The sequence below is a fragment of the Sarcophilus harrisii genome, chromosome 6 (genome assembly GCF_902635505.1).
Source record: "Sarcophilus harrisii chromosome 6, mSarHar1.11, whole genome shotgun sequence".
NCBI classification, from domain to species: domain Eukaryota; kingdom Metazoa; phylum Chordata; class Mammalia; order Dasyuromorphia; family Dasyuridae; genus Sarcophilus; species Sarcophilus harrisii.
Genome location: NC_045431.1, coordinates 93045794 through 93117882, shown reverse-complemented (window position 1 = coordinate 93117882; position 72089 = coordinate 93045794). Strand labels below are relative to the sequence as shown.

The following is a 72089-nucleotide window of genomic DNA, read 5'->3' as shown; positions in this document are numbered from 1 at the left end:
AATGCTGCAGAGGGAAGCTGCAGGCGTCCTTCTTGAGGTCCAAGGAGACGGCGGCGGGGATCTTGGCGTTCTCGCACCTGCCGATGATGTGCTTGATGCCCCGGAGGGCCTCCACGGCGGGCCTCTGGCAGCGCTCCTGGATCTCGCCGATGAGCTTGTGCAGGGTGACGCCGTGGTCCGAGAGCTTGGCCACGTTCTCGCTCAGCTTCTGCAGGATCTCCTTCTCCTCGTCCTCCAGCCTCCGCAGCACCGCCTGGTGCTCCTCGTCCAGGAACTGGTGCAGCTTCTCAAACTCCGAGTGCAGCTTCTGCCGTCGGTTCTCCACCTTCTCGCGAAGCTCGCCGGGCTTCCTCTGCTCGCCGGCCATGAAGTGGCGCAAGTCCTCCACCTGGCGCTTCAGGGGCCCCAGGTAGGCGCGGAGCTTCTTTTTGTGGCACACGGCGGCCCGCTCGACGGGGCACACGCGGTGGTCGCGGTGCTCGCACGAAATGCAGCACACCAGGCACACCACCTCGCGCTCCTTCTCGCAGAAGAGGCTCAGCGCCTGCTGGTGCTTCTCGCACACCGCCTCCTCGGGCCGCCTGCGCTTGCTGCGCTTGGGGCTCAGCTTGCGCGCGATCTCCGCCACGTTGCCCAGCTGCCGGTTGGTGCGGAAAGAGCGCAGGGCAAAGTGGCGGCGGCAGACCGGGCAGGGGAAGCGCTCCTCCAGCTCCTCCCAGCAGCGCAGGATGCAGGAGCGGCAGAAGTTGTGGCCGCAGTCGATGGTCACCGGGTCGTTCAGGTAGTCCAGGCAGATGGCGCAGCTCGCCTCCACTTGGAGGCTCTCCAGGGCGCTCGCCTTGGCCATGACCTTGAGCGGAGGCGAGCGGCGTGGCTCAACTCAAACTCGGATCCGTTCCCACGTCCGCCGCCTTCCTCTCCCTCCCGGGACACTGACCTGCGCTCCGTTCAAGTGCAGGCGGCGGAGCGAGCCCGCGCCGTCCCGACCCTTCCCGCCGCGGCTCTACGGACTCGGGAGCTGCGAGCAGCGCAAACCCCGACGGGCGCACCAGCCAGTGGCTCTGGGAGCGCAGAGCCCCTCCTATCGTTAACGAACGCCGCTCCACCGGCCGTGGCCTTGGCCCCCGGGACAGCCAATCACGGCGCAGATGACCCCGCCAAAGTCCAACACCTGGGCTGCAACCGCTCCTCCGACGTTCGAGGGCGCGGCGGCCAGGTAGCTCACGCCCTGGGGCCGGGAGATCGCCGCCCGCCGCCTAATAGCTTTTAGGTGGAGCGCAGGAGGGGGCGGGGCTCCTCCCGAGCGAGCGTTGGGATTGGCCGTTCTGCTCTGGGAGCCCCGCCTCCCTTCCCCTCTCCCCCACTTAATGCTTTCGGGTGAGCAGGGAGCTATTTTGACAAACAGTAAAGATGCAAGTGAGGAGCAAGTTTCTCCCTCTTGGGCTTGCTGGAGCTCCCGAGCTCTCCGCTGCAGAAAGACACAAAGAGTAGCAATAAGAGCGACTCTTTAAAGTTTACCAAGCGCTTTACCTTTCGCAGCCTCCAGGTCTCCTTGACATTTTAATGTGTCTTCAGCCGGCCCCGTAACCCCATACCTGAATTCCCGCCGGCCTCGTCACCACCTGGCTTCCTTCTGCTTAAAAATCCCACCATTTACATGAAACTTCTCCCAGGCACGTGGATAATGGTAGTTACTTACTCTGTTGTCAATTATGCTTAATTTAGCCTTGTTTGCGCATGTAAATTTTGTTCAGTCGCGTTAGAATCTTTGACTCCATTTGGGTTTTTTTTTTTTTAGCAAAGATAGAAGAGTAGTTTTCTATTTCCTTCTCCAGTCCGTTTTATAGATGAGAAAAACAGGCAAAAAAACGGTTAAGTGGGTTGCTCAGGTCACAGGTACCCCTGAGATCATATTTGAATTTGGGTCTTGCTGATTCAAGATCTGGCGCTCTATGCGCTGCCAGCTAGCTGTCCCACACCAAGTTTATTTGTACATAATTGAGCAGAGACTGCTTTTTGTCTTTATCACCAAGATTTTGCACATAGTAGGTGCTTCATGCTTACTGACAACCTAATGAGGTAGCTAAATTTATGAGAGCATTTGTATTTGCTCAAATCCAACTCAAAAGATGTAGGGCCGGGAAAAACTTTTAAAAATCATCTAACTCAACCCCAATTTTTTTTACCAGTAAATAAACTGAATTCCGGAAAGCCTGCCTCAGTGTCAAAATTAATAAATGGTGGATCTACAAGCTCATATTTTATCAAACTTACATCCTCATATTGCAGATCCACCTTTCTGTAAACTTGGCATGATCATAAATTCTAAAAACTAAAAGGGATCTATTTAGTCCAACCCTCTCATTTAACATACGGAGAAACTTGAGGGTCGGAGAGGTTAATCAGACAGGATTTATGGAGCCCTTTCTGGAAGCTTCTATCGGACCCTCCAAACCACCTAGAGGTTTGTTCTATAGATCCAAAAGGCTTTGTTTCTTTGTATAATTTGTGTCCCCACAACTGAAGTTTGAAGGACCCTGCTGGGATGAGTGGGAGGAATTTGAAACAACTAAAAACCCCACTCAGATCTTCCCCACCTAGAGGTTTGTTCTATAGATCCAAAAGACTTTGTTTCTTTTTATAATTTGTGCCCCCACAACGGAAGTTTGAAGGACCCTGCTGGGGTGAGTGGGAGGAATTTGAAACAACAACAACAATAACAACAACAACAAAAAAAAACCCACTCACATCTTCCCCATCCCCCTCCCATCCCCCAGGACTGAGAGGCCGGGATCCCTCCAGGTGCCTCCAGGCTGCACCATCCACCATAGACCGCTGCCCTAAAGGCATCTTGTTATTGGTGTGTGATGGGTGGGTGAGGCTCTGCTGAGGATCAAAGCACTAGCCTGAGGCGATGTGGGAAAGCAGCTCAAAGTGGATAAGAAAGCCCGGCCTGGAGATAAAAGAACGAATCCTCCCTAGTTCAAATCTAGCCTTAGATACCTCCTAAATGTGCTACTCCGAGCAACTCATCAATCAATAGGAGTTCCTATTTACCTCAGTTTCCTCATCTGTACAACAAGCCTCAAATACCTATTAGCTGTGCGACCCAAATAATTCTATTCCTCAGTTTCCTCATCTGTGCAACTCTGAGCAAGTAATGCTATTTCCCAGGTTCCTCATTTGTACAATAAGTTGGAAACGGTAAACCATAATATTTTTGCTGAGAACGCTCCAAAAATGGATCACGTCAGATGCAGCTGAACAATAACAAAGATGATGTTTCCTTGTAACTTTTGTACCTGTTGATGGGAGAGGAGTTGTCTGGTAAAGGGAAACTGCAGGTATTTTGGCCTCCAGAGGAACCAGCTGTGGGCTCTAAAATGTCTAGTACTAATACAAATTTTTGAAAAGACAGGCCTTTCCAGTTCCAATGATCTTGTGATGAAGACAATAAAAGGAGTAAAAATGCTATGTTGTGCAACATAGCATTTTTACTCCTTTTATTGTCGTTTGCATTTTATTTTCTCTCTCATTTTTTTCCTTTTTGATCTGATTTTTCTTCTGCAATAAAATAATTGCATAAATATGTATACTTATATTGGATTTAACATATATTTTAACATGTTTAACATATATTGAATTGTCATCTAGGGGAGGAGGTAGAGGGAAGGAGATGAAAAATTGGAACACAAGGTTTTGCAAGGGTCAATGCTGAAAAATTATCCGTGCATTTATTTTGAAAATAAAAAGCTTTAATAAAAGAGAAAGGAAGGAAGGAAAGAGAGAACTGTCCAAAAAAAATCCCAAATTCCAAATCTGGAGACTTCTAAAAGGGTCAGCTCTCAGGGGTCTAAGTTGAGTGGAATGTAGTTTGTAGAGTGGGATCCAAGGGATTCCAAGATCCAGAGGTAAGGAGAGAGAGCATTCCAGATATGAGGGTAAAACATCCCAACAGCAAGCAGTAAATGAATGCTTGCTCTAGAAATGTAGAACGAAGCCAGATTAGGAAGGACTAAAATATAATCAGAGATTATATTTTAGCCAGGCAAGAAGGAACCCAGAGATTTCTTGAAAGAGATGTGACATGGTCGTGGCTGTATTAAAGGGATTCTGTAACTATAAAAGATGAATTAAAGACAGAAGTGACCGAGACAGGGAAATTAATTAGGAAGCTATTACAATAATCCTGATGAGGTGATGAGAGCCTGGACCAGAGCTGTTATGGTAGGAGTAGAAAGACTTGAGAGAGATAGGAGAGTTGAATTGAAATCTGCAAGATTTGGCAAATAATATGAAAGGGAGTAAATGAATAAAAGTGAAGAGTTATAATAGATTTTGAGGTTTAAAAAAATGGCAGTGGTGTGGTTGGAAAGGGAAGTTGTAGAAGTGGACTGAGATAAAAGATAAGTTTTAGGGGGCAGTTTGAGTTTGAGATGCCTAGGGACATCCAGATGGAATATAAAAGGAAAGGCAAGAGTTGGCTATATGAATTTCTTCCTGCACAAGAAAAATCACACCAAAAAGGAAAAAAATGAGAAAGAAAACAAAATGCAAGCAAATAACAAAAAGAGTGAAAATATGTTGTGGGGTTGGTTTTGCACAGGAACAGTAGTTAAATCCATAGAAGTTAGCACTTTCTACTGGGTTTGTACCCCAAAGAGATACTAAAGAAGAGAAAGGGACCTGTATGTGCCAAAATGTTTGTGGCAGCCCTGTTTGTAGTGGCTAGAAACTGGAAAATGAATGGATGCCCATCAATTGGAGAATGGTTGGGTAAATTGGAGTATATGAATGTTATGGAATATTATTGTTCTGTAAGAAATGACCAGCAGGAGGATTTCAGCAAGGCCTGGAGAGACTTACATGAACCGATGCTAAGTGAAATGAGCAGAACCAGGAGATCATTATATACTTCAACAATACTGTATGAAGATGTATTCTGATGGAAGTGGATTTCTTTGACAAAGAGAAGATCTAACTCAGTTTCAATTGATCAATGATGGACAGAAGCAGCTACACCCAAAGAAAGAACACTGGGAAATGAATGTAAACTGTTTGTATTTTTGTTTTTCTTCCCGCGTTATTTCTACCTTCTGAATCCAATTCTCCCTGTGCAACAAGAGAACTGTTCGGTTCTGCACACATATATTGTATCTAAGATATACTGTGACATATTTAACATATATAGGACTTCTTGCCATCTGGGGGAGGGGGTGGAGGGAGGGAGGGGAAAAGTCGGAACAAAAGTGAGTACAAGGGATAATGTTGTAAAAAAAATTGCCCTGACATGGGTTCTGTCAATAAAAAGTTATTATAATAAAAAAAAAGTTAGCATTTATCATAACTGAGACTAATAGGTTCCAGTGATATTATTCTCTTCGGGAAAGGCTATCAAAATCTGATTGAATTTTAGAATCCAATTCTGTAGGAGGATTCCTACAACTCCTAAAAGTTGTAGGAATGACTTTTAAAGCTTTTGATAACATGGGCCTTTCTGTGTAACTCTGCAATACAATGACATGTTCCTCTCATAAGATACTCTCTCTCTGGACTCCATGCATTTTCACTGACTGTCCCAAACCTAGAGTTCTTCTACATAAATTAAGGCACAAACATTAAATAATTACTAAATGCTGGCATTGGAAATAATTACTAAACATCTTGGCATTCAGAAAGCTTACAGTATAATAGGGGAAGATGAGCTAAAAAAGAATTGGGGTGGGTGAGTGGTGGGGAATAACGCACTGGAGCCCCAGAGAAAATCTGGTGAGTAAACAGCAACCTGGGGAGGAATTTAGATGTGGAGGTTCTGGACATCTTCCTCCTCAACCAATCAGAGGAAGAGGCTGAATAGCTGGGGTGCTTCCAGGATAAGATCTGGGAGTAGAGTGAACTTCTGGCATGGTTATAAAGCATTTATTGTGTGCCAGGCTCTGTGCTAGGTGTTTTACAACTATTGTTTCATTTGATCCCAGGAAGATCAGTGCTAATTATCTTCCCGGAGTTAAGGAAGAGACTAAGTTGAGTGAAATGACTCATAAAAAGTGTGTAAGGGTTTGAAGCTACATTTGAACTCAGGCCTTCCTTGATACCAGGCCTAGAGGCCTGGTCTGCCTCTGAGATTTACCTCCATGCCATAGTTTGTACAAAATTGTTAGCAAGTTGTCTGTCTCTCTGGTTAGATTGTAAACTCCTGGAGGACAGGAATTATTTTGGCCTTTCTTTGTATCCCCAGGGCTTAGCATAGTGGCTGGAATATAGTAAGCATTTAATAAATATTTGTATCCTCTTCAGGTCTCTCAATCCTAGCTTGAGCTCAAAGAGAGCTGACTTTTAATGGCATATCTGAGGAAGGGACATGTTAATGATTTTTGGTGAAAACAAATGAGAATTCACAAACCCATCTACAGAAAATGCTGGAGTACTCCTTTGAGCTGGTTTTATGTTTAACACATATTTTAGATGTGCATTTTAAACATATCTCCACATTCATGTTGTGAAAGAAAAATCAGAACAAAATGACTTTTCTTTTTCTTTTTTTGCTGAGGCAATCAGGCTTAAGTGACTTGCCCATGTTCAATATCTGACAAATTTGAACTCAATCCTCCTGACTTGTGGACTGATGCTTTATCCATTGCACTACCTAGCTGCCCTAATCAGAACAAAATGAAAAAACCATGTGTGGGAGGGGTGCTAGACCCTGCCCTCTCCCAAGTTAACTAATTAGAAATATCTTCAGGTACAATGAGAAAGCATTTATTTTGTCTCTGCAAGGAGAGATCCAAACACACATCTGGGAGCCATCCCAACTCCCACCATGTGCACCGTGGAAGCTAACCAGCTTCTGGCTTCTTGGGTTTAAATAGCAAAAGACCCAAGCCTTCTCAATTGGATAAACTAAAAGGAAGGAACCATCTTTGACCATTGTTGTCTGCTTCCCATGGGTCAGGTCACTTCCTGTGTGTTTGACCTTTACAGATGAGGACCCAGAGATGAGATGACTTCCTGAAACCTGAGGTCCAAGGCCTCATCTTCCCACTCTGGGAATAGGGATAATGTGGCTTAATCTTAAACTGAGAAAACTTCACCTATTCAACCATGAGAAAGAAAAAACAAAAAGTGAAAATAGTATGGCTTGATCTGTATTCAGTCTCCTTAGTTCTTTAGATGGCACTTTTGTTGTGTTTTTTTTTCTTTCACAATATAATCTAATATGGAAATATGTTTAAAATGATTGTACATGTATAACTTGTCATATTGCTTGCTGTCTTGGGAAGGGAAGAGTTTGAAGAAAAAAATTTGGAACTCAAAATCTTACCAAAAATAAATGGAAAAATATCTTTACATGTAATTGGAAAAAATTAAATACTATTAAGTGGGAAAATCCATGTATTTTAGTTTTATTTATTAAATTTCATTTCCTAATATTAGATTAGATTAGATTAAAATTAGATTTATTTCCTAATAATCATATTAGGAAAACCCGTTGTAATGGGAAAAGTACACAGTTTTTGGAGTTAAAGACATGAATCTGAGTTAGGGCCTCAAAAATTAGGTGGCTTTGTGCCCCAAAGTAAATCACTTAAATTATGAGAGCCTCAGTCTTTTCATTTGCAAAATCAGACTGATGAGAGACTTGTACCACCTACCTACCTACCTCCTAGTTTCCTAATCTAGACTTTGTAAAATAAACCCTAAAGTGCTCTATTATTAATTAATATGAAGTACTTGTTTTTGAAATTCTTAGGAAGATATAGATGTTAATAAAGTCTGGAGGTAGAAGAATGATTTCCCTTTATTTGTGATTCCCAAGACCTTAAATGAGCAAGGGGCATTATCTGAGTAGATTCTATGTCCATTGGACATTACCCTACCAACACCACCAAGAAGCATTTATTGAGATCTGTATGTTTAGCATATGCTGGACCCTGGGGGACACAGAAAAAAAAAATAGATCCTGCCCTCAAAGAATTTGCATTACACTAGGGGCACAGTGATAGCCATTGAGCGGTGTAATTTTAACATATGTAAATATATATGATATACACATAAAGTAATTGGAGAAGAGGCCTTAGTGACTAGGTAGATCAGGAAAGGAAAGAACTTACATAGGAGGTGATCTTTGAATTGAGATTTCAAGCAGAGATTCTAATTTTCTATTTTTACATCACCTGTCTTTTCCTAGAATGTCCCTTCTTTTCTTCCCTATCACCTACCATCTCTTTTAACAAAACCCAGAAAAGCAAGAGAAAGAAAGCAATTCAGCAAATTAATATATCAGTTGTATTTGACAGTATTCTTCATCCATAGTCTTCCAATTCTCTAGAGCAAAATTTGTTTAACTATGGGTCATGACCTCATATGGTGTCGTTTAACTGAATGTGGAGATCGTGAAATTATGATTTATCAATAAATGTTTTATATACTGATTTTATATATCTATATACTCTGGTTTGTGTAAAAATTTCATGGGTGCACAAGTAGGAAAAGTTTAAGAAGCTCTGCTCTAGAGAAGGGAGGAAGGTACATTTCCATATCTTTGGGATAAGCTTCTATAAATAGATTAGGATTCTGATCTTTTACAGGACTGTCCACTTGTACCCAATTCTCTTCTTAAGAAAATATCTATTTGATATATTTTTCTTTTATTTCACCTATATTTTCTATCACTTTGTTCCCCTCTGAAGAAAGCTGTTCCTAAAGCAATGAATTTTTTAAAATGAGAAAAAAATTTCTGACATTATGTGAAATGTTTCATACTCCATGGAGCCCCCACTTTTGCAAAAAAGTCCTCATCTCTTCTTTGAGGTCAAGTTTATTATTTGTAATTTTGCAAGATTCACTTTTAAAAATTTTATGTTCTTTCCATTTACATTGTTATAGTCATACATATTGTTTCGTGGCCCTACTTACTTTGCCTGTTTCTGCAGGTCTCATCATATATGTCAATTCTTAAAGAACAGTAATATGCTATTACCTTCATGTACCACAATTTGCTTATCCATTCTCCTATTGATGAGTATTTACTTTGTTTCCTATTCTTCTTTACCTCAAAACGTGTTGCAAAAAATATTTTTACTCTCAAGACTCTGGAACACCTTAGAAGAGAGGGAAAACCAAAGAAAAGGATGGAGAAATAGGTGAAGAAAGTCTTGTTGAAGTAGTTATGAACACACCTGGTCTTAATTTGTGAAACAAAAACAACACAAGAAAATAGGTTTTAGTCAAATATAGATTTAAAAATGAATGTTTACCATTTTAAAATTTTGTTTTGTGGAATTCTTGTCAATCTGCATTTGTATGCAGATTGTATGGTAATAAATTGACCAGTACAATCTCAATCCCAATTCCACAATTTATTGTTTATTTTTATGTTACTCAATTCTTACCAGAAGGAAGAGGATCTTCGGTGATAGAGAATTTTAATTTAGTCATGAAATACTCTTTTAGCAAAGAAGGGTCACTACCCCCAAAAAAGGTATATGGGGGATTATTTTCCTTTTGCCTTTTAAGAAATGCAGTGGCACTGAAAAAAAAAAAAAGAAATTAAAATTCATAACATGTAACCACAGAGCACAAAATTGAGACAATTATTTGCTAATTTTATCTTTGGTGAACATGTGGTCAGGGCAGGTAGATACTGGTGCTGTCTCCATTGGTCATTGAGGAAGAAATGCAGAATAGCCCTTTTTATTTTCAATTAAAATTTTAGGGCTCTGAATAGTTATGCATAGAGATGTGATACTACTGAAAGGAAGCTGAAAGAAGTTACCAAATGTACCTCATGGTAATAATGCTTAGCATGCAGAGCACTTTGAACATCAAAGCTCTGTATCTGTGCATCTTTGTTCCAAGTGTCTACCTCTCCTATATACTGGGACAATTCATACTATTTACTAGTCTTATTATATTTTTATCTACAATAATAGTTTATTTCTCCAATCCTCCCCTTGATAAGATGGTTTTCATGTAAGTTTTTGTTTGTTTTGATTTATTTTGTTTTGAATAAGGCAGAGAAGATAGTCAGGGAAAAACCTAATCCTCAATTCTCCAGTTCAAGGTAAGGATGGGCTTGGGAAAATAGCTACTCGTTAATTAATCCTCACAACACCTCTGTGAAGTAGGTAACTATTAATCTTATTTTAGAGCTGGGGAAATGAAGGCAAGGGCTAAATAACTTGCCTAAGGTCACTTAGGCAATCAACATCAGAGCCAGGATTAAAATAAAAATACTTTATATAGCACTATTTCCCCAAGACCTCAAGGCACTTGGCATTCACAAGATTTTTATTTTTCTCCCCTTACTTAGTCCCATACTTAGACTAAATGTTTTAATTATTTTCAAAAGGTCCATTTTTAATTATAGGACATTTCTCTTGGCTCTAGTTAAAATAGGATTAATACCCAGATGTGGCATTGAATCCTTACACACACACACACACACACACACACACACACACACACAAATAGTTATGTGCTAATTTTAACCCTAAATTTTTTACTTTTTTTAACTAAAACTTTTCCTTTGAATAGATACTTTTTCAACATTGACCCTTGCAAATCCTTGTGTTCCAAATTTCCTTCCCTCATCCCTCCCACGCCTTCCCTAGATGGCAAGTAATCCAATATATGTTAACTTGTTATTTTTTTTAAAGGCTCTAAAACTTTCAAATCAACGTGGAATTGATTTGTTTGTTTGTTTTTTCTGTTAGATACAAAATTCTACTTGGTATATTGATTTTCTGTGAAACATTCCTAAATTTTATCCTTAATTTTTCCTCAAGAGCCACCAGTTTTAGATGAGGCATTGTTATAAGATAAGACAGCTTGGCTAATTTATATTAAGAGGCTGATAATAATAAAGGAATAGCACCCAGACACAAGACAATTGAAATAATCAAATATTATTATTGATAAATGGGTTCTACAGGTGATTGGATTTTTTGTTTCTAAACTAATCCTTTTAAATTGAATGTAGTTATCAAATTTGCACATGATTAAAGCTGTGATGGATGACTAAAAAGGTAGATAATAGAATTAAAATGTGTAAAGCCTCTAGGCTGGAATGAGAGATCAAAACTCAAGATCAAGAGACAGTAATAGATAGGGTTGAAAAAATTCTATTGGGATGGAAGTGGTGGGGAGAAGGGAAAGTGAGAAAACAAATAAGAGAGCAGCAGAGAGAAAGAGTAAGAGATGAATAGACAGAAACAGAGAGGCGATGAAGAGAAAAGCAGAGAAAGAGACAGAGATTGAATAGGAGTACATATAAAAACCTGGACTTAAAAGTCTTTCTCATCTTCCTTTTACCAGAAATGTTGTGATATTGCCTTTCTGGTTATGGCTCTCCTTTTTCCCCGTATACCTTCCATATCGATAGTCCTGAAAACCTGACCATGCCATTTTCTGCTCAAAAATAATAATAATAATGTGACTTCCTATTTTCTTTGGGCTAAAAATTTTCTCACACTCTGGTTATTCAGATTTATTGTACTTTACACCTACTCATGCCCACCTGCAATTTCCAAGGCATTCTATCTCTTGCCTCTGCTTTATTAGGGTTGCCCTCCAGGCCTGAAATCTTTCTCACCTCTTCTCTTAAAAACCCTCAAACTCAGCCATCTTCCAGACTTCTCTATTTCTATTAAAAGCTGCCATTCTCCCGGGTTAGTGATCCTGACTTTCTTCTTAGCTCCCCACTTCCCATATCCAAGCAGAGTCAAATAGAGCTAGTTGTACTTTTACAAATCTCTTGCATTTAATTCTTTTTTTTTTTTTTTTTTAATGTATAAAGAGTTTTTATTTATTTATTTATTTTTATTTAATAGCCTTTTATTTACAGGATATATACATGGGTAACTTTACAGCATTAACAATTGCCAAACCTCTTGTTCTAATTTTTCACCTCTTACCCCCCCCACCCCCTCCCCTAAATGGCAGGATGACCAGTAGATGTTAAATATATTAAAATATAACTTAGATACACAATAAGTATACATGACCAAAACATTATTTTGCTGTACAAAAAGAATCAGACTCTGAATTATTGTACAATTAGCTTGTGAAGGAAATCAAAAATGCAGGTGTGCATAAATATAGGGATTGGGAATTCAATGTAATGGTTTTTAGTCATCTCCCAGAGTTCTTTTTCTGGGTATAGCTAGTTCAGTTCATTACTGCTCCATTAGAAATGATTTGGTTGATCTCGTTGCTGAGGATGGCCTGATCCATCAGAACTGGTCATCATAGTATTGTTGTTGAAGTATATAATGATCTCCTGGTCCTGCTCATTTCACTCAGCATCAGTTCGTGTAAGTCTCTCCAGGCCTTTCTGAAAGCATCCTGTTGGTCATTTCTTACAGAACAGTAATATTCCATAATTTTCATATACCACAATTTATTCAGCCATTCTCCAACTGATGGACATCCATTCAGTTTCCAGTTTCTAGCCACTACAAAAAGGGCTGCCACAAACATTCGTGCACATACAGGTCCCTTTCCCTTCTTTAAGATCTCTTTGGGATATAATCCCAGTAGTAACACTGCTGGATCAAAGGGTATTGCATTTAATTCTTTACTTACTCAGTGACCACCCTTTTAAGCCCAAATAAATGTTGCTCCAAACGATTGTGGGATCCTGCTAATTCCTCTCTTTTAAATTTAATTCTGCAACCCAATCTATCTCCACACAATAGCTATGATGGTTTTGCTTATCTGACCTCATCAGTCTGGTTGGTAAATGCCTTTGGTTCTCTTGGTTCTTTGGATTTATACAGCCCTTTACAATCTGGATTTCTCCTATTTTTCCATCCTCTTTCTCCGAGCTGGGATTGCCTTTTTCTCACCGCTGCATAGAATCATTCTCCATCTTTAAAAAAACAGCTGCACTAAGTCTTTCTTGACCACCTCCCCCACCTATTAGTGACTTCTTGAAAGAACTTGTATTTACTATTGATTTATGCTAGATGTGCTACTTATTTATTCTGTACATGCTCATATGCCATTAGAATATGAATTTCTTCCCAGTAGTTTCATGCTTTTCAATTTTTATCCCTAAGAATTTAGCTCTAGGCTAGTTGATTGATTGATTAAATTATTCACAGGTTATCTGAGATACTACATCCCTCTTTTTAAAAAATTCAGTTTATTTATTTATGCGGAGGCAATTGGGGTTAAGTGACTTGCCCAGGATCACACTACTAGGAAATGTTAAGTGTCTGAGGCTACATTTGAATTCTGGTCCTCCTGACTTCAGGGCTGGTCCTCTATCCATCTAGCTGCCCCTAATTTATTTATTTTTAATAAGTCTTTTAAAAAATCTGAATTCTCTTTTCTACTCCTTTGGACCGCCAACCTCAAAGTGTCTTCTTAGATCCCTTCTTTGGAGCCAAATTTTTTTTGTCACTTTCCCTTCTAGTTGTTTGGTATTTTTAGTCTTTCCATAGACTTTCTTACATGCATCTTGTTTTCGTCACTTTGCAGCAGTTTATATACAGCATGTCTTTCCATGCTTCATTATAGAGTACAATAGTATTCATGTACCAGAAGTTAAGAACTATTTCTCATTCTGAATACCTGCTATCCTCAAAAGTGATATTATAAAATATTTTTGTGTGTACAGGGTCTTTATTTTTGGCAGTGATTTTTTTTGGATCAAGCAGTGAAATCTCTGGGTCATATTTTAGGCAAAGTTTAGCCATTTAGGATGTGTGTAAAAAGGATTGATGGACTTTCCCTTGGATTAGAATGCAAGTTCCTTCAGGGCCAGCCAGGGACTGCAGATTGAGCTCAAGGTCTAACACCTACTTAATGCTAGTGGAAGGTGAAGTGAACCTTAGTTCAGAAGCTTTGTTAGTTTCCAGATCTACCTTTTGCAGATAAAGTGGATTTGCAGGATCTTTGACAATTGGATGAGGGACAAAAGACTTACATTACCAAAACAAAACAAGAACCCTAGATGTGACCAAGAATGGGAGGGGAGGAGAGACACCTAAGGCTTGGGAGTGGGAATCTACAAAAGTATTTGGTCTTTTGTTTTCCTGTTTAAAAAGGGGTGGGGGGCGGCCAATTCAGATTATAATTAAATGGATTAAAGTCTTCCCTACCCAGAAGACCTAAAAAGGCAAATCCTTATCCCTTTTAAATTGAAATATTGATTATGGACTGCTAGGTGGGTCAATGAATGGATAGGGCGTTGGATTAGAAATCAGGATGATTTATCTTCTTGTCCAAATCCAACTTCAGACACTTAACTAGCTGTGTGACCTTGGGCAAGTCATGTAACCCTGTTTGCCTCAGTTTTTTTGTGAAATGAGCTAAAAAAGGATATGGAAAACCAACCCAGTATCTTTGCCAAGAAAAGTCCAAATGGAAAGAGAGATATGACTGAACCAAAAAAAAAAAAAAAAAAAAAAAAAAAAATTCCAAATCAAAGCTTATCGCCTGGTAAGGTTATCAGAAAGAACTATCAAGCACACTTAATATGTTTATTTTACAGTCATTTGAAACCAAAATCTCCTAGAGGAATTTATGTTCTCCACCGAGGAATTTGTGTGCCAGTCAATGTGGCTCCCCTCACAATCCCTGGGTCTCTTTTGAATTAAGCCTTTTCCTGCTCCAACTCCCTATGGCCTCCAAAGACTATCATTATCTACATTTTACAATTAAAGAAACTGAGGCTGATAGAGATCAAGTGGATTGTGAAGCTAGTAAGTGTTTCAAGAAGATTTTGAATAACGTCTGCCCATTGTAATGATTTGGGTGGTGAGAGTAGAGGATGACTTCTAGATTCTGAGAATGGCTGACTAGGAAGATGGTGGTACCCTTGACTAGAAGCTCAGCTTTAGATTGTTGAATTCAAGATGACTAAGGAGCATCCAGTTGGAGATGTCTAGTAAGCAGCTGGCCATGTGAGACCAAAGATTGGGAGAGGTTAATGCTGAGATTTGAGAAAACATAATTCTGCATAAAAATAATAATCGGTATTTTCATTGCTGATCTATGATGCGGGGTTTGTCGCCAAATGATCCCCCAACCAGAAGGAGGAAGAATTTAACCTCTGGAACTTGATGTAATTTGGATTTGTGACTGGATTACCTCCTGGGGGTGGGATCAGGGAACTAAATTGAGCTTGATTATCAGAGCCTTGTTCTGGCTGCCCCAGGGAATCATTTTTATCAGTTCTTCAGTTTCTCTCTGCACACCACACCCACCATTCAGGGCCTCCTCAAAATCAGAAGTCACTTTATTTGGCAAGCAGATGTTTCTCTAAAATTTACAGAATACAGATTTGTTCATCTCCTTCACACAGGAGCACTTTATCAAATGATTTGCTTACAATCTAATGGAGGTATGACAACATCCACAAAAAAAAAGTGTTAGAGGAAGCTTGCTGTAGCAGACAGGATTTATTTGGGATTAAAGGTCCCAACATTCATAAAAGCATTTTCACTCTTTTTGTTGTTATTTGCTTGCATTTTATTTTCTTTCTTGGTTTTTTTTTATTTGATTTTTTTCTTATGCAGCAAGATAATTGTACAAATATGTATGCATATATTGGGTTTAACATATATTGGACTATTTGCCATCTAAGGGAGGGAGTGGGGGAAAGGGGGAAATTGGAACACAAAGTTTTGCAAGAGTGAATGTTGAAGAATTATCCATGCATATGTTTTGAAAATAAAAAACTTTAATAAAAAACAAAAAACAAACAGAAAAATAAAGGTCCCAATATAGGAGAGTCTTCCAGGCACAGGAGACACCCTAAGAAAATGCCCTAAGTTGAAAGATGGAGCATTTTGTTCTGAGACTGGGACAGCCAGGAGGCCTGTGCCACATGGAAGTATTAGGGAGTAAAGTAGAAGACTGAAACAGTAACTCCTGGAAATGATAATGTCACTGAAGTTTATTGAGTAGTGTAATGCCAGAGATACTGAGGCAAAATAGAGATTAGAGAGTATTTAATAATTTATTTAAAAGGGAGAAATTTACTTACTAGCTTCACAATCCACTTGATCTCTATCAGCCTCAGTTTCTTTAATTGTAAAATGTAGATAATGATAGTCTTTGGAGGCCATAGGGAGTTGGAGCAGGAAAAGGCTTAATTCAAAAGAGACCCAGGGATTGTGAGGGGAGCCACATTGACTGCCACACAAATTCCTTGGTGGAGAACATAAATTCCTCTAGGAGATTTTGGTTTCAAATGACTGTAAAATAAACATATTAAGTGTGCTTGATAGTTCTTTCTGATAACCTTACCAGGCGATAAGCTTTGATTTGGAATTTTTTTTTTTTTTTTGGTTCAGTCATATCTCTCTTTCCATTTGGACTTTTCTTGGCAAAGATACTGGGTTGGTTTTCCATATCCTTTTTTAGCTCATTTCACAAAAAAACTGAGGCAAACAGGGTTTCATGACTTGCCCAAGGTCACACAGCTAGTTAAGTGTCTGAAGTTGGATTTGGACAAGAAGATAAATCATCCTGATTTCTAATCCAACGCCCTATCCATTCATTGACCCACCTAGCAGTCCATAATCAATATTTCAATTTAAAAGGGATAAGGATTTGCCTTTTTAGGTCTTTTGGGTAGGGACTGCAGGACTAAATGGATCCATGGTTTGGTCCCAGGGCTGAATGAGACTATCGACTCCAAAAATCCAGCAACAAGGTGAGTTCTCAATGATCTATATACACATGGCTCAGACTCAGGGGGTAGACTGAGGCAGGGTGCTGAGAGTGGGAATGGGACTCTGACAGGGTGGGGTGAGCCTCTGGAGATGGAGGGGAGGCATCTTGATATTATAAAATATAAGATCTTTTATCTTTATCAAATATTCTGATTAAGAGGGAGGGGAGGTTTCATAAGATTGAGCAGAACAATTATAAACTGAGGCAGAACAATTCAGGAAACTGAGGCAGGACAATTTAGGTAAACCAAGTCAGGACAATAAAAGGAACTGTGGCATAACAGTAGGAAGCTAAATTGAGAGAGATTGGAAAGGTAAAATGATCTAGCCTGAACAATAGCTTGTATATGGGGGATTAGGGGTGAGAGATGGGAAGTTAGGAATGACTCCTTATCTTCCTTACAAAGCTGAGGACTTGGAGTGATAAAGAAGCTAAGGGACAGAAGGTTTAGACGGAAAAAGGATGTTCCATTTTGTATATACTGAGTTTAATGTCTATTAGACATCCAGTTTGAGATTTCTGAAAGGCTGATGTGAGATTAAAGATTGAGAGTTGAGAGATTGGGGCAGGAGAGGTAGATTTAAGAATCATTTAGTGTAGAGATGGTAAATGCTGGGGAATGAAAGTCAGTAAGTGAAGTAGGGTAGAGGGAGAAAAGAGGACACAGGTAATAACTCTTGAGTGACAACTATGGTTAAAAGGTATAATCTGGAGAAGGATCCAGCTTCAGGAAAAAGTAGTGTCTAGGAAACCTAGCAAGAGGAGATTATTAAGGAGAAAGTAATCAACAGTGTCAAAAGACTACCAGCATCCAAGAGAATGGGATTGAGAAAAGGCCATGATTAGATCTGGTGACAATTAATAACTTTGGAGAGAGCAATTTCTGTGGAATGGTGAAGATGGGAGCTAGATTATAAGGGGAGAAGAGAGTGAGTGAGTGTAATGTAGATGGCCTTTTTGAGGAATTTTGCTACTAAAAACTGAAGAGAAACTAGATCTGTTGTTCTCCATTGGGCCTGCCTTAGGCCAGTCACCTGATAATTTAGATTTCATATTGGAACAAAATGAGCCACTCCTTGGTCACTGAACAATTAACAAAAGGACATTTATTTAGCTTGGGCTGGAAGAAATTCACTAAGGATTGGCACTGAGAATACCTGATAACTGAATAACTTTCCCTGGCCCGGGTTGCCCATCTTGATCCCCTAGACAAGCTTCAGAGAATTCCTCCAAGCTACTCCTGGCAGCTTTGTACCAAGCCAACCCAAAAGTGGTGTCTACAGCCTGGGTCAACAATCGTCAGGATGGCTTCAAAATTTTTAAAGAAAAAGCTAGCTTCACTTTCAGGGGCAAAGTTTAAGATAGTGCTCTCTCCTCAAGGGGAGAAGGGAAGTAAGGATATCCTGGGGAGAAGGAGAACCCTAACTTTGAGGAATGGGAAAATGGAAGGAAGGGGAACAAAGACATATTAATACCCCCTGTGAGTTTTGCTTAAGGTCATGTAAAGTAGTCTTGACATAGGACTCTTCTCAGTCCCAAGCTAGACAATTTAATGACAATTTAATAAGTGTTTTTGGAATTTAACTCAATATATACAATAATCTATTTCTTTGCTCCTGGGTTTTCAATCCTTGATTGTCTCAAGCCATCAACTCTTCCCAGAGTACAAATCGAGGACTGCTTAGTGTCTTCTCTACCATCCTGGTTTTCCACCGGGAAACCTACTCCTGGACTCCCTCTCCCCTGTCCCCATGTATTCCTGTTGTGTGGAAAACTTGATTTCCATTTGACTTAATGGGGACAAGGCTGGACTTTCTCAAAAAGAACTTTTAATAGGAAATTCAGTGAAAAGAAAATAAATACAAAGTCATTGAACTTCCCACCTACTCTTATTCTCTCCCACCTCAATACTATGTTGTTGTTCAGTTTTTTTCTTTTTTTTTTGACTTTTTGTGATTCCATTAGTGTTTTCTTAGCAAAGAAACTGGAGTGGTTTGCAATTTTCTTCTCCATCTCATTTTACAGATGTGGAAACTGAGGCAAACAGAGTAAAGTTTCTTGTCCACAGTCACACAACTAGTAAGTGTCTGAGGGAGACTTGAAGATATGATAGCTATATATATCTGCAAATATTTGAAGAATCAAGAGATGGTGGAAAAATTGCATGTGGAAAAAATAATTTGGAATTTAGGGGGGATCTAAAGAAAATACTTATTTTGTGAATGCCTGAGGATGGAAGGACATGAAAGGAAGAAGGCTAAAAAATCAAGGGAAATTTATTAATTATGGAAGTTTCTTTTTTTTTTTTATTTTTTTATTTTTTATTTTATTTTTTTTTTATTTAATAGCCTTTTATTTACAGGATATATACATGGGTAACTTTACAACATTAACAATTGCCAAACCTCTTGTTCCAATTTTTCACCTCTTACCCCCCCCACCCCCTCCCCCAAATGGCAGGATGACCAGTAGATGTTAAATATATTAAAATATAACTTAGATACACAATAAGTATACATGACCAAAACGTTATTTTGCTGTACAAAAAGAATCAGACTCTGAATTATTGTACAATTAGCTTGTGAAGGAAATCAAAAATGCAGGTGTGCATAAATATAGGGATAATTATGGAAGTTTCAAGGGGCAGCAAGGAAGGGGGACCCAGAAATCCCTTCCAATTTTGTATTTAAAGAGGGGTTATTTCCATATTAAAGTTTGAGTGCTAGATTGTTTTGCTATTCCTTTTTTCCTTTGTCTACATATTTAGAGAGAAAGGTCCTTACTCGGGGATTATGTGCTTCAGCCTGCCTTTCCCATGCTTCCCATGATTTACTGCACTTTATGCACTCTATGGCCCAGCCAAACAAACAGCCTTGCTTTTCTCCATGAATGATATTCCAGTGTCTACCTCCAAGCCTATGTACAAAGCTGATCCCCAAACACCCTTCTCTCCTCTGCTTCTTAGAATCTCTAGCTTTTCTGAAAGTCAGTTAAATTAAGATTTTCCTAATCCCTTCCTACTGATATTTCTCCCCTTTATATTGCTCACTCTTGTCCTACTCTTCCTGATCCCATTTGGGGTTTTCTTGACAGATACTGGAATGTTTGACCATTTTCTTCAGCTCATTTTACAGATGAAGAAACCAAAACAGACTAGGATTATATAGCTGGTAAGTGTTTGAGGCTGAATGAATCTGAATTCAGAACCCAAATTTTATCCATTGCATTTGCTAGCTACCAGTATCTTGCCATCCCTCACAAGTCATCTTGCATTTATTTTTTTTTAAAGGAAATAAACTGTGAATAGGAGGAAAAGTGAAAGAAGATAGCTCCAGAGAATGAGAAAACTCCTGAAGGATTTTTTAATCTTGGAAGGACTTAGACACATTTCTGAGACAATAGATAGGGAAATATTGTGCCCACAACCATCTCCCCTTTCTAATTTTCAAACAACCAGAAGAGACACAAAAGGATAGGATCACAACCATTCTGGAGAGCAATCTGGAACTATGCCCCAAAAGTTATCAAACTCTGCATACCCTTTGATCCAGCAGTGTTTCTCCTGGGCTTATACCCCAAAGAGATACTAAAGAAGGGAAAGGGACCTGTGTGTGCCAAAATGTTTGTGCCAGCCCTGTTTGTAGTGGCCAGAAACTGGAAAATAAATGGATGCCCATCAATTAGAGAATGGTTGAGTAAATTGTATATGAATATTATGGAATATTATTGTTCTGTAAGAAATGACCAGCAGGATGAATATAGAGAGGATTGGCAAGACTTGCATGAACTGATGCTGAGTGAAATGAGCAGAACCAGGAGATCATTAAATATTTCAACAACGATACTGTATGAGAATGTATTCTGATGGAAGTGGATTTCTTTGACAAAGAGAAGATCTAACTCAGTTTCAATTGATCAATGATGGACAGAAGCAGCTACACCCAAAGAAAGAACACTGGGAAATGAACGTAAACTGTTTGCATTTTTGTTTTTCTTCCTGGGTTATTTTTAACCTTCTGAATCCAATTCTCCCTGTGCAACAAGAAAACTGTTCGGTTATGCATACATATATTGTATCTAGGATATATTGTGACATATTTAACATGTATAGGACTTCACAAGCTAATTGTACAATAATTCAGAGTCTGATTCTTTTTGTACAGCAAAATAATGTTTTGGTCATGTATACTTATTGTGTATCTAAGTTATATTTTAATATATTTAACATCTACTGGTCATCCTGACATCTAGGGGAGGGGGGGGGGTAAGAGGTGAAAAATTGGAACAAGAGGTTTGGCAATTGTTAATGCTGTAAAGTTACCCATGTATAAATCCTGTAAATAAAAGGCTATTAAATAAAAAAAAAAAAAAAAAAAAAAAACATGTATAGGACTGCTTGCCATTTGGGGGAGGGGGTGGAGGGAGGGAGGGCTTTAGATAGATACTGATAATTATTTTAAGGAAAATGCTCTCTAGTGTTTTTCAGGAATGGATGCTGTAGCTTATCAAAAGCCTGTTACAAATCTGAGATTATCATATGATTTTTGTTAGTTTTGTTATTAATATAGTTAACTATGTATGGCAAGAGTTTTCCTGATATCGAACCAGCTCTGTATTCCTGGTATAAATCCCCAAAATCTTTACATAGAAACACCATCTGCAACCAGAAAAAGAATTACAGAAATTGAATGTAAATCAATACATGTTATGTTCACTTCTTTTTTCTGTTTGTTTTTTTTTTTCTCTCCATGGTTTTTCCCCTTTTGTTCTGATTTTTCTCTCCCAAGATGATTCATAAAGTAATGTGAATTACTTTAAAGTAATTAAAGCAAATAAAAGAAATTGGGGGAAAGGAAATGTATGGCATGTCAAGGGATTTTGAAATAGAGTAGGGAAAAAGAGGACTTGTAGCAAATGGGTTTTATTTTATTTAAGCTTCACAAAAACATGAAAAACAAAAGAAGCATGTTTTTTTTTTTAATTTTCCATATATCAGGTAACTTAGAAACAGATTTTGATTTTTTCTATTAATAGAGTCTAATGAAAAAATAAAATAGAACATTTAAAAATGTTATTAAATGAGATATATTTGAAGTGCATAAGGTTTTTTCTTTTTACAAAATATACAGACAAATACATATTATATAATCATAAATATAAGATAGAAACATGTAGTTATTTAGATGCATTTTTAGTAAGGACCTAAAATTCATTGAAAAATCTAGAATTTTTATTTCGATAGCCTAATTTTCAAAGGAACATTATTTCTTAAAATCCTTTGGCTTATGTTTTTTATTTTACTCTGCCTTATTTAAAATCTTTGTACCTAATAAGACAATTTGAACAGTATTCCAAAGTGGTTCCATAAAGTTTCCAATGTAAAATCCTCCTATGTGTGAGTCTTAAATGTTTTTCTTTTTTTATTAAAAACATTTGGAGATTCCTAGTGTCTTCCTTATTCTACCAAGGATTACAGTGTAAAACCAGGAGTTCAAGCCCTCTATTTTCAATATGGAAATTGTTTATGAATTCTTGAAGCTAATTTCTAGTCAGATAATGAAAATCATTTAATCCCAATACAAATATATAATGAACTCAAAATTTCCAAAGATGATATATTTTCTTTTCTTCTATTCTCCTCTTTTTCTTCCCCTCCCAGAACTGAACCATCTTACTTCACCAGTAATTTTTCATATTTATTCTATTGTACAGCATTTATTTCATTGTGCTTTCATTGTAACTGGATATTTGTTTTTGACCTTCCCCTATGGGATTTTAAATTCCCTGAAAAATAGGAATTTTGATTATTCATTTTATATCACCATCCTTTCTTTTGAGGGGAATGTGCTTCTGAAACGATTGATGCATCACCAGGAAATTAAAGTACAAAGAGAAAAAGTTTTTTGTTTTTTTTTAAATGATACATAAATTAGTCTATTTAAGAACAGACTAGTGTAATTGTATTTTAAATAAGTTTTCTTAAATGGGCAACCTGGGAAACAAACAGAGCTGGATGGCACTTTCAAGATAACTATTGTCTTAAGAATTACTCTTTATAATTTATATCTGTCAAGCAGAAATCTACTAGGAATCATGCTTCAGAAATTTAGATCTTTATTTCTCAGAATTTCTTGATGCTAAAACATTTCAGAAATGAACAACTTTTTCCTTTAAAATAATCTTCATTAGAAGGATTTTATATTTTTCAATTTATATATTATAATATGCTTTTGAAATTTTTAAGTGACCAATATTGACTAAAACATCAAGACTCATTTGTTTAAAATGTCAACTATGAAATAATTTCCTGCTTTTAAGAGTTGTCTGGACACTGCCATTGGATTCAGTGTTTTCTATTTTATTTCTACAGTCAGGTTGGTAAAATTTGATTGTAAAAAAACAGCTGAAAGATCTATACTGGAGTTTTGTTTTTTTCCCCCTGTGATCAAACAAATATAGCTTAAGTAATTTTTAAATTTCAAAACTATAGTTAGTATTCCTGGAGTTAGAAACAATAGTTTAAAATTCTTATAGCTTGTTTGGTTTGGATGCATAAATTCACACAGAAATCTAGGATTTTCCACTCTAATAACACCACTACAATTTATGAAAAGTTTTTTTTTTCCTCTTTTAAACTTATAAACATCCTAATTTGCAGAAACATAAATTGACTGGCTTGATATATTGGCAGTTCATTAAGAGACAGTCTTTTGAATCCTTGTTTTTTCCCTGGAAGTAAAACCAGATACTGCAGACCCCCATGATGCTCACAAATAATCGTCCTTGGATGATTTCAGATGATTCCTTTCTGTAGGAGGACTCTACACAGATCCCAATGTTGTAAGAATGAGGTTTTCTTGAGTAGGTCTCTTTGCTTCATTCCCTCTTCCTCATTTCCTGGTAGTTCAGGTATACTAGAAATGGCTTCTTTGAGACAAAAGGAAGAGAAACACATAATTAGATGTATTATCTAGTTTGCCAATTTCCATATATTCTTTAAAAAAATAAATCTAAACTGTAAAAACAGAGACGGAGTTCAAGTTTTTTTGAAGTCACTTTATGCAGTCCATTTTAATGATATTAACTGAAATCATTCTTAGAATGGTGTTTTCCAACATACTAGCTGAAGAATTCTGGAGATAATGAGTAATGCAGCTATTACAAAAAATCTGTAGGTCAATCATTGTCATTTTGATCTTTTCCTTTCCAAGGCACATAAATGGCTTACTTTTCCTTTTCCCCATCTCTCTTTCCTCCTTCCCCCAACCTATATAGATAATTCTGGATAAAATCATTTAAAGCACTTCCCAATTTATAATCACTTTTTGGTTTTATTTTTTCCTCAAGAGATACAACAACAGTATTATATGAGAATCTTGGGAATGTTTTATGTTAATGTTAAAAATTATAATAACAATGGTTGGAAATCACTTCCAAAGACATCATCTCATTCATTTTACAATGGATGACAAATGACAAGGAGAAACTGAGAGCAGACATATTAAAGTGACATAAGAGAAGTTAGCCCACATACCTAGACAGCCTAAACTAGAAACAGTTTTAACCTTCAAATATATTTTTGCCATAGAAATAAGAACACACTCGTCCTCTTCCCCCCAAGAATATATGCTGAAAAGCAGTTTTGAAGAAGTCTCAGATGCAATTCTAGAGTTTGTTTTTTGTCTTTATATTGATTACATTAGTAATTGTGACTCTTTTTGGTGATATGTTGAATCCACAGACTGTGAAAAAAACATATGGGTTTAAGACTAAACAAATTAATTATTTGCCTAAGGCTCAATTGTTAACTTTCCATTATATTTCTCTACCCTTACTACATATCAAAATGCTGATACCAATATTGTTTTCCTTTTAATTAGAGGACCAGATTACTAAAGTTTGTTTGAGCAACCTCAGTTAGTATCTGGGTTCCTTATTGTCCTAATGAGGTGGAGTATTTGCAGTGAAAGCAAATATCCTTGTAATGAGTCTTCAGTTTGTTTATCATGTTTGATTTCAATTAGGCAAATAGATAACCAGTGGTGGAGCCTCCATTCCATCTATCTCAATTAAGTAGGTAAAGCATTCCAAGAGTGGAGAGCAGACTATTCAGAGAAGACTTTCACAAACTCCTTTAGGAATGAATATTTTTCAGTTTTCAGTTGATAGGGAAAAAATCATTTATGAGATGGGTACAGCTACTACCAAGAACAACAAACATTTATTAAAAAGCTGCCATGTGCCAAATATCATTTTAAACACAAAGATAAGAAGCTGAAATACATTTCATCTGAGAAAAAATAGGCACCCAGATGGTTTTGTCCTCCATCTCCAATGACTTGCAAGTAAACTGGATTTAAGAGAAGCAGAAAAGTCGTCAGCCCTCCTTTCTCTTCCAGAGTCATCAAAGTTCAGTGACAGGATGATGGGGATGCTGTGGATGACCCTGACTTCTTAGACGGCTGACCAAGCTCTAAGCACTTCCCAGCACCACCTGCTGGAACCATCTTTACTGGAACAAATTGTTCTTATACTCAAATCATAAATACTTAAATCAGTGAAAGTCTTCACATGTTTGGGATAGATGTCCCCCTAACTCACTGACAGGTTTGACAGCTGTTGGTTACCCTCAAACTAGTTTAGCCCATCGTTTTTCAAACTGGTCATTGTACATCCTATAGCTTCTTGGAGCTACAAATGAAAATTGAGTGCCAGGTGAACACTATTGGTAGATGAGCATCCCTTTCTCTGCAAGCCCTCACGTCAGAGGGCCTGGTCCTCCCCAAACATCCTATACATCCCAAGTAAATCAATACAAAATACAAAATTATGGGGGAAAGGAAATCAGGAAAGATCTAATATATTCAGCTGAGATTTTTGAAGAATGCTTGTTAGGGCGCAACTTGAAGGCACAGTGGATAGAGAACCAGCTCTGAAGTTTTCAAATTCAGCCTCCTAATACATAACACTTTCCAGCTGTGTGACCCAGGGCAACTCACTTAATTCCAACTGCCTCAGCAAAAAAAAAAAAAAAAAAAGTTTATTTGGGCTTCTAAGAAACAGATGTGAGGAAAGTGGGCATTTTAGACTAGAGATCAGCAAGGGCAAAGGGACTCAGACTAGACATAGATTCTCCTGTGTGAATAGCAGCCAGTTAATTTGGATAGAACAAAACAATCAAAAAAACAGAGTGTAATAGAGAGGAATAAAGTGTTAGGATATGGGAAAAGTAGATAGGAGCCGGAAGAGAAAGGTTTTAATTGCCAACCAGGAAAGTTTGTATTTAATCAATATAGTAGACTGAAAACATCTCTCAAATTAAAGTTTAGTACTTGGATTTGAATTCCAGCTCTGCCATTTACTACCTGTGTAACCTGAATTCATTTAAATTCTCCTGGTCTCAGTTTCCTTTTCTTTAAAATGGAAGGGTTTGGATTTGATGGGTCCTAAGGTCCTAGATAACTCAGGAGTCACTGGAGTTTGGGGAGCAGAGTGTGACATGGAGCACCACCTTGGAAGCAGTCTGTCGTGTAGTACTTTCCCCTAAAAAACCCTTCTCCTAATCTCCATCACTGCTCTTTACCACCTTCCTGACTCCTCTCCCAAGTCAAGAAGCCCATTTTCCATCACAGTTAGAAGGCCATCTGTTAGATAAGTGTACCAGCCATGAAATATAAGCCTTTGGGAATGACTGATTTTTTTTTTTTGAAGTCCTGAGTCTCCTGCCCAAACCCTTATCAATTCACTTCAGCAATTAAGCATCCATACCTGGAGAGTCACATTGCTCTAATGGTAGGGAGCCTCGGAATGTCTGCATAAAGTGGGGAAGGTCTCCAGTCCTGGACTTGCTAAATTCATTGGGAGGACATGGAAGGACAAGATTTGCACAGGATAAGCAGAGATGAATGAGTTATCTCCATTGCTGGAAGGAAGAGCCAGTTCTAGGAGAGTACAGCTCCATTTATTTGCCTATACATATTTAAATAAATACAAACCTCCCTAATCCCTACCTGAAGAATTTACAACCTCCTGGGTAGTCAAAGGAAATGGTACAACTACAGCCCACACAAGACATCTTCCCGAGACTCTGAGCCTTCAAGTTGGAGTCTGAACCTTGAAACCAGTAGAAGGGCATGTGGTCCCAGGAATGGAGGCTAGCCTGTATATGTGGAGTTCCAAGGACTTTGTTTTACTACCTTGACAGAAACACAGAATGTATGGAATAAATTAATATGGAAAGTGATGTGCTAGCAATATTTTGAAGACTCTGAATGTCAAGTAGATTTTGTATTCAGAGAAGTTCTGTATCTGTTGGAGGAGAGGTTGGAGAAGGGGAAAAATTTAAAGCAAGTAGACTGATTATGAGACTATTAGTAATGTTACAGGCCTAAATTAAAAAGGGCATGAACTAATACAGTGGCTAGGTGAAGAAAAGACAAAGTAAATCAAAAAGGGACTTCCAAGGCCATCAAGTCTCCCTGTGCCCCTCTCATTCTGCACCCCCCCCTTTTTTTTTTTTAACAATTGAGAAAACGCTCTCAGAAAAGTTAAGTGATTTGCCCATGATCACACTAAAAACCAGTGGCAGAGCCAGGATTTGAGCCCAGGGCTTTTGATCTAATAACCTGGAGTGGTCCCAGGGAAGAGACCTGGGAAAATCCTTAATTTAGAAAGACTGAGGACACTGCATCCTGGGTCATCGATGGTCCTCTTGACTTTTGTCTTCCACCAGAAGAGAGAGTGAGGCTGATAATTTTGCACAGCTCTGCCTCATTTAAATCCAATTCACTCACAAGTCAAGACATTGCCCTTGTGATGTCATTGGTCTTTAAGACCAATTCAGCAGGAACCTGCTTGTATAGGACCTGACATTTGATGATGATAATAACAATGATAGTCAACATTTATATAATGCTTACTATGTGCCAGAACTCTGCATTTATTAAATATCTAAGAAAGGGGATATGAAATTAAAATAAATCATGGTTCCAGATGTCACAGCACCTAAACTATAGTTTATAATATGCACATTGAAACAATGTACAATAAATACCTCAATCACAGAAGTACAAATAAAGAAATATGAAGTTTGGGTGGGAGAGAGGATATAAAGTAGTGAAGAGAAGTTAGTGACTGGAGGTACTGAAGACTTCATGGGGAACTGCTGAGGATGCAAATAAGGGAGAAATCAGTCTAAAAACTCAGTCTAATAATAGAAACAATATGCAAACAACTTTGTAAAGGACAAATTGGGATTAATCTCAGAGGGAGGACACTAGGTTTAAAGAGAAATGGGAAAGATTTCTTGTATGTAGAAGATGGTACTGAGGTATCAGGAAAATCTGGAGGCAGCGATGAGGACTGAGAGCTGGTGATAATGGCCAGTAATTGGTGTTATGCAAACTCCAAAGAATACGAATTCCAAAAAATAATAAATAAGAATTCATTAATTGAAGAGGGAGAAGGAAGGAGGTGGGTAGAGAATTATGCAGTTTGGAAGGTAAGTACCAAAAGTCCCTAAAAATAAGACTTGAAAGATAATTGGCGTGGACATCCTGGAGGCCCTGGAAGAACAGGTTAAAGAATTTGAACTCGCCTCTGTGAGCAACTGAAAGGTTGAAAAGATTCCTGGACAAGAATGATGAATCTGGCGAGAAGCTGAATTGGGAAGAAATGGAGAATGGAGAAGGAAAAACTTGTTGACAGCCTGTTCCTTCTTGGGAAGATTAGCTCAAAGATTCTGAAAACTTTCAGGTTCTACAGTCTCTGGGATAGCAGAGAATGGAGTAGGAGAGAGTCAAAAAGGATGGATTCTGGTTCCAGAGTAGCTTTGACAGTTAGCTATGTAACTATTGGTACTTCTCTGATAGTCCTTTTTCTCTTCTTGGAAATGAAAATAATACTTACTCTGCCTTTCTCACAGGATTGTTGTGAGGATCAAAAGGGATGGTAAACGTAAAAGTGTTTTTAAGAACTTTGAAGCACTGTCCTATTATTATAATTATAATTATCATCGTCATTACTCATAAAGCTAGTCTTGACTAAAAACATGCCTAAGGTTTTTAGCTGGGATACTAAAATTTGATAAGGATACATGAGAGTTGTTGGTTCAGGTCTTAGAAACTTTTAGCCTTTTCTTCATGGTGAGTGACTGTGCTCCCTGGCTTATTATTTTAAGTATAAACCAGCCATACTTTTAACCCTCTTTAGCTTTTTTTTTGTTGGCCTTGCCAGAAATCTGAGTGTTTCTTCTATCTTTCACATCCTCCCCAGTGGCCCTACTTCCTCTCTGGACACTAATCTTCTACGAGTATTCCTTCCCTGGCTATCTTTGGCAATGAGAGGATCCAATTCAGTTCCAATTGATCAGTGATGAACAGAACCAGCTATAGCCAGTGAAAGAACACTGGCAAATGAGTGTAGACTACAACATAGCATTTGCACTCTTTCTATTGGTGTTTGCTTGCATTTTTGTTTTTCTTCCCAGGTTATTTTTACATTTCGAAATCCGATTTTTCTTGTGCAACAAGAGAACTGTATAAATATGTATGCATATATTGTATTTACGACATATTTTAACATGTATGAATCTGCCTGCTAACTAGGGAAGGGGGTGGAGGGAAGGAAGGGAAAAGGCTGCAACGGTCAGTGTTGAAAAATTAACCAAAAGAGTATTCGTTTCCTTTGCTACCTGGTTTCTGAGCTTGGTTTTTAAATATTCTGATAATTTTACTTTTATATAATTGGCTTCCCTTATGATTTTACATATTTTATTTTTACCTACATTTTAAAAAAATGCAGTTACTTATGATATACCCAGCTCTGGTATCTTAGCCAATTCTGAAAGACAAGAGTAGAATTGATTTAATGGAATCAAATCATTGTTCAGTTCATTAGCCAGAAAAATGCAATAAATTATAGAAAATGACTTAACATCTCTGGGTTTAATTTTCCTTGTCTTTAAATGGAAGAATTGTATTATATGACCTCTAAAGTTCCTTCCAGTTATAAATATATGAATAAGATTTTTAGTTTTGTTAAAAAAAAAAAAAAAAAAAACTTCTTTATATATGTTGCTATGGAGTAATTTTTCAGTTATATCTGACTTTTTATGACCTCATTTGGGGTTTTCTTGGCAGAGATACTGTAGTAGCTTGCTATTTACTTCTCCAGCTTATTTTACAGATGAGGAAACTGAGGCAAACATCATTAAGTGACTTGTCCAGAGTTGCACAGCTAGTGTCTGAGTCTGGATTTGAACTTAGGAAGATGAATCTTCATGACTATAGGTCTAACTAACATTGTACTTACTGCTCCATTTAGCTGTTTTCTTAGCTGCCTGATTTTTCCTAGAATCTCGACTCCCCACCTTTTCAGTTTCCTTTTATATATAATCTCTCCCCATTTATACTGTAAGTTCTTTGAGGATAGTCTATATTTCTTTCTACTTTTATTTGTATCCATTGGTATTGAGTAAGGGCCTCTGAAGTTCTTAAAAGCTTGTTGACTGATTGACTAATGGAGGACCAGATTTAGCATCATGAAGAACTGAGTTCAAATTGTGCTTCAGTCACTAGCTCTGTATCCTTAGGACTCTCAGTTTACTCATCTATAAAATGGAGTTAATAGAATTACCCACCTCACAGAGGAGTTCAAGTAAGATAACATGTCAAATGCTTTGCATATCTTAAAACTCAGTATAAGTAATTATAAAACCATAAGAGGGATGATACTATAAGATGACTTTGATTATCCAAGTCCAACTATTACCTTTTACAGATGAAAAAACTGAGACTGAGAGAAGTGAAGTGATTTGCTGTGAGTTCCACAACTAATAAGTGCTTGAAAAAAAGATTTGAATCTCACTCTACCTGACTGTAAGCCCAAGGCTCTATCTATGGTATAATTTATGTAAATTTATGTAAAGCTTTTGTCACAGAGCATTACAGCTTTCCAGTTTTAATTGTGATTGTTCTTATTATAGGGCAAACGAAATAGACAATTTCAGCCACGTCTATAAAAAACTCAGTAATAACTTATGGAATTAATTTAGTCTTTATCTTTTTTTTTCTTGAATAAAAGATGAATTTTTCTACCTTTTTGATAAAATTCCCAAAGGATTTCTCAATTTAGAATTAGTTCAAAAGAAGAAAGCACTTTTTAAAATCATTTACAGAAAAAAGCTATTCTTGGTAAGAGCTATATTATTAATTCAATAATCTGTTTAATACTGACATTTAAGTTATTTAGACCAATTAAATGGTATAACCAAAAATTTCTCACCAATAATTAGCAATTTTTAATAATATTTGCTTTGATAATAATGATGCATCCATTTGTATATAATTATAATTTTCTTTTTTATAATTATAATTTTCAATGTACTCTGTAGGTACTGCTTTTTTTTTTTTTTAATTGATTTTTACCTTCTATGAAACAGTTGGAGTAGGTAGCATTATTCCTCTTTTGCAAATGAAGAAACTAAAGATCAGAAAAATTAAGTAATATTCCCAGTGTCAGTACCTAGAGTAGGAGTTAGGTCTTCTGATTCCTAGCATAGTAATATTCTAAATGGTTTAATCTTAGTCTTTTCAAATATATTTATTAGAAATTAGTATTAGTGAGAACAATTATTTGCCTGTGGGATTAAATATTGGCACATTAATGTCCCATTAATAGGAATTTATTAACTTTTACTAGAATCATGGATGAAGAATTGAAAGGAAGCTTGGAGACCATCTAGTTCAATTTCCTTTATGTAATTAATTGATCAAGCTGAGACCCAGAAAAGTTAAATGACTTCTCCATATTCTCACAGCTCCAGGGAGTTTTTATAAAGTATTGTGTTGTCTCAGATTGCATTAATCAAAGTGTCTGTAAAATAAAGTGTTTGAATTAGGTGTTTTAAAGCACCTTCCAGTTCTAATAATTCATATTAAGCAAGGTACTTGGAGTATGGTTTGTTTTTGTTGTTCACTCATGTCTTGACTCTTTGTAACCCAGTTTTCTTTGCAAAGAAACTGGAATGATTTGCCATGTTCTTTTCCTTTTCCTTTTTTTTTTTTTTTCTTTTTTGGAAACTAAGGCAAATAAGGTTAAGTGACTTGTCCAGGATCTTGCAGCTAGCAAGTATAAAACTGGGAAAGGAAAAAGGCTGCCATTTCTTTCTTCACTATGTCCACTCTCCCACCCCCCCACCCCTTTTTTTAACAGATGGGGAATTGAGGCAAATAGGGATTATATGACTTGTCCAGTGTCATATAACTAATAAATATTCTGAGACTGGAACTCAGACAGAGGAGTCTTCCTGATTCCATGCTCAGTGCTTTATCCATTTGCCACTTAATTGCCCCATGGGTGCTGTAGCCTTTTACAATTAGGGAAGACTTTTATCTTTTCCTATTCTATTTCCCTACCCCTGCCTCTTAAATTTCCTTCCCCTAATAAAAATAATACAAAGACAGATTACTAGATTAAAATCTTTGTTGGTCCTTTCTTCCTTCGTTGGGCCATTATTACACAGCTATTTAGAGTAGCAACCTCAGTCATCACTTAAAGCATCTTTTGTAGAACTGAATTTCTAGGAAGTTATGGTTCTGTCCCAGTTGTTGAATGGTCTTTTCCTGCATAATATTATATGTATGTCCTACTATTGACAGGGATGCTGGACACTGGTTTAAGAGAGGCAGATCTTTCCCTCTTTTGGAAAAGCCAGAATTCTGCTTGCTTGTGGGATCTTGTTTGGTGCAGGCTGGATGCAGCTAGATTTCCTGAGTGGGTCACCTCAAAGCCACAGCGGCAGGAGGAAAGAGGAGATACACAATTTTCAAATGCAAGTTGCTGTATACCTTCCTTCTTGCCATCATTTCTGTCTCCATGTTCATGTGGGAGGCAGTGAGATAGATATAGAGAAAGAATGATGGATATTCCAAAGAAAAATGAAATCTGAGACTTGGCTTTTTTACAAATGCTATTCTAATGGGGGGACAAAATATAACTAGGTATCTATAAGATATATTTTAAGTTGATTTGAGAGGGCAGAGGTAGAAGGAAATGTTCATAATAACTTTTTTTTGGTGGTAGCAAAGAATTGGAAACTAAATTGATGCTCATTAATTGGGAAATGGCTAAACAGATTGTGGTACATAAATGTAATGGAATATTAATGTGGAAACAAATTAATGTGGAAAGCAATAGGAAACAATGATTATCAGACATTCATAGGTACATGGGAAGACTTGTATTGATGCAGAGTAAAGTGAGCAGAACCAGGAAAATATATGCAATGTTTATATATGCAATTACAACATGTGAATAGAAGGAAAAAAAATTAACTAAACTGAGTATTATGTAATTGCAAGATTCAAGGTAGCACCAAAGAACAGATGAGAAAATTCTCTCTTTTCATACTTTATAGAGATGGGGATTAATTGATTATTGATTACTGATTGATTAATAGTGAAAAGTTTTAGTAATCACTATAACTAAATCCTAGGACTTAGATGTAGATTTATTTTGTATAAGCCTTGGTAGAAAAGTATGTAGGAGGCTTTATTGGGAGACTGTGTATACAATTGAGACTAGATCTGTGTCTTGAGGGAGATAAAGAAGATGGATGGAGGATAATTCAACCTGTTCTGGAAATGTTTATTCTAGCAGTGGATCTCTCTGATGAAGGGAGGATATCTGGCTAGGAACCTTCCAGAAGATGTTCAAGGCTGTGTTTTCCTTGCTACTATGGATTCTGAACATCCTTTCCCCAGTTTTGTTAGTCAAGATAATTATGAACTAATCACAATCTTAGTTTAGTTTTTGTTACTGAATCTTATATAATCATCAAACTACAGGAAAAGTTGCTCTGATTTTAAAGTATGTCTTTGTTCACTGAGGGGCCACTGTCCTCTTACTCGTAATTTTTAGTCTTATCAATAAAAATGATGCATGGAATTTCGTGCCTCAATTTCTTTTCATTGAAGAGTTTTTATCTTGACCCTTTCCTCCTACTCATCTTTTTTCCTTTAAAAAAAAGATGGTTGACTCTCTGGGTCAGGTAGAAGGGGAAGACTTACTGAAATGAAGGAGATAAAACAGAAGGGATCATTATTCTACCCACCTACTAGAGAGGAATTGGACTCGGGGTGCAGAGTGTAACATATTTTTGGACATGATCAATAAAGGAATTTATTTTGCTTTACTATGCAAATGGGCTATAAAGATTTTAATTTTTCTTTCTCCCCCCCATAGAGAGTTAGGAAAGAAAAAAAAATGGCTATTAATTGAAAAACTAAATTACATTTTTAAAAATCACATATTCTATCAGAATTAGTTGATGTGTTGCTTAACTTCCTTTCTCCTGCATTTCTTTTCTGTGGAATGTGTCTCTGGACAGAGGAGCCAGAAGCCTTGGGATTAAGTGACTTGCCCAAGGTCACACAGCTAATAAGTGTTAAGTGTCTGAGGTTAAATTTGAACTCAGGTCCTCCTGACTTCAGGGCTAGTGCTCTATCTCCTGCACCACCTAAAACATCTTATTTAACTGATGAGGAAACTGAAGCACACAGTGGTTGTCACTTGCCTCCAGTCATACAGCTAATAAACACAGGAAGATTTGAACTCAACTCCTTCTGATGCAAAATCCAAGGATCCCTCCTCACTTACTTGCTAGCTGTAATACAAAGGAAGCCGTGCTGGATTTGAAGTTACAGGAACTGGGTTTGGATCTTATTTTATTACTACCTCAAGTGTAAAACAAAGTCTGGAGTAGATAACCTTTAAAATCTCCTGCACCGACCAGGAGATCATTATATACTTAAACAACAATACTATATGATGACCAGTTCTGATGGACCTGGCCATCCTCAGCAAGGAGATCAACCAAATCATTTCCAATGGAGCAGTAATGAACTGAACCAGCTACGCCCAGAGAAAAAACTCTGGGAGATGACTATGAACCATTACATAGAATTCCCAATCCCTATATTTTTGCCCACCTGCATTTTTGATTTCCTTCACAAGCTAATTGTACAATATTTCAGAGTCTGATTCTTTTTGTACAGCAAAATAACGGTTTGGTCATGTATACTTATTGTATATCTAATTTATATTTTAATATATTTAACATCTACTGGTCATCCTGCCATCTGGGGGAGGGGGTGGGGGGTAAGAGGTGAAAAACTGGAACAAGAGTTTTGGCAATTGTTAATGCTGTAAAGTTACCCATGCATATAACCTGTAAATAAAAGGCTATTAAATAAAAAAATAAAATATAAAATCTCCTGCACCTTTAAAACTGCGATTGATTGACAGTTGTATAAGTGTGAATTACCTTGTTACTCGTGAATAAAGGACTAGATATTTACTAGCTATGGGACCCTGAGCAAATTATCTATCAGTTTCCTTACTTGAAAAATGATGAGAAAATGATGAGAACTGCACCTATCTCTCATAATGATGTTGTGAGGCTCAAATAAAATATATGTGAAATGCTTTGCAGAGTGTGAGAGGCTTTATTAATATTTGTTATTAGTTTCGTACTCCTGAGGGTTCCAGATTCATGATCAATTCATGACCAAAGAGATTCCTTGTATATAAAACAAAAGATGGGGACTAAATCAAGGGCTTATTAGCCTGGAGATCTGTAGGTGGATTTGGAGGGGGAGTTGTAATGAATTTGAATGAGATAAAAAAATTACATCTTAATATTCACTGGCCTTTGGTTTTCTTGATGATCCTGTATATTTTATGTATTTCAAAACATTCTGAGAAAGGATCCTTGATAAAATAATTAAAAATTTTAAGAAATCTTTAAGGGTCCCTTCTAGGTCTAAATGCTACAAGATCATACAAATCATTAGGTGGTTGACTTATGATGATTAGTGGGGTTTTTGTAGTTCAAGTGATTCTCAGTGTTCCAAGCTTTCCTCATTTACCACTAGAGGGAGCATCTGGGAAAGCTTTTGGGTAATGTATTAGGAAACGCAGATTTTTAAAATGACTAGTGATAGATTTAATGATTCTAAGTCTCCCAATGCAAGAAGGCTTGTAGAAGGATGACATTAGAATAAATGACATAATCTAGGAATGTATTTTAGAAGTTTCTTTTTGAGGCGATGAAGGGATCTTATATCACTTTAAGATATGGTCTTGTTTTATAGAAAGACCTAAGTTTATTGAATTAAAATGGGGGTCACTAGTATGTTTATGATAACCATATCTGCTCAATCAAAAATCGATAAAGCATTTGTTCCTTCTGATTTGTGATTTGAGTAATGGAGAGTTATTGTAAAGGAGACTGAAGCTTCTCAGATCCATTGAAAAGTCAGTATTCCCAGAATATTCTTTAGCAGTCATCAGTAGGAATTTGGGGAAACTTTTGTGATTGTTACTCAGTCATTTTCAGTTATCTTTGTCTACTGGTGACCCATTTGGGGCCTTCTTGTCAAAGTTACCGGAGTGGTTTGCCATGTCCTTTTCCAGATCATTTTATAGATGAGGAAACTGAGGCAAATAGGGCTAAGTGACTTGCCCAGGGTCACACAAATTATAAATGTCTGAGGCTGGATTTGAACTTAGTCTTTTTGGTTCCCAGAGCAGTGCTCTACCTTCTGTCCAATCTATATGTTTCTTGGAGAGCTAAAGCTAAATAAATATGTGATTTTGTAACAGAGAATGAGAGATATTTATTGGGAACTGGCAATTCTAAGAATTATTGAATAAATTCTCATTTTAACATTAATATAAGAATCTATCCAAAATGACTTCTGTGACTTTTTGTTACCATGAATCAACCTAGCACTCTCTGTCTGTCTGTCTGTCTGTCTCTCTATATATATAAAACACACACACACTCTATATGATACCTTCTGCCTCTCTGATTGGAGGATGGGGCTATGAATTCCAAAACCTCCATTTAAAGAGAGCTCAGTTTTGAAACCTCCCTTTTCTAACCTGCCTACACTACTCTGCTACTTCTCCTCCATGTCCCTACAACCATGTCCCCTTCCCTCTCTCGAACCTTTTCAATTTACTTTTCCCAATTGTAAGCTCTTTGAGGGCAGGGTTCTCTCCCCACTTCCCCCTTGTCCCCAGCACTTAATACAGTACCTGACGCTTAGTTCTTAACAAGATGTTAGGCTGGAAATGTCAAGGAAAATCCATGGAACCACTGCATTTGCTCCATCTATGTCCATATAATATATACATATATTTGTGTATAGTATAATTTATCCATACTCTATATAACATATCAATATGTTTTTATAAGTTTGTGTATAGTATGCTCCATGTATACTCTATGTAACACATCCATGTTTTTATAAATTTGTGTGTAATGTGCAGATATATGTATATGCACATACATGTATAAGTAATATATCTATATCTCTACATAAAATATATAGAAAAGTACATATTAGAGAGCCAAATAGTCATGGAAATACAAGGGACTATCTGGAACTCAGCTGTAAGCAAGGCAGTTGAACCTAATTAGAACATTTGATTTCTACTTGTGAATGTTTTTGTTTTCATTAGAACATGACCAGATTATGATAACCACCAGTTCAAGGCAGATGAAAAAGTCAGCCTCAATCTTTCTGGGGAAAAGGATGAAAACTGACCCTAAATAAATTAAGCCTTACTCAAGACACCCTAGTGAAAGAGGTTCCAGCAATCAGCTGAGAGATCTAATTAAGAAGAAGACGAAGGATTGAGAGCCTGGTTTTAAGGAAGAGTAGAGAAAAAGCAAATTTTTTAGTAACCTGCAGAAAGTGTGCTCTGCTGCTGTTTTTTTCAGCATTAAGCAGCACTTATGTATGCACAAAGTGAAAGTTGACCTCATCCTAGAGGAGAACATAAAAAGGCTAGAAGCATTGTGATATGATGAAAAAGACTGCTAGATTTGGAATCAGGAGAGACCTGGACTCAAACTCCACATTAATTGACCCCTCAGACTCAGGGTGTTTAAAAAATTAAATCTTTGAAATGGGGCCAATATATGGAGAATCTTTGTAATAATCAAATGCAGTTTTTGTTTTCTTTCTCATTTTTTCTTTTTTGATCTCATTTTTCTTGTGTAGCATGATAAATGTGGAAATATGTATAGAAGAATTGCACATATTTAACATATATTGGATTACTAGCCATCTGGGGAGGGGGTGGACAGAAGGGAGGGAAAAAATTTGGGCACACAAGATTTTGCAAGGGTGAATGTTGAAATTTATCTATGAATGTTTTGAAAATACAAATCTTTAATTAAAAAAATAATCAAATGTAATAGTGTAGATTAAGGTCTGCAAAATTTATATTGGTGGAAAAAAAAAAGATGTCCATACATTGATAGACCACTAGGTGGCACAGCGGATCAAGAGTCGGATTTGCAGTCTGGTAGATTTCCTGAGTTCAAATTTGACCTTGGACATTTTCTAGTTGTATGACTCTGGGCAAGTCACTTAACCCTTTTTGTCTCAGCCCCCCATCTGTGAAAAATGGGAACATACTAGAGAAGGAAAAGTATCCCTGTCAAAAAAAAAAAAAAATCCCATATAGCTTTTTGTCATTTTGAGTCAGACATACTGAATATTCAAATGACTCAAAAAACAACATCTATTCCAGAAGTTTTTCAAGGAGTAAATGGAAAAAAATACCAAAAAAGAACCCAAATTTGTATCAAGAGTTTTGTTTCACATACTTTTAAGTTTAATATTTATTATTAATATTTTCCTAGAAACAAAAGGGAGCCACTGGAGTTTCATAATCAGGGGAATGACCTGATTAGATCTGTGCTTCAGAAGTATGATGAAATATTATTAAATAATAAATTATTGGGGAGATCCCTGACATTTCCCAAAATGTCTTATCTATCTTATCTAGGTGCAATTATTGCTCCACCCAACTAGAAAATGTTACAAGGAATATAATCTAAGGTGAATTCTGTGTAGGGGATAGATCCTTTGTCTAGATTGCCCAAGGAAATAAAATCCCCTCCCCAGTCCCCTCATTAGAATAAGCCCACCTTTCATTATAATATTTCTTCTCATTATTGTTAACTAATCAGAGTTTATTGCCATCTTCAGGAATACCCATTCTTTTAAGGAAATAAGTTGATTAAGTTAAGGAAAAAAGTGTTGAATGAGGGGTCTTTGGCATCTAAGAGTGTCACTGATCCCTTTTTATTAATTATATGCTAGTATGATTAATAAAATGAATTACCCAGCAACTAGTGTCTCAAAGTTTTTATACATCATAACTACTTTAGTAGCTTTGGTAGATGAATTGCAGAAGGAAGGGTCTTACAATTAAGACACTGTTGCGCTGTCTAGGCAAGAAATTTTGAGAGCCTGAATTAAGAGTTACTTGTATGAGTAAAAAGAAAGGGATGGACGTGAATCTGGAAATGATTGGCTATGGAATTTGAAGGTAAACAAAGATAAGAACTGGAATGGATGTCAAACGATCACCTAGCCCAAGCCCCTCATTTTATAGATGAGGAACCTGAGGCTAGAAAATAATTGAATTGGGATTTGACTTGAGATCCCCAGACATTCTCATGTAATGTACTATATTGCCTCGGAGGCAATTAGATGGAACACTCCAATGTACTGTACCACATTGCCTTTATTGGAGCAGTGGGTGAAAAAAAGGCAGAAGCAGATTAAGAGTTTAGGAAGAGATCCCAAAGCTTATATTGGAGGGATGACATAGAATAATGGATGGCTTCAACAATCTGGACAGCTTTTGCATATTCTTTCTATCAAAAGCAGAGCAGTTCATAATTTCTTGACTTTTTTTTCCGCTCCATTTCCTCTGTCAAAAGGTGGAGGAAGTGAAGTGACAAAGGGAATGGGTTCTCCAGAATAGGTTACAGAAACAATGGGTATCTTGGGGGCCAGTGAATACTCCATGATACACATAGAAAAGGAGAGAGAAGGTGAACTTTAACCCGTTATCTTATATTTTGGGAAGGAATATTTCAAAAGATCTGCAGAAGGGATAAACTAGATACAATAGCTTAATAATCTATTGGTGAATTTGGTCCAAGAGGGACAAGAAACTCAGAAACGAAATTCTGACAATACAAGCGTAGATAATTCCAGTGACTGAAGTTGCCCAAAGAGAGTACATAGCCACACGAGGTTTATCAACTAATTTATTATTATTAAATTATTTAAATCTATATTATATTTATATAATTACTTATTAACTATATTAAAATAATTTTAATTATTAAAAAGACTTGAAGAGAAAATGGAAACAAAAGGAAAATAATGGATAATTATTCCAAAACTGTCTCATGATCCTACAAAATTTGTGTTACCTTAAATCCCCAAATGAATTTAGGTTGGTGATTCATTCATTCTAAAAACAAAAGTGTTTTGTTTTTAATCTGTGCTGAGGGCAAGAGGAGGATCAAAGAAAGGACAAGACTGCTGCTTAAGGAAGATGAGATGATAAATAAAATGGTGAGAAAGCTGTTTACTCAACTTTTATTTTGTTTCTCCAAAAAGAATGACCTTTGGACTGGTAAGGATAGGATAGAAATCATTAGACAGGAATTGAATTCCAAAGACAAATCAGGAATAGATAAGTCTGTAGTTACTATCAATCAACATTTTATAAGTACCCTACTATGCCCCAGGTATCGAAGCTACAAAGGCAAAAGTGAAATAGTTACTGTCCTCAAGAAGTTTATGTTTTCTTGTACACAGTAACAACTAGATTATGGGATGGTCAACTGTGAAGGACTTAACTCTTTTCAATAACTCAGTGATTTAAGGAAATTCCCAATACATTTGGGATGGAAAGTACTGTCTGCATCCACTGAGACTGAAAGTGGACCGAAGCATAGTATTTTCACCTTTTTTGTTTCTTTTAAATTTCTTATGCTTTTTCCCCCCCTTTTGGGTCTAATTTTTTTTTTGCACAACATGACAAATATGGAAATATCTTAAAAGAACTGCACGTATTTAACAACAACAACAAAAAGCAGCTTATGTTCTCTTGGGGGAGATAACCAATATAAGAACAGATAAAAAGATACACAGTAATTTGCAAGGAGAAGACTTCATGTAGAAAGTGGTATTTAGCTAAATTTTGAAGGAGGGCTAGAAAGTCTAAGAGCAAAGGATGAAATATATTCTGGGTATGAGAAAATAAGTTGCATATGAAGAACATTAAGAAGACCAGGGCTGGAATATGTGAAGGGGAGCAATATGTAGAAAGTTGGAAAAGTAGGTACAGAGAATTTTAAATGCGAAATGAAAAAAAAAAAGTACATTTAATCCAAGTCTATACATTTAATCCTAGTATATACATGGAGTCACTGAAGATTATTGAATAAAGGAATCACATGAATAGTCCTGTACTAAAAGTAAATTTCTTTGGCAATGAGTGGATGATGCAGTGGAGAAAAATGAAGCAGGGAGACAAATTAGGAACATATTGCAATAATCCTGGAGAGAGCTGGTGAGGATCTGAATGAGGCTGGGACTAAGAAAAATGGGAACTTACAGGAAGTGTAAAGGTAAAAGCAGGGAGATTTGGTAACAGAATGGGAGAATGAGGAGTCAGGGATCAAATGTGATTGTGAGCTTAGGTGAAGAATAGGGTATAAGTTTTGGAGATAATGATTTCTCTTTTGGACATATTGAATTTGAAATGCCTGTAGAACATTTAGTTTGAAGTGTCCAGTAGGAAGTTTGGTTTGAGAGATACTGGGACTGGATATATACCTCTGGGAGCTTCTACAGAGAAGTATTGATACTCATGGAAAATGATGAAATAGAAGGATTAGAGAAAGAAGAGGGACAAGAACAGAACCTTAGGACACATCCGCAAAAGGGATATGACTCAAGAGACTGAGAAGGGATACACAGGAGGAGAACCACTGTTATGGAAACCTAGAGACAGGGTCAGATGCTGCAGAGAGATTAAGAGGAAGGATGAAAAAAGAGAAGTTAGATTTGGTAACTAATCAGTCATTGTCAACTTTGGAGAGCGCAGTTTCAATGCAGTAATGAGCTTTGGCAGGCAGAGTTTCAGTTGAAAAGTGAAAAAAGGAAATAAAGTGAATGAATATAGCTTTTTTTTTTCTAGGAATTTGATTGAAAAACAAAGGAATAGGGCAGAATTAGAAAGAATGATAAGAGTCTCCTGAGACTTTTTTAAAGAGTGGGGTTGGAGAGGAAATTGTCAAAAGATGGTGGGATAAGGCAGGGAACTACATCGTTCTCCTGGATTCCTCCATAAATAATTTTAAAATGCCTCAAAGTAAATTTTACAGTGGTAGAAATAAGCAAAAGTCCCGGTAAAGCCCTTATCCAGATCAAGACAACAATGTGGGAGGATATTAGGGAAAAAATCTGACCTTGGGGAGTGATGATCTAGCTTGACTTTAGTGAAGGGACTGAGGGAAAACAGCAAACCCTGGGGGGCATTCTGTAGGCTGCTGGGAGCAGTCACCCAAATGGTGATCAGAAAAGTTCAGGGCCTTCTGCCGGTACTTGATTTGTGGCCCAGTCACTTACCAACCAAAGCATGAGTAGGAGGAGCAGGGACCACATCTGACCTTAAATTGTAGAACATTAGAAGAACCAAGAGATCAAAGGCTCCCAACTAGAGCTCAGAAAACAACAGACTGAAAAACTTGAAGTCTGAGACATTTACTTACATCTCTCCCAGACACAGAACTTGACTCTAACATAAACTTAACAGCCAAAAACAGTATCAGTAAAATAAACAAACAAAGAACCTTACCATGAATAGCTACTGTGGTAATACAAAAGATCAGAATTTGAACTGGGAAGAGAAAACAGCTTCTCATAAAGCTTCAAATAAATAAATAAATAAAATGGTCACAGGCTCAAAAAAAAAAAAAAAAGTTCTTGGAGAATCTTAAAAAGGGCTTCAAAATTCAAATAAAAGAGGTTGAAGAAAAATTGGAAAAGAAATGAAGGTAATGCAAAAAAGCAAGAAAATTACAAAAAGTCAACTAAAAAGAGATCCAAAAACTTAACCAAAGAAAATAATTCCTTAAAAATTAAAATTGGACAAAGGGAAGTAAATGACTTTATAAGATATGAAGAAATAATAAAACAAAATCAAAAGAATGAAAAAATGGGAAAGAATGTGAAATATCTCCTAAAAAAAAGTGACCTGGAAAACAAATTGAGAATATAAAAATTGTCAGACTCCATAATCAGAATCAAGATAAAAAAAAAAAAAAATTATCAAGGAAAATTGCCTCGAAGTTCTAGAAGTAAAGGGTAAAATAGAAAATGGAAAAGTTCACCCATCTTCCTGAAAAAGATCCTCAAATGAAAATTTTTAGAAATATTATAGGTAAGTTTCAAAACTCCCAGGTCAAGAAGGAAAGATTACAAGCAACTATGAAGAAACAAGTTAAATATTATGGAGTGATAGTTATGATAGCACAAGATTTAGCAGGTTCTACATTAAAAGACTAAAGAGTGGGGAATATAATATTCTAAAGAGCAAAGGAGCTTGGTTTGCAACCAAGAATCACCTATCCAGCAAAGCTGAGTGGAAAAAAAAGTCTATTTAACTAAAAAAAACTTTTAGGTACTCTTGAAGTAAGGGCCAGAACTGAAAAGAAAATATGACTTGGAAGAATTAGGATAAACAGAGGTAAACATGACAGATTAATTATAAAGGACTTAATAAGATTAAATTGTTTACCTATATGAGGAAAAGGTATTTGTAACTTAAGATTATTAAGATTACAAGGGTAGTTCAAAAGACTATATATAGATTGAAGGCTTGGGGTTGAGTTGATTAGGATGGTAGATTTCTGAGGATGGATGGGGTTAAAAAAAAGAGAGAAGAATAAACAGTGAGGAAAAATAAGATGGAGGGGAAAATACATAACTAGTAATTAAACTAGTAATTATAACTTTAAATATGAATGAGATGAACTCACCCATAAAGCAGAAATAAATAACAGAATGAGTTGTTTTCCGACCAGCAGGATGATTTCAGAAAGGCCTGGAGAGACTTGCATGAACTGATACTAAGTGAAATGAGCAGAACCAGGAGATCATGATATACAGCAACAGCAAGACTATATGATGATCAATTCTGATGCATGTGGCTCTCTTCAACAATAAAATGATTCATGTCAGTTCCAATGTTAAAGAGTGAGGATCAAGAAAATACCATTTGATTTGGCATTTAGGAGATCATAAATTACTTTGGAGTGAGAAATTTTGGTGGAATGATGAGATCACAAGCCAAATTGAAAGGGCTTAGTGAGAGGAAAGGAAGGGAAGACCATCTATTGTAGGTCTTAAAGAGATAGAATGATAGCTTGAATGGTTTATAAAACATAGGAATGTTTGTAAACACTAGGGAAGGAACCAGCAGACAGGGAGAAAGTGTTTAATTTTTTTTTTTAATCAGGAATAAAATACCAACAATTTACATTTGGATGGTGCTTTCTGTCTTACAAACTTCTTTCTTCCCAATAATTATGGGAGATAGGTGGTAGATTGTATTCCAAATATAACATACACCTTACATCTCTTCTCCCACATCACTCCTCCCTTTCTGATGACTACCTTCTCTTGCTCTTCTTCCTTAGCAAAAACCAACCAACCCCCAACCAAAACCAAACCAAACCGAAACAAAACAACACTAGAGAGTTTATATAATCAATCTATGACTTCAGAAGCTGAGCAAATTGAAGGATCTATGAACAGCAGAAACAAGTTAAAAAGAACTGACCCTGGGAGGAGGACCAGGCTGATCTGACCTACCAAATAATATCTTGCCAATCCAAAAATATTTTTCTCAAAGCACTGAATAATCTCTAAAAGTTATCATAAAATGAATACCAAGTACATATTAGTTATTCATTTACACATTAGTATGAATTAGTCCACTAGGATTATTTCCCTCTTGACACCTGAGATTCAGTGTATTGAAGGAAAGGAAGTTCTGAATTTGTATGTGTGTGTTTGAGACAAGAAAAGAGGTGGTATGTGGTAGTGATTAGGAAATTTGGGAGCACGAAGCACTTTGGAAGTAATGAAGGCCTAGGTTGGGGGTGCATTAATTAATGCATCAGGAGTTTATTGGGAAAGGTGATAATACAAAAAGAGAGGAGAATATCACAAGTATATATTTCTATCTATATTTGCTTTTTGCTAAGAGATTGCCTTCTACTAATGAGACTTAGCTCTTGATTTCTTTTTTCCTTCCTTTTCCTTCTGATTACTATATAACAGCCCATTTCCAGGTACCAGAATTCAATTTAACACTATAAATACAATAACAGTTATACTTAGATTAAATAAATTCTATGGGCAATAAGTTCTTATTGTGGCCCCTCATTGAAAGGACAAGCTCCCTGGGGGTAGCTACTATGTCTTATGTATCTTTGTATTTCTCCTGGTAACTAACATAAAATACAAATTGAATGAATGAATTAAAAATAATGTTATGATTTCTTTAGTGTCAGATTCCTTAAATATATTGAGAGTAATATTAAAATTGTATTCCTCAAAAAAAAAAAAAACAACCTCCCCCCCAAAAAATTGTATTCCTCAAGCTCAAACACATGTAGGGGAAAGAGCCCAGAAGTTTGCTGAGTGGCAAGGAATAAACCACAAATATATAGCATATGACTAGATAATTACAATATGATTTTCCAAAAAAGGCACTTAATTTTTTAAACTAATATTTAATGTATTAATCATTTTTAAACATTGATATTTTTGTTTTCATATAACCTAAAATTTCCCCATTTCCCCCTGCCCCTGTCAGAGAGTTATGTAGTAGAATACATGATATATTTAAAAGAAAAAAGAGGGAAGAGAAAAAGCAATCAGTCAAACTGATGAATACATTAAAAAAAAAAAGAAAATGAAAAACAGACCTCTTCTGACTTCTGGGGAGTAGAAGAAATTGCTTTTTCATATCTCTTCTTTGGGGATATGCTTTAAATGAATGGTATCAAACTCAAATAGAAGTGGAGACTATTAGACTGTAGATAAGACATAGTCACTAAGATAATCACAAATTAGCATTATCTATCTTTTATTGTATTTTTATTTTGTTAAATATTTCCCAATTACATGTGAATATAGTTCTTGATAAGTGTTAGCCAGTGTTTGACATTCCTGTTTTAAGCAATAGATTTTTCACATTTTTTGCTTAATATACAAATGTCAAACCCAAAAAGGAAACAGTTTTTGAAAAGATCCATACTCACTTTGGTTGCTTTTTAAGTAGCAAAAAAATTTAAGAAGCTTTTAAATATCCTATTGTTCATCAATATTAGTTAGGATGGATCCCAATTTGTGATTTCTTTATGGCCCAGATGTGACATGAAAATTATGTGTTTTGAGAACTTGAAACTTTGGCTATTCTTACAAATCTAGAAAGAGATTTAACTAAAAATTCAAACATCTCTACAAAGAAATTTGACTAAATTTGGAGAACTGTATCACTAAAAGGATACCTATCAGGTTTTTGGGTTTTTTTTTTGTTTGTTTGTTTCTTTTTTTTGGGGGGGGGGGTTCATCAACTCATGGCTGACCATTAAGGTAGGTAAAGAATTTGTAATCAGCATTGACAGAGTAACTTTATTATGAATACCACAGAGCTTTTGGAGTATTGCAGCTTTCTAATGAAATTATAGGATGGGAGTAATATATCAAAAAACCCCACAAAAACAAAAAAAACAATCCAACAAATCCCATCATTATTCTTTGAGGAATTTAGCCTTAAATCTCATTAACTTATTAACAGAATACTTGATAAGTATTAAGTTATAATGGCATAGATTTGAAGTAAAAGGGCAGGGATTCAAAATAGCACCTGCACTTTTCCCCTCTTCATCATCTTGGATGAATAACTAAATCTCTTTAGGACTTAGTTTCTTTACCTTTAGAATGAAGAATGACATGACAGTGAATAGAGCTCTGGACTGGGGAGTGTTCAATTCCTTCCTCAGACACTTAATAGCTGGATAATCCCAGACAAATCTCTTCAATTCTCTGTCCCTTATTTTTAAAAATTAGGGGCTTTTAAGCTCCCTTTCAGCTTGAAATCCTTTGATTACATGATACTCTCTAATGTTTCTTTCAGTTCTAAATCTGATAATCCACTATTGAGACAGGACTGAGGCCATAAAATGTCTGTACATAGTCAAAAGAACCTCTACAAACAAATTCAAATGTCTCTTAAGCTCTTACCTTGAAGGCTCAGTGTTAGTCACTGAGGGAAGATACACAGTTTAGATAATTCATGGATAAAGGATGAAGCTTGTAGTCCATTGGGCTATATAAGATAATGCCCTAGAATATATGACAGGTATAGTAGAGATAGAATAAAGTCCTTGGAATAGTCATTATCAATACGCAGGATCAGAGAAGATTTTCTACAGGAAAAAGCCAGGATTTAATGGCTAGGTAACAACTTAGTTGAAGGAGGGGAAACTAGGACATTCTAGCTCCTGGGAATGATATGAGGAAAAGACCTGAAACTGGGAAAACAATAGGTACATTCATAAAACAATACAGTTTGACTAAAAGTGAGTTAATATTGGAAGGGCAAAATGACAACTGCATGTGGAAAGTCTTACATTTCAGGCATAGGAGTCTGAATGTTCCCCAACAGCCATTAGGGAACCAGTAAAGATTTTGTGAGCACGAGGACTTGAGCCTAAGCTTAGTTTAACTTTGTGTTGTTGATATGATGAATGGATTGCAATGACGCCAGAAGGAGATGGCAGACTTAGGCAAACATCTGGGGGGCTGGTAAAGAAAGCCTGGTGGAATCTGTGGAAAGGTAAGAAGGGACAGATGAAAGCCTTGATGGAATTGGCAGAGTTTGTATTAGCCTGGGTATGAGAGGTGAGGAGAACAATTTATACAATAAGGCAGAGGGGAAGGAAGAAGGGAATAAACATTTGTGAAGCTCCTACTATGTGCCAGACACTCAGTTAATAGCTTAACAAGTATCTCATTTGATCCTCACATCAATCCTGTGGGTTAGGTGCTTGCTGTTAGTCTTTGAAAGACTTAAGCACTCTTATCAGTGCAATGACTGATTGCAGGATTCCAGAGGGCTGGGGATGAAACTTGCTATCCATCTCCTGCTAGGGAAATAATTGCTTAAAGATGCTGAATGAAACATACAAGAGATCGTTGCTTAAAAGATGCAGAAAGAGACCATTGCTTAAGATACAGAATGAGACGTACAAGAGACCATTGCTTAAAAGATGCAGATTGAGACATGCAAGAGATCATTGTTTAAAAGATGCAGATTGAGACATACAAGAGATCATTGCTTAAAAGATGCAGAACGAGACATACAAGAGACCATTGCTTAAGATGCAGAATAAGACATACAAAAGATCATTGTTTAAAAGATGCAGATTGAGACGTACAAGAGATCATTGCTTAAAAGATGCAGATTGAGACATGCAAGAGATCATTGCTTAAAAGATGCAGAATGAGACATGCAAGAGATCATTGCTTAAAAGATGGAAAAGACACAAGAATCATTGTTTAAGTGAAATGAGACTCAAGAGCATTGCTTAAAAGATGCAGAATGAATAACAACAAAGTTCATATGGAAAAACAAAAGGTCAAGAATTTCAAGGGAATTAATGAAAAAAAAATCAAATGATGGTGGCTTAGCTGTGCTAGATCTAAAATTATATTATAGAGCAGCAGTTACCAAAACCATTTGGTATTGGCTAAGGAAAGATTAGTTGATCGGGAATAGATTAGGTTCAAGGATAAAACAGTCAACAAATATAGCAACCTAGTCTTGAAAACCCAAATCCCAGCTTTGGAAAGAAAACCCTATGTTTGATAAAATTGTTGGGAAAAATTGGAAACAATATGGGAGAAACAGGATTGATCCATACTTAACCCGTAACCAAGATAAGGTCAAAATGGGGTTCATGACCAGGATAAAGAATGAAATTAAATAAATTAGAGGAACAAGGAAAGTTTACCCCCAGACCTTGGGAAGGGGGGTCTTATGACCAAAGAAACTAGATCATTACGATCACAAAATAGAAAATTTTTGATTATCCAAACTGAAAAGTTTTTTGTACAAACAAAACAAGCAGAAAATTAGAAGGGAAGCAAAACTGGGAAAAATTTTAAGTAAAGGTTCTGATAAAGGCCCATTTTAAAATATATAGAGAATTAACCAATTTATAAAATCGTTTACTCCAATTGAAAAATGGTCAAAGGAATGAAAGAAACCCTGATGAAGAAATTAAACATTTCAGTCATATGAAAAGACCCAAGTCATTATTAATCAGAGAAATGCAAATTAAGACAACTCTAAGATACCACACCCCGTGATTGGCTAAGATGACAGGAAAAAATAATGATGATTGTTGGAGGGGATGTGGGAAAACTGGGGACATTGATTCATTGTTGTGGAGGGGAAGAATCCAACCATTTTGGAGTAGTTTGGAACTATGTCAAAAAGTTATCAAACTGTGCATACCCCTTTATCCAAGTGTTACTACTGGGATTAATCCAAAAGATCTTAAAGAAGGAAAGGGACCTGTATGTGCACGAATGTTTTGGGCAGCCCTTTGTAGTGGGAAAACTGAAACTAATGGATGTCCACAGGGAGAATGGCTGAATAAATTGTGGTATATGAAAAATTATGGTATTACTGTTCAAGAAATGACCAACAGGATGATTTGGGCCTGAGAGACTTACAGAACTGATGGGAAAGAGCAGGACCAGGAGATTAAACTTCAACAAAACAATTCGGATGACCAGTTCTATGGATCAGGGCCATCCTCAGAACGAGATCAACCAAATCATTTCAATGGAGCAGTAATGAACTGAACTAGCATACCCAAAAAAGAACCTGGGAGATGACTAAAACCAATTGAATTCCTAATCCCTAATTTATAATGCATTTTGATTTCCTTCACAAGCTAAGGGCAATTCAGAGTCTGATTCTTTTTGTACAGCAAAATAATGTTTTGATCATGTAGTTTATTGTGACAAGTTATATTTTAAAATTTAACATCTACTGGTCATCCTGCCATTTAGGGGGGGTGGGGGTAAAAAGGGAAAAATTAACAAGAGGTTTGCAATTGTTAATGCTGTAAAGTTACCCTTTAATATTCCTGTAAAAAAGGCCAAAAAAAAAAAAAAAAAAAAAAAAAAAAGATGCAGAATGAGACATGATCTCTTGCATGTCTCAGATAATTGCTTAAGATGCAGAAGGAGACATGCAAGAGATCATTGCTTAAAGATGCAGAATAAGACATACATTTTTGGAGATAGCCAAAGTGAGAAGTTGGTTTACTTGACTATGTATATTTTTATAAGGTTTTTTGTTTGTTTGTTTGTTTTTTGTTGATAACAAAAACATTCCCTCCACCTGAGGGATGGGGAAATGAGAGGGAGAAAAAAGGTTATTAATTTAAAATTAAATTTAAAATAAATAAAAAGATATGAGCAATATATGAGGCATGAAGGAGAGAGAAGAAGCAAATATCAAGGTTTCAAATGTAGTAGACTGGATGAGTACTAGGACCACTGACAAAACACACACACATCATAAGGGGAAAGAACAGGTATGGGGAAAAGATTAATTACTGAACTTTGGAACTGCTGAGTTTTAGATAATCTATGTAAGAGATGTTCTACATTCAAGAGAAGATAACTTAGAGTTAAAGTCATGGGAGTGAATGAAATTGTCAGCAAAGAATTATACAAAGAATAGAGGATCAAGGACAAAACCTTAGGAATATTAGCTTTAGGAGAAAGAAAACTACTCTCTATCTTAAAAGTCTTAAGGAGTTTGGAAGAGATCAGGCATTAGAAAAAGTGTCAGTGAAGGGGAATTAGAGGTAAGAAGAGAATCAGGCAAGTCTTGAGTCTCTTAAACCAGGGCTTAAACTTTTTCTACTTGTGATTCCTTTTTGCCTGAGAAATTTTCTATGTAGATATATAAAATAGGTATACAAATCAAAACATTTACCGATAAGTCTTAATTTCATGATTCCCATAGTCAAATGCAAGACACCATATGGGGTCACAACCCACAGATTAAAAAGCTTTGTCTTATATTCAACATATATAGGACTGCTTGCCATCTAGGGGAGGGGATGGAGGGTAGGAGGGAAAAATCGGAACAGAAGTGAGTGCAAGGGATAATGTAAAAAAAAAAAAAAAATTACCCTGGCATGGATTCTGTTAATAAAAAGTTACTAAAATAATAAAAAAAAATAAATTAAAAAAAAATAAAAAGCTTTGTCTTAAAGTGAGAGGAGTGCTGCAGAGAGGTTAAAAAAAATGAGATTGATAAAAGACTACTGGTTTTAAGCAATGAGCAGATTATTGGTAATCCCTGAGAATGGAGTTTTAATAGAGAGGTGAGGAGAGAAGCCCGGTTTAGAAAAGATCAAGAATAGAACAGATAGTGAAATAGTAGAGGCATTCAGTATAGATATTTTCCCCTAAGGAATTTAGCTGCAAAAATGAGAAAAAATGGTGGGATAATGGCTGGATAAACCCAAGGCCAGAACAAGGCTATTTTAGGATTAGGGTGACCCTGAGCATGTAGATAAGGAGTCTTTGGAAAGATCCTGCAAGTGTGTGAGCAAAGGTAGAGGCTGAGGAATTAGTAGGAAGGGAAGAGTAAGGATGCTTTTTCTTGGACTAGAGAGGTTAAAAAAAAAAAGAAGTAAAAATGATGCAAGGAGGAATGCAGGAAGGCAGTTGAGGAAATTCCATTAGATGAGAAACTGAGTTGAAGTAATTCACTGTAAGTGTGGGGATAAAGTCTAGTGCAAGTGGGGAGAAGATAACAAACAGAAGTCATTGTGGGGAAAAGAATAAAGAGTTAAGAGTAGAGTTATTGCAGATTTGTTTTCCAAAGAAGCATAAAAGAATGCAGATGTTTCAAGTGTCTGTGAAAAGGTAGGTTCATAAATGATGTTTAAAATAAGGTTAACTTTTTTTTTTTAAATGAGAAATTAACATGTTTTTCAAGAAAGAAGAGTTCTGAAAATAGTTTTTGACCTGTCACTGAATATTCTTGGGGGGTCTGTTAGGGGGAGGAATGGAACATTTTAAGTGCATACTTATCACACTAATAATGTGATGTTAAGCTAGATGAATTACAAACAATTTTGCTGTCACATTGGGGAAGATATAGATTATCTCTGGGCTAACAAATTCTAGATTAAGAAATGCTTATCTTTGTTAAATCCTTCCCTCCCTCCTTCCCCCCAGTTAACTTTGAAATAAATAAATATATATGCATAAGTGTGTAAGTATAATGTACATATGCATATGTGATACACATACATATATGCACATATACTTAAAAAAAAACTTTTTATTTTTCAAAACACATGCATAGTTTTCAACATTCATTCTTGCAAAACCTTGTGTTCCAAATTTTTCTCCCTTCTTCCTCCCCTCCCCTCTCAACAGAAAGTAATCCTGTATAGGTTAAGCATATGCAATTCTTTTAAATATATTTCCACATTTATCATTCAACATAAGAAAATCAGATCAAAAAGGGGGGAAAAAAGAGAAAGAGAAAACAAGCAAGCAAAGAACAATAACAACATGGGTGAAAATACTATGTGGTGATCTACATTCAGTCCCCATAGTCCTCTCTGGGTGCAGATGGCTCTCTCCTTTATAAAACTACTGGAACTGGCCTGAATCACCTCATTGCTGAAAAGAGCCATGTCCATCAGAACTGATCATAATTTAGTCTTGTTTTTGCTGTGTATAATGATCTCCTGGTTCTGCTCATTTCACTCAGCATCAATTTATGTAAGTCCCTCCTGTCCTCCCTGAAATCATCCTGCTGGTCATTTCTTACAGAACAATTTTATTTCATAACATTCATATACCATAACTTATTCACAGCCATTCTCCAACTTTTGGGCACCCACTCAGTTTCCAGTTTCTAGCCCCTACAAAAAAGGCTGAAAAACATTTTTGTGGCTTCCCCTCCTTTTTTATGATCTCTTTGGGATACAGACTCAGTAGAGATACTGGTGGATCCAAAGGACATACACATATACATATATAAATAGATATCTAGTTCTTGCTTCCTCACTTCTTTTACCATTCCTACCCCCATCCTCATTTACGTTTCAATTAATTTAGAAATTTTCAGGATTGTAGATCTAAAGGTAGAATAGACATTGGAATACATCTAGTTCTACCTTGAAACTAAGGTCCAGGCATACTAAGTAACTTGCCCAAAGTCACAAAAATACTAAATATCAGAACTTGAACATACCCAGAAGCCAGGGATTGTTTCTTCATATTGTATAAAATTCCCATAGTCTACACCAGTGGTTTTCAAAGTATGGTCAGCAGGTTCCTGGGGGTCCTTAAGACCCTGTCAAGGGGTCAGTGAGTTCAAAACTATTTCATAATAATTCTTTTATCTTTTTCACTCTTATTTTCTTATGAGTACATAGTGGAGTTTTCTGGACAATATGGCTTGTTAATTAAAGATTTAATTCCAAACATGAAGACTGAGTTAATATCTCATCTGAAGAATTGTACTTTTGCCTTTTCTCTAGACAGGGCTTGACTTAATGTTCTGCTTGTAGGTATATTGTGTCCAGTATTATCCCCAACTAATCACTGAAGAAGATCTTTTATGTGAACGTTTGGCAACAAACATAATTGGTGCCAAAATATTAAAAGTGTTAAAATAACTTATTTTGAATCTTGTGGTTGCCACTTTAAGGAAAACAACTGTTAGTATTTGTCAGCAATCATAAAAAAAAATTCCGTTTTGGAAAATTGTATCTGTCATTGTGAATTTGGTAACTTCCCAATATTTAAAGGCTTTTCTGATGAGATTGATAGTGATATTAAGAAATAAGATTTTTTTAAAAATCTAATAAATGTCAATCTTTGGAATATTTTCATAATTAATTTAACCAGTTCCCTCTTTCTCCGCCCAGACCAATGAATGCTGTTATAAGATCTCTTCAAAGTACAAGAAAGATCAATGAATTTTATGTAACAGAGTGGAAAGTTCATTGATATCATTTCAGATTGCACATTGCAGCAAATATTTTAAAAATTATTACTTGTCAATTCTTGGTCTAAGATCAAAGAAAAACATCCACAATTATCTATAAAGGTTATTAAAATACTCCTTTCTCTGGAACTTCTTTATGTACTAAAATAACATCAAAACAGATTGAATGCAAATAAGAGAATCCAGTTTTCACCCATCAGACATTAAAGAGATTTGCAAAAATATGGAAAACTATGCTATTCTTCTCCTTAAATTACTTTTGGAAAATAGTTATTTTTCATAAAAAGGTATTATTTAAATGAACATGGGTTTATTATTAGAGATATAAGCTACATAAACAAATACTATTTGGGATCCTCAATTTTTAACTGTGTAAAGAGATCTTTAAAGGAGATTAAATAGTTTGTAAATTAGTGATCTACTGTATTCACTGTATATACTTTTGTATCTCCATAGTCTTTTGTAATCTGGCATCTTTTACTTTATAGAACTAGTTCATTCCAAATTCACCAATGACCCATAGGCTTTTTCTCCCTCTCTTTTCTTTGCAGTATGACACTTTCCCTGATTTCTCCACCCTGAGACCATTTCAGGACACCAGCCCTGAATCATGATGTACTCTACTGGTTGCATCTTTGCTTGCATCTTTCAGATATAGACTCTTTTCTCTTTCTTCCTTTATCCAATATTGAAGTTTTCCTTATGGACCAGTTATCAGTCCCTTTGTCTTAATTTCTTTATTCTCTTTTTTATTTATTCTTATGTCTTCAATATTTACTTCTTTGTGGGACATTTTCTATCTCCTACTATAACCCCTTCTCTGAATCTCACATTTCCAACTACTTACTGAACATTTTCACCCATATCCCACTATCACCTTAAACTCAAAATCTCTTAAACTGAACTCATTATCTCTCCCTTATAACCTGCCTTTTTTCCCCCCCTACAATTAAGTTCTCCATTTCTATTGCTGGCTCCAACTTTCTCTCAATTTACAAGTTGGAAATCTCAGAGTCATCTTTGACTGTCTTCTTTTTCCTTCCCTCTTTCTATCCCTCACAAAATCAATTGCCAAATTTAATCTATTTTACCCCTGAGTTTTCACCATCATCCATTCTCACCACCTTGATTTTAGTTCAGATAGACCTTCATTATCTTTTGATTGCAATATAGTTTCTGACCTTATCACTCACTGAAACTTTTCTCCAAAGTTACTGAGAATTTAGCAGTAATCTTTTCTTAGGTCATATCCTACTTGATCTCAGTATTTGATATTATTCACTACTCTCTCTCCTTGGAAATATTCCCCTCCCTGGGTTTTGTTTTGTTTTTTTTTCTGGTTATACATGTACATTCATTTTTAAAAAAACACATTTCCTCATGAATCATGTTGGGAGAGAAAAATCAGAACAAAAGAGAAAAACTATGAGTAAAAAAAAAACAGAAAAAGGAAAAAAAGTGAACATAATATCTGGTGATTTACATTCAATCTCTATTCCCTGAGTTTTTAATGAAACTACTCTCTCCTTGTTCTTCCTTCTGCTAGAATTCTCCTTTGCTGGTCCATAATCTATATCAAAACTCCTATTGATAGATATTCCCCAAGATTCTGTTTTGGACACTCTTCTCTTTCTATACATCCCAATCCCTCCCTTGAGCTTCAATTCTACATCATAAATTGTTTATTGGATATTACAAACTGGATATTTGGTAGAGTTCTTAAACTCAATATATCCCAAACTGAATTAACTTTGCACTCACCTTCCTTCACAACCACTCTGTCAAACTTTTTTTATTTCCATCAAAACTTTATTGTTTCTATCAAAAGTGATAATTTCCCAGCTTTGTAATCTTGGTTTATCTTCATCTTCTTATTGTCCTTTATTCCACAAATCTATTTAGTGGCCAAATCTTGCCATTTTCCTCTCTATGATATTGTTCACGTCCTGCTTCTTTTGTCTACTCACTACTTCAGTTCAGATCCTCATCTCCAACAGGCTCCTAACCCATCTTTCTGCCTCCTCATTTTGTTCCATCATTCATACAGCTACCGAGTGATTTTACTTATGCACAGAACTGACAATATTATTTCTGTATTTAATAAATTCTGGTGTTTTTTTCCCTTAAAAAAAATCAGAAACCACTTGCTCGAAAACTCTTCATCAACAAACACTACTCAGTGTCACAATGGCACAGAAAAAACACCTTGAAAAGGGGCAGACAGACGCAACCTGGCTTTCTCAGTGGCTTGCCAGTTCTTATACTTGAAAACCATAGAGATATACTCATATCATGTCTTTCACTAGGAGCCCAGAGAATGTGGCTGCCATTTTCTCAAGTCTGCCAAGCTTAATTGGGTCTAACTCTAGCTGAACCAACAACTCAATTTATGTTTAAGGCATCAAGGCTTTGGCAATTGCATTTTCCAGCAGCAACTGGTAATGGTCCTTTCTGGAAACCTTCCAAATATTCCACCTATTGAGCCTCTATAAGTTATTTAAACAGCAAAATATTTGCTCACTACCTTTCTCTTAGTCTACAAATCTTGAGAGATTTCTCTAATTGTGATGATAACACATGGCTTGTTGAAATTCATCAAGGATTTATTTAAGGCTTGAGTCATTTGCCATCCCTTGTTTATTAAAAGTCTCCCCACCTGACCATAGCACTCCCATCCCCCATTCTTGCTTTATTTATTTTACTTATTATTTATTTAATTTAAAAGTATTCTTTCCTTTTAACATTTCATATTCTGTTTGAATACATACATATCTTAACTCCCCCATTAGTCTTAAAAAAAAAAAAATAAAAACACAAATGTTATTTTTTTTCCTATTAGATTCTCAAGCCCCATCAAGGAACCCTGTAAGCCTTGAAAAGTGGGTACTTAGACAATGCTTATTGAATTGAATTAGGAAATAAGAGATGATTATACTTGGTTCCAGAAATTAGTTCTAAAATCCACGTCTAAAGAGTTCTTATGATCAAAATTAAAACATAGTTGCATTCCTCAATGGATAAGGAGGTTCATCTGCGATGCCCAGAATGTAAAAACAGCAAATTAGATTTTACTACTAGAAGAAGAATGGAGAAAAGTTGAAAATTTCAGGCTACCTTTGGCTGCTTCTTATCTCCCTTGCACAAATCCCTAATGGAGGATTTTTTGGTTTATCACTGACAAGCATCATCTTGTTCTCCATTCTTACATCAAATCTATCACTTAGGACTTTAAGGCTTTGTCCACCTAATGCCAAAATAACGAGTCGATCGGATGGGTTGTATTCAGGGTAGCTCTTCTAAGGAAACCAGCTCAATGGGAAGGACTAGGCAATTTGTCTAAGTAACAGTGGGGTCAACATGCATCACTAATAAGTGGACCAAAGAATTCATCACCAAGGGGCTAATCTGAAAAGCTCCCAATGTAAACTACATTTTATTCAGTTTATCTGTCCTGTTCCAAGGTCCTAGATGGTCTAAAAGGAGCCAACCCCTCACATTCAATTTGTGCTTAAAGCATGCAGGAAACATGGAGGTGAAAGAATGCCAGGCCAGGGCCTAGGAGGGATGAAAGGGCTTAGAAAGGGCCCCCAGGCCTTATAGCCCAACTTCCCTTTGCTTTGTTAGTGCCCATAAAAAAAGCCTAATAAGGACATGAGATAAGGGGAAGTTATAATACTGGTAGAGGCCATATGAACACTAAGTTAGAAGACTCAATTTGAGTCTTGGTCCTTCCATTTTTACTGTGTAATTCTAGGAAAGTCATTTTTATTAAGCCTTAATTTTCTCATCTTTAAAATGGGGCTAAAACTTGCCCACAGGTTTGTTGTGAAGATCAAATGTGACAAGCCTCTTACAGAATGATACAATGTGATGCATAATTATTCTTAACTAATTTTAATGAGAGGCAGTAGGGTGGATAAGTAAGCTGGCTCAAAGCTGGGAAGGCCCTGCCTCCCCCCACCCTCAAAAAAAAAAAAAAAAAAAAAGCAACCCCAAACTCCTAATTGTATAAGCCTGGGCAAGTTGCAACGTCTTAACTTATAAATTTAGAGAAGGTGCTGACCTTCATGGGTAAATGGAGCTTCTTCACTTGGGAGGTCTCTTTATTAAAGAAATCACAGACAATAGTCTAGTTTTAGTGTCTATTTCTAAACTAATTTTAAAAAATTATTGATAGAATAATCTTGGGAAATACATTAACATTTTGTATGAGTGCGCAGCTTTTTCTTTAAAAGCCTCCCCCCCCAAAAAAAACCCCAAAAAAACAAAAAACTAGGTGCAAAGCTTCCAGCAAGTGTGTCTGCTGACCTAGTCACCGAGAGAATTTAAGGTAGAATTGACAGAATTAGTCCCAAAGTTAAGGATTACTGCAGGTTGATGTAAATTTCAATTCAGTTCATTTAGATTCAAAAAGCAATAATTGAGTTCTACAATGTCTCAGGAACCTGTGAGGTGATAGGGATACCAAAAGAAGGGGAACAAATAGTATCTGTCATTCTTTTTTGCCAATGTTCAGTTTAAATCAGAATTTTCCTTAACTTTTTAGACTTTCTTATTCCAATTTAGCACCTTGTTTACCTGCAATCTTGGCTTTTTTTTTTTTTTTTATGGCTAGCAGTTAATGGAGAAAACCAGGATGACTTGTGGATAAGGGATGCTTTGTGTTTCATTATGCAAGGGTGTCTCCCTCACTTTACTAATATGCAGGAATCTTCTTGCTATTGTTTGATACAAGCAATGCTCATTGTTATTTATAGCAAAATGCTGGGAAATCTGAAGCAGAGGTTTCTCCAGACACAGTGTATAACAAGATATATACTCTGCTTGTTGTTTTTAATGCAAAACATCTCATTGTGAGTTATAGTCACTATTTCTAAGAAACCAGTTATAGCAAGTTTCTCCTATCAAGCAGAACTCAGAGAAAAACAGGTTTCTTTCTGGGTTTTATCCTTGTCTTATAGTTACCTATCACTATACCTTTTAAGTAAGTTCCTTCTTCTGACTTCTTACCAAAGGGCTTTAACCTGAGAGGAAAAACATTTAGCAAACAATGGGCATTGCATTGAAAGCCATAAAAGCTACATACAGGCTAACAGGACTAGTTAATTAGTGTTTGCATATGCACACAGCTCAACTGAGTGAGCTCCAGAGCCATCTTGAAAGACTTAAAAAAAAAAAGTCTTTTAAAAGGAATGTAGACTTTAAAATCAAGGCAGTTGCAAAGCAACAGGAATATTTTTATGCGAAACATTCCTACTTTAGCACCTTTTAAAAGTTAATAGATTCAGACTGAATTCTTGGTGATCGGGAAGGCAGTTTCCTGAGTGAAAAGATTAGCATTTTGGTGGGTGGGAAATTAAGGGAAAGCTAATTTAGGATCTGAAGCTGCAAAAGGCAAATTAGGGCAGCAGCAAGTGCTCCCCCATTTCCCATTCCCCGCCCCCCACTCCAATTTCTCCTAGAAAGCCGGGTAATCAGCACCAGCCACATAGATGAGGCTGGGAATACCGCCTTGGAGCTTAGATGAACAAATAGGGTTTGTTCCTTTTCAGACCCTGTCTGCAGGCAAAAAGAAATGACCAGGAATCAAGACCAAACAAATTACGGCTGTGGTTTGGTTAAGAAAATGCATCTCCAAGTGCTTTTTAAAAAAAGACCGTGTAAGTCTAACTTGGAATGTGCTTATTCTGGGGAACATGCTCAGCTACCCACGCAGCATTTCAAAACACATGTTTAGAGGCACATTCATAATTGCATTCTCCTGGCGCCTGATTTTATTATCAGGTCCAACCCAGAGATGAATGAACGCTGCTGAAATTTTAAGAAAGCCATTTTTTTTTTTTTTTTTTTTTGGACTATCAGAAATACCTCAGGGGAAGGGCACCCGGGAATGGAGGGGTATGCATCTCCTCTGTAGACAGCTGTGTCTATGCAGTTTTCTCCTCAAAGCCAGATTACCTGCAATTAGAAAAAAGCAAAAACATTTTTTCACTCCTCCCCAAGAAAATCACATGCCGTGTTGCCGGAGCATACAATGAAATTTTTTGGGACCAGGCAATCCGGTGCCCATCTGTAGCGTGCTGGGCGATAATTCACATGATAAGGGGCATCAGGATGGAAAATACACGTGCATTACTAAAATATAAACAAGGTAATCAGAATAAATCAAGGAGTTCATTTTCAAGCTCAATTTAGCCAGAGCTGTCATCTTCTTTACTGCTTATTTAAACAGAAGTTGCCCTTTCACTTTTTGTCCAGTGAATTAATCACCAATATTTTACAAGAACCTTGACCAAAGTAAACTTCACTCCACAGACTTTGGTGTATGGTAGCACTGAAAGCTATAAACAATGGAGCAGGGCTCATTTGGAAAAGTACATTTTTCTTGTGAGTGTCAGAGGGCATACCCTATGGATCCTGGTTGCGATTTATTCTCTGAATTTCAGAGTGAATTTCTGGTCAACAACAAAAAAGATAGTCTGAACTGGAGGCAGTCAAGAACATGTGATTAACACCGCTCATTCCCTGGATAGCCTTTTCTCTGCTCTAATAAGACTAGTGGTATGTACTCTTATAGACCTATTCTCTTACACTTAATCTTTTCAGATAATTATATCCATTGCCCACTTTTAAAATAGGTCCTGAGTGAATGTTGAACATTATGCATATGTGTATTTTAAAAATAAAAAGCTTTAATTAAAAAAATAAAATGAAGTATCTCCTGAAAGGTAACTTACCATATCTCATTAATTGAACTTTTTAGTTTGAATCCCATGGCTCAGAAAAATAACGATGACTACCAATTTTTTTTTTTTTTTTGGAACCATGGGTGTAAAAGAATATTAGAATGTGCTTTTGATTTTCTTTGGAATATAAGCTCTCTGAGGGCAGGGACCATTGATAAATTTGTTTCTGCCTTGGTATCCCCATAGCCTACCACTGTATCTGATGTTATATTAGATACTAAGGAAAGAAACCTTTATAGAATTGGAGTAGTTTCCTGGCTTTATCAAATACCAATTTTATTAAAAACCTTGATAATGTGGCACCATAAATGAGATAAATGCTAAAGAAAATACTTAAAGCAAAGAAATACTATGCACCAAAAAATATGTATGTCATACTTAGGATTTTTTTGTTTTACATTCATAAAAGCTTCACTAGAACATTGCTCTCTCTCTCTTTGCTTTAAAAAAATTATTTTGAGAGAATCAACTCAGCTTAATTTCTAGAAATAGAATATCTACTGCCCTTAAGAAAGTTCCGTTGCTTTCTGCTACACAGTGATTCTATTAAGGTATAAAACCCAGTTAAGCTTAGCAGATCCCAGTCTTCAGCAAAGATGCTTAAATGAACTGTTTGGTATTCCACCATTTGGCTGTACATAGAAGATTTTATGTAGCGCTTTAATGAGCACGCCAATTTTCTGGATGGTCAGGACTGCAAAAAAAAATATTTGCAACATCTCAAGAGTATAATGTTTTGAACTCACTGATGCAAAACTTATGTATCCATTTATCTTTATATTTGTCTTTAGCTATCACTTTAACAGTCTATCAAAGTAATTAACCAGAGAGCAGAGAAGGCTTTGGAATTCATCAACATTTCCTGGAGTCACCATCAACTATCTCCACAAGACAAAGGTATATACACACATCCTACCTCACACACACATACTGTACACATATATGCATATCTGCTTGCAGACATATCACACATAACACACTCAGATGCAATTCAAATACGGTAACAGAAAAGTCCTACCTGGCCTTTGTCCATTGATAAGGAGTATACCCATCGTGAAAAAAAGGAATAGAAAAAAGAGCAGCTGAAATCTCATTTTGCTTCCACACAGAAAGATAGCCAGAGCGCTCCCAGAAAACCAAACAATCCTTTAAATACTCCTGCAGTATCTGTGTGGCTCAGCTCACAATTCTAATGACAAACCTCAGAGTGAGCTGCCAGCTGCGCCTTCCAGCAAGGTTAATGATCACATAAGACAAGGTTACTGGTGCTGCACTGTGGTCAGTGCCTCCCTCTTCCCCCAGCCCCCTCCAGCAGCCCCCCCCTCTCTTTTCCTGTCACTCCCCTTTATTTTCCATAAGCAAATAATGGTGAAATGAAGCATCCAGTAAACAAGCACTTCACTGGGGTCTACTAGCTTTCTGAAAGGAGAATGCTAAGACTTCCCTTTCAATTCAACCTAGAAATAGAGAAATAGAGAAAGGCATGATACTGCCCCCTCCCCTTCTCCATTTGCAACTGTTTAAACTTTGCATTGCCCATATTGGTCCCACATGCAGAAAGTAATGGGAATGACAGGAAGTCTCTCTTTTGTCCCTCTCAGAAAGAATTCTGCAGCCCTTACTCAAGAACCCCTAGTGCTTTGTGGCAGGGCTGGCTGCTGAAATGCTTTCTGTTCCCCAAACTAGCTGCAAAGTAGAGGCTATTCAGAGGGAATTTGTAAACTACAAAATCTGGTGTGCCTTTTGTATCAAGAAGTGTTCTTTGGGTTCAGAACAGGCTGAAATTACTCTTGGAAATACTGAGGCTTTCCTTTTGGAAAACTAAATTGTAGAAAGTGGCTCTAAACATATTCAATTTAAAAAATAAATAATAATAATAAAAACCTTTCACTGCTGGGGGAAAAAGCCAAAACCAGGGGAACACGATGAATGCTCTGTTCTACATTGACATGTGAGAGGGAGCTCGGAACAGAAATTAGAAATGAAAAAGGAAACATGGGCAAGTTCCATCTCCTGATGACTCAGGATTTTCATCTTCATGTTTAAAAATTGGTGATTCTTTTATACACTATATAGGTAGTCCTTAATAACTATAGGTGTGCTGCTTGTGATTTGCCATTTGAGGAAAACAATATACTTTGGAAGTCAACCAGAATGAATGACAACCTACCTATAGAAAGATTAACTCTGATCATGCGTAGTTCATAAGTAAATTAAAAAAAAAATTTACTCTAGGTTCATTATTAGAGCTATATGAATGAATCAATTGAACCTAATTAGTTGGATAATGCAAACATTAAGTGCCTATAAGGTGCAAATCAGGGAATTTAGCTGCTTGGGGGATATCAAAATGCATTACATCCCTGCTAACAACAACTATAATATCTACTACCACCACCACCACCAACCAACATTTAAAGACTGCTTTGCAACTTTACAAATGTTAGCCTATTTGTTAGAAGAAGCTTGCAATCTAGTGGGGGAAATAAGATAGATACGTAGCTAATTATATTACAAATTAAAATCTAAGTCCATAAGAGAAGTGAAAACAACATTCTATGACCAGAATTTGGACTATTGTTTTGTTTTGGTAGGTCAAGGAGAAGGTTTTATAAAGGAGGAATCATCTTACCTGAGGATTTCATCAAATAGAGATTGAATTTTAGAAAGAGAGAGAAATCTCTGCTTTTTTGAGAGATTGGATGGAAACGAAGAAAGAGCACTGGCTCTGATGTCAGAAAATCCCACCTCAGACACTAACTGTGGGAGCTTGGACAGGTGACTTAAACTTTCTTGTTCTCACTTTCTCCATCTGCAAAATAAGGGGATGGGACCAGGTGGTCTCTGAAGTTCCTGTTAGTACTACTCCTGTGACCCTATGGATCTATTCCAAGCTAGTGGATTGTGAAAACAAAAGACACAGATGTGGAATAAAGTGCTAGGAATTTGGAGAATGGTGAACAGCTCAGTTTTCCAGAGTGTAGACTTATGTGAAGAGGAACGTTGTGTGGTAAGATGGTCTTGCTTACGAAAACTTTTTGCTTTATTTAAGTTTCTCAAGTTTAGGTGGTTAGTAGTGACCCTGTTGTTCTTTAGGCTTAAAAATCAATTTATAAAGTTATCCTAAAGGTAAAAATCAGTTCATAGTCTAAGTAATTAACAGTAGTTTCATTAAAACCCGAAACATATGACATTGTAGACATATCACACATAACACAGTAAGTTCCCACAATAAGAACTTCTGTATGTTTATGGCATCTTGAAAATTTATGAATGTTTCTAGACTTTTTACTTGAAAGATTTTCCCCAAATAGCTTAGAATTTGTCCTTATTTCCTTCTCAGGCCTCATTTTCCATCTTCTCCCTTCCCCCACAGGGTAATTCACTACTTAAATGAATTATAGCATTTGAGACAGCATGTATTTACCACTTAATAAGGATTACCTAGTGAGTTGTTCAGCTCTACCAGCCCTTTTAGGATCTAACCCACAAGCCCACAAAGACCCATTGGTTTCTTTGGCCCAAGAAATGTCATCTTTCAGTCCCTTTTCCCCTCAGTGTTTAGGTATGGCCCATTAACAGCTGCTAAGCTTTTGGGCATGGTAATTTCCTGTGTTAAATTTAAAGAAACAAGATTGGCTAGAATCACTCACTGTACCTGCCCTTGTGCTGCAATAATTTTCTTCATCTTCTCTACCTTTTCCCACCTGATACTTCTCTAGGTTTAGGTGTCCTGAGATCATACTTCTTTTCTAGCTTGAAGTTCTCTTAAAAATTTTACTCCCAAGATGGGGGGGGAGAGGAAAGAAAAGAAACCTCTTGTAACAACTATCTAGTTTGTAGTTTCCAAATCATTACTGTATATATTTAAAATCTGTTGTTTTAATATATTTCTCAGAAAAAATTTCCGGGGAAAGGATCCCTTGGTCCTATTCCAACAGGAAAACCTTAAAGAAATTATAGTTTCTACATGATCAATTTAAAAACACAGCTGCATAAAATTCATTGGATACCATTGGATTTATGACACAGTATTGCTCCATGAATGGCAAGGGATGCCATCAATTAGAACCTGAAACTTCTGTTGCCATATGTAATATACTGTTCAGCAAACTCACAATAGATATTAAATTTAATTAAAAAAATTGAAAAAGCAAACCTGTTTTAGGGTGCTGGCAAATAAGAATATTCTTTCTTTAAAAAAAAAAACAAACATTGGCTTGGTCTTTATTTCCATTTAAAAAAAAAGAATCACTACTTTTATTTTTTGGTCATATTTGCTATTTTAAAAATAGATTTTTATTGATATTTTTATTTTTCCATTGCCTAGATTTTCCCCTCTCTCCACTCCTTATTATAAGAAAAACACATTTTTTAATTAAAGCTTTTTATTTTCAAAACATATGTATGGATAATTTTTCAACATTGATCCTTACATAGCCTTGTGTTCCTAATTTTACTCTCTTTCTCCCCATCCCCTCCCCTAGATGGCAAGTAATCCAATATATGTAATACATGTTAAAATATATATATATATGTATCCAACATATGTAAACATATTTGTACAATTATTTGGCTGCACAAAAAAGATCAGATCAAAAAGGAAAGAAAATGAATAAGAAAACAAAATGCAAAAGAACAAAGAAAGAATGAAATTGTTATCTTGTGGGCCACACTCATTTCCCATAATCCTCTCTCTGGGTGTACATGGCTCTCTTCATCACTGAACAAGTGGAATTGATTTGAATCATCTCAATGCTGAAGAGAGCCACGTTCATCAGAACTGATCAACACATAAAAACATTGTTGCCGAATATAATGATCTCCTGGCCCTGCTCATTTCACTCAGCATCAGTTCATTTAAGTCTCTCCAGGTCTCTCTGAAATCCTCCTGCTGGTCATTTCTTACAGAACAATAATATTCCATAACATATCTAGCCATTCTCCAATTGATGGGCATCCACTCAGTTTCCAGTTTCTAGCCACTATAAACAGGGCTGCCACAAACATTTTGGCACATACAGGTCCCTTTCCCTTCTTTAGTATCTCTTTGGGGTATAAGCCTAGTAGTAACACTGCTGGACCAAAGGGTATGCACAGTTTGATAACTTTTTGAGCATAGTTCCAAATTACTCTCCAGAATGGCTGGATCAGTTCCACCAACAATGTATCAGTGTCCCAGTTTTCCCGCATCCCCTCCAACGTTTGTCATTATCTTTTCCTGTCATCTTAGCCAATTTGAGAGGTGTGTAGTGGTATCTCAGAGTTGTCTTAATTTGCATTTCTTTGATCAATAGTGATTTAGAGCACCCGAAAAACATATTTTGAAGAAAAAAGGAAGAGAAGAAAAAAATCACCACAATGAATACATTTTAAAAATATGACACTTTATACAATGTGGATCCCTGCCCCCAACATCTTTGCAAAGGAAAAGAGAGGGATTATTTTCTTTGTGGGAAAAAATATGTTTTTTGTAACTTTGCTATATTTTCACTTGTTTTTAGATGATTTTTCTTTCTATTAACTTTGTTGTTGTCATTGGTTTAACATATTATATATATATATTTGGGGGGGGCTGTGTTTATTTCATTTTGCTTGACTTAATGTAAATCTTTCTATGCTTCTTTGTGTTCGCCATATATGGCATTCCTTGTAGCACAGTAATATTGTACTACAAAGAATATTATTTCAATCAAAACATGTTAGATAGTCAACCAGCTTTCTTTAAGTGCTTATTATACATCAAGCAGATGCTAAGCAAATATAAGCAAAAACCATGATGGTCCCTATCCTCAAGGAACTTGTATTTGAATGGGGAAGACAGTATGTAAAAGGAAGCTAAAAAGAGGAATTGACTGGGGAGGGAAGGTACCTAGCTTAAGAATGTGGGGAAAAAATCCAAAGAAATGTAGACTGGTCAGGAGGGAGGAGATGGCTGTCCTACTTAAATACAAATTCTGGGAAGAGCCCTTCATCTTCCAATCAGGGTTCTTCTAGCAGACGGGTACTTCTGAGGTGTAAATTCCAAGACTGAAGTGATCTTCCAGAATGAAGACTTTTCTGGGAAAATCCAGCCTGATGGGAAATGAGGAGAATCTAAGAGTATACAAAAAGTGACCAGTCTCCAGTCTCTTTATGGGTAAGACGTGACTCTACTTTTGACCTCATGTCCAGTTTTCAGAAAAGTTTCTTATATTATATTTTTTAAAATAATAGCTTTTTATTTTCACAATATATGTAAAGGTAGTTTTCAACATTCACCCTTGCAAAACCTTGTGTTTTTTTCTCCCTCCCTTAGGACTCTCTCCTAGTCAGCAAATCCAATCTATGTTAAACATGTGAAGTTCTTCTATACATATTTCCACAATTTCTGCAGAAGAAAAAAATCAGATCAAAAAGAAAAAATATGAAAAAGAAAAAAGAAAAATGAAAATACTATGTTGTGATCCACATTCAGTCCCCATAGTCTTCTTTCTGGATGCAGATGACTCTCTCCATCACACATCTATTGGAATTGACCCGAATCACCTCATTAAAAAAAAAAAAAAAAGTATTTATTTTTAATGCACATTGCTGTATGAATCATGTTGGAAGAGAAGAATCAGAACATAAGGGAAAAAAACATAGGAGAGAAAAAAAAAACAGAAAAAAAGTGAACATAGCATGTGTTGATTTATATTCAATGTCCATAGTTCTTTTTCTGGATGCAGATGGCATTTTCTATCCAAAGTCTATTGGGATTGCCTTGGACATGAATTCATCTTAAAAAAAAAATTGGAATGTAAACCAGAGATCACATACTCCAACTTTTCCTCAAACCATATAGTTGGGACAGGCTTATAGGGAGAGACTGACTTTCCTATCCCATTATGGGCCTGAGGGAGACAAACAAACAGAGGAAGACCATCCAGGAAGCCTGGCATCTATTAGGAATAGACAGTTTGGCAAAGCTAGCTACTTTTGTCAAGTGATCAAGAGCACTGAGCCAACCAGCGCACAAGAGTCATAACAATCTAGCTCTATTGTAGACTGGGATCTGAGACAGGTCCATAGAGTAGGTACACAGACATCAGAGTAACTGAGGGAGCAAAAGTCCCAGAGGGAGCAAGCACAAGGGATTCCTTGACCAGTCTGTCCTGAAGTTTCCATTTCCATTTCCTCTTGGGACTTCTTTGATTGTTAATGGCATTTGTTGATATGGAGAGGGGAGACTAATTTTCTTAAAAAGGACTGACTATTTTAGGGGCTTTTCTTCTGGGGTACATAGAATCCCCCAAAAGTTCATGGATAGCTTTCAGAGGGCCAAGAAACCTGAATGGAGGAAAAATTATAACTCTATGAATTTAAAATCATTTTTTCCTGACAAAAGGTTCCCTGACTTCTCCAGATGGCCAAAGAGATTCATGACAAAAGTTGTTCAGTTGTGTTTGTTCCTACATTACTTCATTTAGAGTTTCTAAATATATTAGAGTAGTTTGCCATTTCCTTCTCCAAGTCACTTTATAGATGAGGCAATTGAGGCAAAAATGGTTAAGTATCTTGCCTCAGGTCACAAAACCAGATTTGAACTCAAGAATTCTTCATTCCAGGCCCAGCACTCTATCCAATGTACCAACTGAAAAAAACAAAAAAAAAACAAAAACCCTTAAAAATCTCTACCATTTCATTAGATAATATTTTGTGTCCAAATGATTAATAGGAGTTTGTTCTTAAGTGATCTGAATTTCTTGGAGAGTACTACACAAATATCTCTCATCTGTAACATCCTCAACAAATGGATCATCAAATCTCTTCTTGACATTTTTCAGTGACAAGGAATTCTCTGCCCCAAAGGCAGCCCATCCCCTTGTCTAGATATTTATAATTGTTAATTTTTTCTTATATGAAGGCTAAATTTGACTACCTTGAACTTAAATCTTGGTCTCATTTTGGCCTTCTGGGACCAAGCATAACAAGTTTTAGTCCTTTCACATGATAATCCTTCAAAATACTTGAAAACTACTACCTTGTCTCCCTTAAGTCTTCACTAATTATTTTATATGCTCTTGATATGATTTGATTTTTCAGTCTGCTTGAATCCTCATCACCCTTTTCTCAAAGTGCACCAGATTACCAAAGTCCTTTCTCAAATTTGGCACTAAACTCAGGACTTCAGATGTGATTTGATCAGGACTGGGGACAGTGGGACTACCCTTTCTCCCACTTGGAAAACTTTATTTTTCTTAATGGTACTTGCACTAGGCAGACATATATAGGCCCTGTAGCTTTAACTTTCATGAATATTTCAATCCTTGTGATGAATAGCTAACTTCTGTTAAGTAGTCCCCCATTAAAGGTATGTCATGATGATTGTCCCCCTTTTTTATAGAGATATATATGTGTAATATATGTGGGGGTTTAGTGGATTCTATGTAATGAACTAGTAACTGACTTAAAGATGAGATAATTATGCTACTAGGAAAAGAAAAGTCAGTAAAGACAAAGAATGTGGGAAAATGAGTTGAATAAAACTGGGCGGGCTTTGGAATTAGAGAAGGGGGGACAAAAGCTGGTGAAGTTTATTTTGGATTGAAACTTCAGAGAAAGGACAATTTTAGAATATTGCAGGTATAGAAAAATAGAAAATAAAATCAGGATGTTCTAGAAGAGAAGTTTTTAGTGGTACTTGGGAAATGTCCTTGGAATTCAGTCAAATGCTGAAAAACATTTACTAAGCACCCTTATGTGTTAGGGACAATCCTAGGTGCCAGGAATACAAAAATTAAAGTAAAATAACTAACTAACTAGAATATTTATGCCATTTGCCAGAAACTGTGCTAAGTATTGGGGATATAGATTTTAATAAACCAGGTAGCTTTCTATTTGGGAATAGAGATTTGGAGGTATAATTTTTTTTTTTTTTTTTTTTTTTTGTCTCATAGGTTTTAAGGGCCGAGATAAAGCATGCAACTGCTAGGAGAAGTGGAATACCCAGAAGGAGGCACTGACCTGGACAAAGTGGGATTCCTGAGCTATGCTGTGTATTTTTAATGGATTTACCAGTGAAGTGGGAGAGCAACTTCATGGTGTGTGTGGGGGGGGAACGAACACATGTGTTGAATGCCTTGTTGCTTTGTGATGACACAGCAAATAGTGGGTGACCCCTTGGTACCTAATCCCATGATATAATGAAATCCTGGAGAGGAGATACTGGCTGCTAATCCAAGAGTAGTTCATTTAGTGGACCTTAAAAAGTGTGATTCTGCTTGTTCTCTCTGTCTTTCTGTCTCTGCCTCTGGCTTTCTCATTCTCTCTGTTATCAGTCTGTCTTGCTGCCTGTCTGCCTGTCTCTCTCTTCTCTCTCTCTCCCCCATCCTCTTATTCTCTCTCTTCTGTTTGACTCTCTTTCCCTGACTATGTCTATTTCTCTAGTTTCCATCTTTGTCTCTCTCTAAATTTATTTTTTTCTTTGTTCCTGTTTGTCTTTCTCTGATTCTCTGTTTCTCTAGCTCCATCTCTTTTTTCCCTCCATTTTCCCTCTTTCTCCACGCCTGTCTTTCTATCTGACTTTCTCCATCTTTCTTTCTCTTTTTTGTCTGCCTGTCTGCTTGCCTGCCTGTCTCTTGCTTCCTCCCTTTTCCCCCCTCCCTCCCTCCTTTCTCTCCCTCTTCTCCCTTTTCTCCCCCTTTCTCTCCCTCTCCTCCCCCCTCTTTCTCCCTCCCTCCCTCCCTCCTTCCCTCTCTCTCTGTCTCTCCCCCCCTTTCTCTCTCTATTTCCCTATCTTTTTTCCTCTCTCTCTCCCTTTCTTCCTGTCTCTTTCTCTGTTTCTGTCTTCATCTTTTGTTCTCTTTTCCCTGTCTATCTCTGTCTCTCTGTTTTTTTTTTTTTTGTCTCTATCTTCTTTTCTCTGTCTCTTTCTCCTTCCCTTTCTCTGTCTCTCTGACTCTATCTCTGTCTCTTTTCTCTGGCCTCTGTCCCTTGTTTTTCCCTCCCTGATTCACTTTGCAGCTACTTCTTCATGGAGAAGAGGGAAACTTGCTTCATTATCAGTAAAGCCAAGGCTGGTCATTACATTTATCAGTATTCTGACACTTCTGGTGCTTTTTTTCTTTCAGTGTTGTTTTCATTACTTTACTGTGACCTTGTTTAGATTGTTCTGGTTCTGTTTACTTCATTCTGTGTTAGTTCATACACATTTTCCCAGGTTTCTCTGAATTTTTCATATTCATCATTTCTTACAGTTCAATAATAGTGTATTAATATCCCATAATTTATTGTTACTTCCTAATCAATGAGCAACGATCTTTTTTCTCCTTTTTTTTCTCCTTCTCCTCTTCCTTCTCCTTCTCCTCCTCTTCCTCCTCCTCCTCCTCCTCCTCCTCCTCCTCCTCCTCCTCCTCCTCCTCCTCCTCCTCCTCCTCCTCCTCCTCCTCCTCCTCCTCCTCCTCCTCCTGCTTTTCCTCCTCCTCCTCTTTCTTCTCCTCCTCCTTCTCCTCCTTCTTTTCTTCCTCCTACTTCGTTATCTTGTTTGCTATCACAAAGAGGGCTGCTATAAATATTTTTGTGTTTGCAGGGCTTTCCCTTTCTTAACTGAAATAATGCAATGAGTATTAACTCTGTGCTAGGCCCTGGGAATATAAAGACAAAAAGGAAATAATTCCTGCCTCACTTTTCATTGGGGGTAAGACAATATTAACACAGAAAAGGAAACACAAAATATTTACAAGGTAGATCTAAAATCTTTGGGGTCTCTATCAATTGGGGAAATCAGGAAAGGCTCTGTGTAGGAAGTGGCACTTAAATTGAATCAAGGGATTATATGAGGCAGAAGCGAGGATGAAGTACATTCCACTTGTGGGGAACTATCTGGGTAAAGTCATGGTGACAGAAGATGAAAAGTTGTAGGAAACAGGAAGTAAGTCATTTTGGTTGGAATGCAGAGTGCATGAAGGAAAGTAATATTCAGTAAGCCTGTACAGGTAGGGGGAGGGAAGGGAACAAGCATTTATTTCATGCTTATTATATGTTAAGTACTCTGTTAAGTATTTTACAAGTATTATCTAAACTGATCTTCACAACAGCCCTAGGAGGCAGGTGCTATTATACTCAGTTTTTGATTGAGGAAACTGAGGGAGTGGTTACGTGACTTGCCTAGTATCCACAGCTGCTAAGTGTCTCAGGCCACATTTGAAACTCGAGTCTTCTGATTCCAGGCCCAGCACTCTATCCCAGCCACAGATTATTGATTATGCTTCACACTTGGGGGATGAAGGATACCATGGGGGTCCATTGTGATAGGATCCAGGTCCACATATGGAGGAAGGAAAAAAGGCAAGAAGAGTCTGACAGTGTAGTTATTTTAACTGGAGCAGAGAATATTACGCTAAATGAAAAACCCAAGAGACAAAGTTTTTGGGTAATTAATGTTTGCTAAGTGGGCTAATTAATAATCAATAAATTGATAATCAGTGGTTCTCTTGGTAATCAAAGACAAAATCATGGAGATGTTGAATTCTTTAAATACCTTTGATAAAGTGTCCTTGATGGGGACAATCAACCTTTATTGGTGAACAATTAATGAGGAGATGGGCTAAAAAATCTTTAGTTCCTCTTGCTGAGAACAGGATTGTTCATAGATTCAGC

At 36.6% G+C, this 72089-nt stretch overlaps 1 protein-coding gene and 1 pseudogene across 1 annotated transcript; both read right to left on the bottom strand.

The window, feature by feature from the left end:
* Positions 1-990, bottom strand: part of LOC100920580 — a 3133-nt pseudogene extending 2143 nt beyond the window's left edge.
* A 20604-nt stretch (positions 991-21594) lies between these two features.
* On the bottom strand, positions 21595-61768 carry APELA (apelin receptor early endogenous ligand). The gene is made up of 3 exons (XM_012552128.3): positions 61486-61768; positions 59590-59679; positions 21595-23616 (listed from the first exon to the last, which is right to left on the bottom strand). The coding sequence occupies exons 1-2, from the start codon at positions 61559-61561 to the stop codon at positions 59591-59593; spliced, it is 165 nt and encodes a 54-aa protein (XP_012407582.1). The 5' UTR covers positions 61562-61768; the 3' UTR covers positions 21595-23616; position 59590.
* Positions 61769-72089: the final 10321 nt, after the last annotated feature.

Coding starts and splice junctions, on each gene's coding strand:
- APELA (XM_012552128.3), bottom strand. CDS start 61,561: ATGAGATTTCAGCTGCTCTTTTTTCTATTCCTTTTTTTCACGATGGGT. Junction 59,680..61,485: donor TATCAATGGACAAAGGCCAG/GTAGGACTTTTC, acceptor TTCTAATTGCAG/GTAATCTGGCTTTGAGGAGA.